The 72,089-nt window shown below is 47.4% G+C and overlaps 1 protein-coding gene across 1 annotated transcript; it reads right to left on the minus strand.

The window, feature by feature from the left end:
- Nucleotides 1-24,015: 24,015 nt before the first annotated feature.
- LOC137421836 (vitrin) lies at nt 24,016-54,618 on the minus strand. The gene is made up of 13 exons (XM_068108284.2): nt 54,456-54,618; nt 53,893-53,940; nt 44,391-44,544; nt 44,120-44,256; nt 43,912-43,965; nt 43,738-43,794; nt 41,760-41,852; nt 41,531-41,587; nt 41,134-41,281; nt 31,473-31,576; nt 30,462-30,688; nt 26,426-26,939; nt 24,016-26,160 (listed from the first exon to the last, which is right to left on the minus strand). Exons 1-13 carry the CDS (start codon nt 54,514-54,516, stop codon nt 25,982-25,984), a joined length of 1,833 nt encoding a protein of 610 aa, XP_067964385.2. The 5' UTR covers nt 54,517-54,618; the 3' UTR covers nt 24,016-25,981.
- Nucleotides 54,619-72,089: the final 17,471 nt, after the last annotated feature.

The following is a 72,089-nucleotide window of genomic DNA, read 5'->3' on the forward strand; positions in this document are numbered from 1 at the left end:
ACGCTGTTTCATGCCAGAATTTCGTAAAGCCACCACTCCATGACAAACAGCATTGTCAAGTTGACGGACCATCTCCAGAGGAAGCGGCAATAACTTTTGTAGATGTGCAGCATTTGTTTTCCACTAATACAGAACGCAACAACCCTTATTACTCTGGAGGCATATCCCCAAAAGTGGCCTAGAAAAGGTGGTAGGGGTACACTCATGTTACAAGCTGGCAACAATGTTTTTCTGAAAGCCCAGACCTCTAGGAACCCAAAAAGTCTTGTTGCCAGCTTGGGAAATGGTTTGGACCAGATTTGTGGCCATTTTTCAAAATGGCCGCCTACATTTTTGGTGTTTTCTAATATTTGAGCTCTAGAACTTATATCTGGCTGTCTTAAAGGTCTCTAGGGTTATGACCTTATAACATATAGTCATACAACAATCCTCACCCAAATTGGGGTGCATGGCATATCTATAAGTGGTTTTATTGAAGCAAAAAGGCAAAAATATGCCTGAAAAACGCCTTCATTTTGATTTTTCCAAATCACTAAATTGCATACTGTGAAGTTGTTCTTTGGTCAATTTCTTTCAAAATAGTTTTAAAATTTGCCCAGATCCCTCCTCTTCATTAGCAAATCTTCAGGAATATACCCAAGTTCTCAGAAAATATGTTTTATGCATGATCAGCTACCCCTACCCCCTAAATCACAAAACGTGCCAATTTTCAATATTTCCAGATTCCAACCAATATCATTGTTGTATGACTTTTTCTCATCATGATAGGTCCAAATTAACTTACTCTATGTGATTAGGTGTTAATAAAAATTGAATTTCACACTTTAGTGAAAATCCAAGATGGCTGCCAAATGGCCATAGAATATTTGGTGGCGCGAGACCATAAGACTGCAATTTCATTCAGAGGCACTTCTAAAATGTTCCATTTATACTAAATATATGAGGCACTACTATTCTATAGGTCACATGTATGTGAAAGAGTCTTGATGAGTTGAAGATGTATTATTTTAGAGGGGGACTTTATGTAAAATTTATGTTTTATAACATTTGAATTTCAGGAAAGTAGTGTGGATTTGGAAGTGCCTTGTTTGCGGAGTATATTAGTTCCAACATAGCTGACAAACAAGGCACTTACATTAATGAAGACATAGAAGATTGTAAAATATAAGCTATATTATTTAATGTAAAACAAAAATAAACATACATAACTTGTATACATAATGCAAACATTATTATGTTACACTGATCCAAACAATACAAACGTCAATGCAATGCTTGCACCTTTAAACTAAACAAATATTTGGCACTGAATTAACAAAGTCATACCCAACAAGCTAATCTGGCTATTCATACATAAGTGACAGAATGTGGGATACAGTCATATCATAGACTAGTAATACATTGGTGGAACAGAGCTGAAGCAAGACTAGTTACATTACGTCAAATACAGCCAGCATAGTAACAATATGACATTATGGAATATACTCAAGTTTCCATGCATGTCGTCTAATCACTATCAGAGTCATTGAGGGGGTTCCTGCATAAGTCTGCACATTTGCATGCCAATGTGCACCGCAATCCATTTTTCCTACAGTTGCACCTGCCAGTTAGACATGGACGGGCCTTTGAGGTACATGCACACGTCGCAATTTTGACACATTCTGCTGTGAGCCCTTCCTTGGTCATGAGACGGGGCATCAGCTGGTTGTCCTCAAGGTACCAGCCGGATGTTGTTGGATTGGGGATTCCTGGATTTGGCACATTGGCATTTCGCCACACAAGGGCTTGATGATGTGCCCTTAAAATGTGCTGGTGCAATGCATCCTCTGTTGGTGGCATGTTCTCTGGCTTTTTACCAACTTTTCTGAATTGGGAACATCTCAGCGCCTGGATTTCCTTTGCGTCTCCTTTCGGGTTGTAAAGACGGCAGACAAACTCCTCAGCCTTTGCACAAATCTCTTCACTTGGAACATGTGCAACCCCTAGCTGGGAGAGTAGGTGAGGAACTTCACAAAATATTTTCCATGCTGCCTTCTTTGATATGCCTGCGAGTTGACTGGTGCTGTCACATCCTGTAATGGCATGGAAAGCTAGAAGACTGTCCCTGACATCATCAGTGCAATCAATTTTGTGGCCAGCAATGTAGCGCCTGTATTTAGAGGTCCCTGATTTCATCCATACCTCTTCTGGCATTTGGGGCTGGAAGGCCATCAAAAGCAATAATACATCGGTATCACTACTGGTGATGACGATCCTCTCATATCCTCTAGCCTTTGCTTCCAGAGCATGAAGAATCATACGCGTGTCTGCCTCCTCTTGTGATGAACAGAGATGCTCCATGTTCCTGCCTGTGGAAGAGGCAGCCATGCCATTGTTTCCACCACTAACCACCAATTCCTGTGTGGCTTCATGTTCATGTTCAAGTAGTTCTTCCTTGAGAAGCTTTGTAAGAGCCACTTTGTTGTCATTGACATCCATGAAAGATTTCCATTGCTGTGGTAGCTTGAGATCTCTGTTGCTTATTTCACATCTAATGCCACGACCCTTTCCAACCCGCCTCTTTCTTGTTGCATCTTTGATTGAGTGCTTTTCATAGCAGTCAAAGACCACATCCACACGGTTACAGGGCTCCTTGAAGTTGTTTGACACTGCAGCTACGACCCTCTTGGCATAGTCTCCAAATGTCTTTGTGTCCTTTGGCTTTCCCAATGCCTGAACTAAGGCCATTCCATCAACAATTGTGCATGTTGGTGTGTTAGATGCTGGGGCATTTGCCTGAGACACACCATCTTTCTCTAGAAGAGGTAGCAACTGTGACTTGTTTGTTTGTCTGAGGGTCCCATCAGTATTGGCTAGAGCTAAAGGTACATGGCAAAGTTCTTGTGTGAGAAGTGAATCTATGTCAATATCTCTGCCTGCCTCCATGACAACAATCAGTCGTTGAAACAGATCGCGATCTGCTTTGACAATAGCAGTACCCTTTTTCTTCTTGTCCTTGGACACCTCAACAGCAAACATGGATGCAAATGTCTTCAACTTTTGTTTTGGGATGCTTGTGTGTAGGCTGGTCTTTTTCTCAATGAAACGCTCAGTCACAAAGGTACGGGCCACTTGATGTCCAACCTTCTCCGCACATAGCAGGTCCTTTTTAATTGCGGCATTTGCAATATCCCCAGTAGTGAGACATACAAGTTCCTCAGACTCTTTGTTGAAGACCTCAAATCTCTGAAACATCGACATCAGGCTTTGGACATCAGATTCATCCCTCAGCATCCTTGCTTTTCCAGATTCCTTGTGCACAGACTGGTCATCATTATTGCTTTGGTGTCTGCTTTCTGCCACCAGATGCCAAACATACTATGTCCTGTGCTATGCTCAAAATCCTTTTGCTTTCTCCATCATCATCACCTTCGGAGGTCCCTTCAGAATCTTCAAATATGCTGTCACAATCACACAGCAGGCATAGGAAAATGTAAAGGCTTTCAGGAACCACCTTCTGTGCACTTTCAGTATTGATGTCTCCAATATCTGAGTGTCCTGGCATTGTCTTGATGTCATTTCTCATTTTGACTGCCACTCTGTAAAGCCAACTCAAGAGTTCCTTGTCCTTTGTTTCGGCTGAGAAAGATGGAATGTGCTGGGAGGTTTCATCAGAATCTTGTATCTCACTTTGTTCTAGCTCATCTGCCATCTCTGCTAAGTTCTGAACAACAATACCTGTTTGAATTAGTGGGAAGACTAGAAGTGAATCCTGTTGATTCATGGACTGTACAAAATCTGCCCTATCTCCTAATACCCTTTTGACTTTGTTCTTGAATGCTTTGTAACTCTGTCGGTCACATTGCTCCACACAGACACTGAAGTCTCTTCTCATCATGTAACAGTATTGGTGCCAGATGGTTTTCATGGTATAGATGTCTCCTCCAGACAGCCCAGCATCCACCTCCTCGATCATTTTGTTGAAACAAACATCTGGTGGATATTCTGGGCCTTCTTCTACCACAGTTGACTCAGACTTCCTCCTGAAGGTTACATAACAAGGAAGGTGGTACTTCCCTTCAGCAGCTATTAGGTCACTTATTCCTGCCAACCGGCATCTCATAATCTTGTTCTTTTGAGCATCATTTAGTATTCTGTCTGAGGTCTCTAAAGTGGCTACATTCCTCAATTGCTTTCCTGCCTTATCCTCCTGACAGAAAATACATTTGTCCCAGGACACTGAAGCAACTGATGCTCTAGAAGAGGGGCGAATGCATGTAGATGGTTGGTCACACGAGTCCTTTGCTTCCTTTTCATGCCGATTTTTCAGTCTCTCAATATGGTTGGCATGTGTAAACTTTGAATAACAGCCCCTGTGCCATACTATGTGTTCTTTTTCATCATCAAGGTCAATACTCTGTATTCTGTCAAGTGTTGAGATGTACTCATGGTCATGGTATTTCTGTCTCGTAATCACACAGTCTTTAAAGCGTTCGAGACCAACATCTGTGGGCTTGGTTGTCTTTTCATTTTTTCTGTTGCCTTGGCAAATGAGGCATGTGCTCCATTCGATGTCCAGTGCAACTGATTCTCTCTTCCGTCTCCCGCCTATCACAGCTACAGGTTCCATCTTCATTCATATCTGGAAAGAGACAAAGACTATGTCTACCACAACACTGAAAGCTATTTACAGCACATGCAACAAGCAATATGTTATAGTACATTGTTAACACAACAATTATGTTAAAATGATGATTCGGGCAGGACCTGAGGAAGGATACAAAGGAAAGCATCATTATTGCAATATATTATGTCTCAAAAATGTGTTGGTATCAAATGGTAGACTGCATTACCTTAACTTAACGTCATAATGTGAAATATTATATTTTATTGGCCATTTGGCAGCCATCTTGGATTTTCACTAAAGTGTGAAATTCCATTTTTATTAACACCTAATCACATAGAGTAAGTTAATTTGGACCTATCATGATGAGAAAAAGTCATACAACAATGATATTGGTTGGAATCTGGAAATATTGAAAATTGGCACGTTTTGTGATTTAGGGGGTAGGGGTAGCTGATCATGCATAAAACATATTTTCTGAGAACTTGGGTATATTCCTGAAGATTTGCTAATGAAGAGGAGGGATCTGGGCAAATTTTAAAACTATTTTGAAAGAAATTGACCAAAGAACAACTTCACAGTATGCAATTTAGTGATTTGGAAAAATCAAAATGAAGGCGTTTTTCAGGCATATTTTTGCCTTTTTGCTTCAATAAAACCACTTATAGATATGCCATGCACCCCAATTTGGGTGAGGATTGTTGTATGACTATATGTTATAAGGTCATAACCCTAGAGACCTTTAAGACAGCCAGATATAAGTTCTAGAGCTCAAATATTAGAAAACACCAAAAATGTAGGCGGCCATTTTGAAAAATGGCCACAAATCTGGTCCAAACCATTTCCCAAGCTGGCAACAAGACTTTTTGGGTTCCTAGAGGTCTGGGCTTTCAGAAAAACATTGTTGCCAGCTTGTAACATGAGTGTACCCCTACTGTCACATTTCCTGGAAGTGCCTCCAGACTATATATACCCGATTGTGAAGCCAATCGTCAAATGTACCTGTCCTTACATTTTGTCACGCCACCTGTGATATAATCCTGTTATTGACTTCTTGCTGTGAAAGACAATCAGTGACATGGTTCTTTCAACAAAGACATCACCGAAGGGTAAAATAAACTCACCAGATTGATATACTGAGTTCAGAAAGTAAACCCAAGTCAAGAAAAAAAATATATTCCATATTAAATGCCAAGTCTTTTAGCTCTTTCACGAGCCTCGATTCAGTATACAAAAAAAAAAAAAAATCTGTATATATCTGTTCATTACTGTGTCATATGCTAACACTATCTTGAACCTCCATCATCATCATCCAAATTGGCCGACTCATCATCATCTCTTACTAATTGTTCATCTCTGGCTTTGTTGCTGCAACTATAACCGAAGCAGCCACATAACTCTGTGCATGGAATGTTATCATTCCGACAACTGCATTTCCCCCTGCAGCCAGATTTGCACCCACACTTCACCAAGTTCATTATTGCATCAGGTGCTGGTGGATTCAAACATCGAACTGGAGTAAAACGGCATGTAGCTTCATCGAAGTTCCAACCGCACTCAGTTGGAGACGGGAGACATGGGTGACTTTCGTCAGCTTTTCTCCAAATCATTGCGATGTAATGAGCTCGCGCAATATGTGATGTTAACGAGCCAGTAGTTGGAGGAAGACTTTCTCCCTCAGCCGCACGGTTTTTGAGTATAAAAACCAACGAAGCTCATTTACTTTGGTGTACACGTTGTTCCTGTATAGCTTGCAGACAAGTCGTTCCAAGTGGGAGCATATTTCTGGAGATGGATCGTCTTTCCCTCGTGACGCCAATGCTTCCAGGATCTCATCATCACAAGACATGAACACCTTGAAGCTCCAGTCCTTGGTTCTGCCAGCAAATCTGCCAGATGTATCAGACCCTGTAAAAGCATGGAAACCTAATATTGCTGATGCACGTTTTTGTCCTAACTTTTGGTAAATAGGTTGCACTGCGATATATCTCTTCAGCTTGCCCTTCACTGTGAGAAAGCTGGAAGCAACTGGTAGGATTGGATACATTTGAACCATCAGTAAGAAGACATCCGTGTCAGGAGAATCAATCACAACCTCTGCATCTTTGTCAAATGTAAGGGCGTGCAGCAAGAGTAAAGTATCTGCCTCTTCTTGACTGTGGGTGATTAGGGTGTTTGGGACATGTGTATTGCCATTGCTTCCTGTTCCAGAAGTCACAATGAACTTCTTTAATCCGTTGCTAGGACTCTTGCTGTGATCTAGACACTTGGCAGCTAAATACTCTGTAAGTTCTGCTTTGGTGTTGATATTTGAGAGGAAATCCTTCAACGAAATATTTTGGATTAACGAGCTATCCTTGACGTGGTAATATGTTGATTTCCCATTTGTCCTCTTTTTCCTCATTTGTTCTTTGAGGGATGTGTTGATATATCTATACCAATCTAACTTCATCATAATTCTCTACCATGTTGCTGAGATTGTCAATAAATGATTGTGCAAAGTCATGGCATGTTTTCATGTCAGCAGTTTGGGATATAGAATTCACAAGAGCCATGCCATCAATAATGATTACTTTACATCTTGAACTTGTGGTTTCGTTTCCAGCCTTTACTGCCGTATCTTCTGATCCTGCACCTGTGACTTGTGTTGTCTGAGATGGTAAATCCATCATTTGGTTCTCAGAAACATCGGTCGTGGCTAGTTGACTTGGTGGATCTTGTACCACATGTTGTTCATTTTCAGCTGGTTGCTCAAGATGATGAAGGATTGTAGCCTTGTCGTACGCTGACAAGTGATCCGTCCGATGCAAATAGTGATCGTGGAACTATGCCAAATTCATCAATTCCGATACATTCCTCGAGATCAAGATCTGGCCGGCTTCTTGAGATGACGATGAACCTCTGCAAAAGTCCTCGTTCTTCTTTGATTTTAACCAGCTTGTCTCCCTCTCTTGTATTGTTGCATTTGCAATTTGAATGTTCCACGCTTCCTTCTCTTCATTTTGTCCCAAACAGAAAGGTTGCCCTCTGTTAAACGTTCTGTGACAAAACTCTCAAACATCTGCTGCCCAATCTCATCACGATCTATTATATCTTTGACCACTTTCTCATTCATAACTTTCCTGCTGAGAAGGTTGTAAATATCATCTTCATTCTCGTCTGCTATAAATGGATCTCCATGTGCGCGAAATACGTTAGTGAGCTTGGCAGCATTCATCATTATTCTGGAGAGTTTTCCTCCTGTGACCTCATGGTGTTGCATTCTTTTGTCATTAGCATCAATGCCGAATTCGTTCTCAAACTCATGTGGTATCTTTGACAGCTCAGGTGCAATGAGGAAGAACTTATCTAGAGCCTTTTCATTTTGGGTTATTCCTACAATTCCTCCAATAACCTTGAGTTCGGTTTTCATGTTCAATTCCGTGATCTGGAGCTATTGATGTGAATCCAGCAACACCTTTCGTCACACACAAGTTCCCTTTCATGAATTCTGCCCAGATTATCGGATGCTGCTTTTCCGTTTCCTGCATTGTTGAAATGTACAAGGGGAGCAAACGAGCATAGTTCAAATGATCATGAGCAAAGAAGTATTTGATAAGAGACTCTATGCTCTCCATATGCAACAGAAGATCTCTTTGTCTGGTGCTTCTAACAAATAGGAAGATTGTCTCAAACTGTTTCATGTAGTTGAGGATGAAGTGCTGGATCTTGTTTGTATTGCCTTCAAATTGTTCAAGTATTTTGAATGTATCTCTAGATTCAAACATTGCCATCGCTTTTGTGACAGCACTGTTCAAATCTTTCCCTCTTCCTGTGCTCATGCTGACGTCACTCTGATATGACTCTCCCAGATGTATAGACGATTCGTTCAGGAATGCCTTTTCTTCGGGTTCTGTTGTCAGGAAGTTTTGAAAGTACAGACTGTATCGGGCAATCAAAGTGACTATGTGTGCTTCCAGTGATCGATACAAATGTTTCCCATTGAGAATTTGGGTCACAGTTGTAGGTGAGTGGAGCCCAGCTTCGACCCAAGCCTGATCAATTCCACTCCCCTCCACATATTTTCCCAATGCAGCCAGTGCCCAGAACACAACATGTAGTTCACCGGGACGAAATAGAAACTGCTTCCTGATGTCATCTCTCTCTACCCACAGCTTTATTGCCATATCGTACAACTGAAGATCAAGGGTCATCTCAGGGTGATCGATTCACTTCCTCCATTCACACGAGTCGTGATACCATGTGCTCTCATGAGACAGTGTACAGAGTGCCGTAGTCTGTAGGAGGTGATCTTATCAAAAGTGGTACGAGTGCAACATTGGTCTGGCAGTTGGTGGAAGACAAGGAATTAAAGGCTCCCCATGTTCCCAGAGCAATGGATTTAACTTCTATTTCTTTGTCTTTTTCGAAGTCCAAGCAGCCGATTATCCATGCCATATCTGTCTTCTTATTCAGGTCTGTGACAGGTTTCGATGTGCTCAGCTTGCATACACTTTCTTTTATTGGGCTCTGGCTTTTTACATGTTAAGATCTCACAGCCAACGACGCCATCTAATGTTTGAGCTTTTGATGAACGGTCAATTTCAATTGGTAACATCATTGGCGATTTGTCAGGAGATACAGACTGATATATAGCTATGGCCGTACCATGGAGTGTGTTTATGCCGGATGGGGTGGATTCCAGAAAATCTATGTTGTCCAATGCAAACCAAACGAACAGGTCTTGAACCAACCATGGAGGTTGACATACTCCTCCCAAGAAGTCCATTTGCTTCAGAACAGCATTTGCAATGCCAGTTTCTATTGCCATGACCTTTTGGTAGATGATGGCGAGGTCTAGTTCTCCTACTTTTTCTACAAGTGATTTGGATCTTGTATTCTTGTGTACGTCTAAAGCTAAGCCAATATGAAGAGGGGTTTCACCGTGATTTCTGAAAGCACCATCCTCATTCTTCGTTTTGTATGACGTTTACTTCCTGACGTTGACACCTCCCTGAACCCTTCGTTCAAATAAGAAACTTAATTAATTTGAGATAATTTAAATGTTGTGTCAGATCTGCAATCAAGGCCCGGAGAGAATTAATCCTCTATTTTTGCCCTCCACTGCCACTCTGAAAAGTAAATAAATAATAAAAATGGGTATTGTGAATTGCATGGGCTCCAGACACCATTCTAAACATTCAAGACATTATTCAAAATAACATTATTATAGAAAACAATTCTAAAATTGTGCCACTTTTTATAGTGGTTGCCATCTTGGTTTTGGTGGCCATCTTGGATTTGGAAAAAATGCCACCCTACTTTTTTTAGACCTCTATAATACTGTTATGGTTCTCCGCCGCCCTTCTTACCCTTACCAAGGGGGGATTAATCCCCTTGTTCTTTCTGGGCTTGGCTGAACCGAGAGACTTGAAACGCCTCTTCCGGGCAAAACGCAAGGTAGGGTTTCGGGACCAAATCTCGCTCGTACCTAAATCCCTGCACCGCCACGGAAGCGAGGAAGCAAGCCTCACATGAGCCACGTGTGATCTGGGTACACCGAGCGGATTGAGTACCACGTGGTCCGTGCAGTTTTAGGTAGTGGAACCCGATTCGAGCGGTTCTATTCGTACCACGCTTAGCCAATGAGGAAATCACGAGAACGATCGAATGGAAAAGGAAGAACACAGGTTTAATTTATTATTCCCACACGTATATACAATGATCGGTGGACGCAGAGACACAGAGTAGCACTTAGTCAGTCTTATCTTCCCGCCCAGACTTGGGCCCGTCACACTCACACAGGGGATTGCAGGTAGGTTGATGTTCAGGCCAACCGCGCCGACGTCCAGGAACGGCCCCGTCCGGCTCTCCACCGTCCCAGCACGTCCCGCGAAGATGGCAAGCAGGTGGTGGAAGGATCCTTGTAGCGTGTCTCCCGAACAAAAGGCAGCCGATGAGGTAGGAGGAAAATACGCGTCTCAGCGCGGCTGGCGGTTACACAGCCGTTATCACTCGCGTAACTTAATTCACTGTACGCAGCTCGGCTTTAAGCTCAACTGAGCGTCGCTTTATATATCAGCGCGTATCCTGGTTCAATGCGCATCTTCCTCCCCTCGCGTATCTCTCAAAGTCCTCTTCGGCTCACCGCGCTGCTGGAACTCAACTCTCAACCGCTGGTGCTCAGTCCTTACTCAACGAGTCCTTTGACGCTCTCCACTCACAAGTCCTCTGACGCTCTCAACTCCTGCTCGTCAACGAGTCCTCTCGGGGGCTTTGCGCAACGCTTATATAGATACGCCCCAAACCTTCTAGAACCCTCTCGAACCTTCCAACCACGCCCTGTGATGCAGTGCTGCCGCCACAACCTCTGAGCCCTGATTGGCGGCTCGCGGTTACCGTCAGCTCCTCTGCCGCCCTCATTCGGCCCCGCCCCGACCCTCCGAGGCCTGCCTCGTGTTAATTCACCCAAAATGAACCAAAGGCAGCGCAAAGGGGCATGAGGCTAGGGAGATGAGATAGTCAGTAGAAGTAGGACCTATTCTCCTTACTTTACTCAATGCAGAACTAACATAGGAAAAGGACTAAGCTCACAAATACGAAGAGATAATGATACTATCGTGAGGCTACATGTTGCTTGTGTGACTAACTATGAGGGGGAAATTTTAACCTTTATTATACTGACTGTACAAACTCAAAACCGCAACACTACCCCTCTCCCTCGTCAGACTCGTCCCCGAGTCGAACCTACAAAAATTGGAACGACTGGTTTTGAGAAAGATCTGGGAACTAACTTTTATTGTTACATGTGACATATAGATGTGGTTCCCCCTAACATTTACTCTAACCCGTGGGTGCGACAGTTTTAAAACACTAAATATGTCCCACCTACTGCGTTGAGTAGCTACTCTAACAGAATCACGCCCACAATTAACCGAATCCAGAATTTGTTAAACTAAACAAAGACCGGTGGGCAGCATTTTATATACAAGCACAAAACCTACTCCTTATTTACAGTTCTATGACCCAGGACCTGTCCTTTTTGGAAAGAAGATTGGAGGGGAGAGAAAGCACAGCAAAGTACACAAACACACTCAAAAATCACATTTTTGCTGCTTGCTTCTTGCATCTTCTGTGTGCCCATATCGAACCGGCAAGCCCCCGGACCGGCATACAGGCCATTCCTGCTCTTCGGGGCGAAATAAACTTCCAAATCTTCTCGTCCCCACCACATCATAATAAAAATACACAACAAACGTGTTCCTTTTATTCTGCCAGCAGGGCCAACCCTATGTGGTCCGACTGCATGACATTGATGCCACTCAAAACAAGTGGTCCGAAGATGCAAGGGGAATTTGCAGCAAGGTGCTGCACAGGTGAGGTGTAAGGCCACAAAACTTGTGGTCCATAAGTGTAATGTGCAACAAAGTGTTTGTGACAGCAAAGTGCTGCACAGGTGCAGTAAAGTTACAACACAAGGATATGGCAGCAAAGTGCCGCACAGTTTGGCTGCACATGTAGCGGGATGCTGCACAGCTCCACCTCCAAAATGGTCCTGGGGTGGGGGGAGAGACAAAGCATGACCAGCAAAGCGGAAAGGGCACAAAGGGACACAGCAAAACAAGGTAATGGAGCATGAGGGGCGTGGAAGAGCGAGCAGAGCAAGCTCGTCCCTAACCGTCCGTGCCCCCCAACGTCGGCTTACACTACCCTGGCCCTTCTGTGTATTTACAAATTCGTCTCTACGTCCTGTCTCCCATATCCCCCTCTAAACCAAATTCGTCTCCCAATCCCTCCCAGGAAGGAAGGAATGGAACAAACACAATGTCTCATTACGTCATGATGCGTCTTACACTCAAATCGTTCACTTGGTGCTGGTGTGGAGCTTCGTCCTCCTCGGTGCATGGCTGTGGATGGTAAGAAGGGGATTTCTCTCATCCTAACTACTCTACTAACATTAACACTTTAAACTACCCGGAGTCATGCCCTGCCAATCGGCCATCTTTAAACTATGTGGTTCTAAAAACCGAATCCCCATTGCCCACTCTGTGATGCCTTCCGAATTTGGGTCTCACTCCCCAATTTTTCATAGGAGGCACAATTGCACAATTTCGGGGCTGGGTCATGTGGCTCCACTAGCAGGTCTACCTACCTGTGCACCTCCGCCACTGAAGTCGCCACCCGAGCTTACCTGCTCCTGCGACTACCTAAACTGGGGAAGGCCCCTCCTGGCACTTTACCCCCTGATGCCCTCCTTGGCATTGGGCAACCCAGGTCCTTCCTTTGGATCCTCGGGCCCCACTGAACAACTCACAACTACTCTGACTGGCTCCCGGAGCCTACCTGCGGCCTCACCTGGCTGACAAACTACCAGTGGCGGAGTGCCCCAATAACCATACGCACCAATGAAACCACACGCCCAGCCATTTCACTGACTCATGCACCCTCCAAAGCACTACTTCGTCACAACTCGCACCACAGGTGTCAATATCCAAACAATTTACCTAAGCCCACTACCTGGCTTTAAACTACCCACCCCGGGTGTCCGTGAATGGGTTCCATCTCCCCCCATTCACTCCTTCGCACCATGCATTCCACACCTTTTATTCCACACCTTTTACTTTCTCACACCATTTATGTCGCACACCACTTTTCTCGCACACCGATTGTGCTCACCTTTTTCCATACACCTTTAACACAATTCCACTTTTTCTCAATACACAATTCCTCACTCAAACAGCATCATCGATCTAACTGCTTTTCCCCTAATACTCGTGCTTCCCCGTCTTCCCTTTAAACTATGCACTCCCTTCGTCATTAACAACCATCTAAACTACCTACGTCCCCACTATGGTTCAGATGTCCCTACTAAAATCTTTTGTCTTCTAAAGTCATCTAATTCCCTATCAATTATCCTAGCCCTCCCTCGGCTAGCTTCGGTGTCCCCTGGAGGTAACCATTGTTGCACCCCCCCCCCCCCCCCCATGTGCCTGTCACTGCCATCCCCCTAATCTAATGCTCATGGGCCCTGGGTCCGTGTGAGGAATGGTTAAACTACCATTCCTCCACGCAGGGTACCATTCCCCATCACTACTCCCCCCCCCCCCCCCCCCAGTCCTCTGAACTATGAGCCCCCGTCATTGGAGGTACTGGTTCCTGCCTCGGCCTCTAAGGCCAGGGCGATCCATGAGGGCGCCTGTTCACCCGTATAGGGTCTTACTTGGTCGGCATGGACGATCCGAGTGAGGGCTCGTGGCCCCATTTTGATCTTAATGACCACGTCACAAATTTGTGCCAGGACGACCCCTGGGCCTTGCCAGGGCGAGGTGAGTTTGGGGCACCTGCCCTTCCGCCTCCGGGGATTGAAGAACCAAATCTTCATCCCCGGAGAATACTGACTCCCCTGGCTCCAGTGGTCGTACCTGTGCTTCATCTTGGCACCCGCCAGCTGAAGCTGGCGGCGTGCGAAGGCATGGACTCTCTCCATGCCTTCCTTCAGGTGACGTGCATAGCCCTTCCCCCGGCGGTCTTTTAGGGGTCTATGGCACAGGACCGCATAGCAAGTCGGCAGGAGCCCGCAACTCCCGCCCGTACATAAGCAACGCTGGACTACATGCGGTGGCCCCATGCTGGCTGGTTTGGTAGGCCATTAACAAATACGGGAGATGTTCGTCCCAGTCGTCCTGACGGGTGGTGGTAAACAATGCCAATTGTTGTACCAGGGTTCGATTGAACCTTTCCACCATCCCGTCAGATTGTGGTCTCAAGGGCGTTGTTCTTGTCTTCCTAATTGACAGGAGCTTGCACACATCTTTTAATAATTGACTTTCAAAATTTCGACCCTGGTCGGTGTGCAGCTCCTCCGGAATCCCATGTCGACATACAAATCCTTCCACGAAGGCCTGTGCTACCACCCCGGCTTCTTGGTTGGGGAGGGAATAGACCTCCGGCCACTTGGTGAAATTGTCCATAACTACTAGGATGTATTTATTACCTTGGCGGGTGCGGGGTAGTGGTCCTAGAATATCCATTGCCACCCGCTGAAGGTCCCCCCCCCCCATGTGTAATTGAAGGGGGGCCCTCATCCTCCGTGCTGGTCCCTTTTTAGCAGCACAGGTGTCACATCTCCGACACCAGTCCTGTATATCGCGCCCCATATTCACCCAATAGAACCTCCGGCGGACCCGAGATGTAGTCTTTGTCCTGCCCAAATGGCCGCCGGAGCGGGTACCATGCACCTGCTGCAATATGGTGTTCTTAAATTGCTCTGGAACCAGCCAGGAAGTTTTCTCAGAGGGAATCTCTACCCATTTGCGGTACAAGATGTTATTTTTCAATTCCAGGGTTTGCCACTGAGCCCAATATGCCTTTGTTGGCGCCCCGAGGGGGGTGACCTCTTCCCCACTAGGTCTTCTTCCCAATCGAACCCATTCGTACACTGGTCCCAGTACGGGATTCTCCCGCTGGGCCGTGCTCCAAGCCAAAGTTCCAAATTTCTCATCGGTGGTTAGTGGCAAGATTGGCCCTCTCACCTGGGTTGCACGGACTACGAGGGTAGGGGTGGAGTCTGCCAATTGTTCCCTGTCCTCGTGTCTTGCACAAAATTTACTATTTTCCCCCAAACAAGGACGTCGAGAGAGTGCTTCGGCATTCCCATGGGCCTTCCCGGCCCTATGGGTCACACTGGAATCGTACTGCTGCAACTTTTCCAACCACCTTGCAATTTGGCCCTCCGGCTCCTTGAACCGGAGGAGCCATTGCAGGGAGGAATGGTCAGTTCGAACCAAAAATTTCCGCCCGTACAAGTACGAGTGGAAATGGCTCATGGCAGCCAGCATAGCCAATAACTCTTTACGAGTGACGCAATAATTTTGCTCGGGCCTACTTATGGCCCGACTATAATACGCGATCACTCTCTCCACGCCCCCCTGTGTCTGGGACAAAACCGCACCCAATCCCTCCTGGCTTGCATCCGTGTCCAGGGTAAATGTCCCATCACTGGTGGGGTACGCCAGAATGGGTGTGGATGTCAAACACCCCTTCAATGCCAGGAAGGCCTCCTGGCACTCCCTTGTCAAATTAAACCTCGTCCCCTTCTCCTTAAGCCGGTGAAGGGGCCGGGCCATCTCTGCAAATTTCGCCACAAAGCGCCGGTAGTAGGAGCAGAGTCCCAAAAATCCCCGCACCTCCTTGATGGTACATGGTGCAGGCCACTCCTCTACCGCTGTAATTTTGCCTGGGTCTGTTTTTACCCCCTCGCGGCCGATAATGTGACCTCGATAGGCCACTTCCTTGGCAAACAAAGTGCACTTACTCGAGCTCAACTTTAACCCTGCCTGTCTGAGGCACCCAAACACCTGGTCCAAATTAGCTATGGCTTGGGGAAATGTTTTAGCATGCACCAGGACGTCATCCAGGTACACCAGGCATGACTGCCATGCATGCCGCCCAGCACATGCTCCATCAATCTTTCAAAGGTGGCGGGGGCGTTACACAAACCAAACGGCATCACAGTGAACTGATACAGCCCCTTACCTGTAGAAAATGCCGTTTTCTCCTTCCCTGCCCTGTCCATCTCCACCTGCCAATACCCACTCTTGAGGTCCAAGGTTGAGAACCAATTTGAGCCCGCAACGGCATCGGGGGTATCGTCAATTCTTGGCAGGGGATATGAGTCTTTGAGTGTCACGTTGTTCAGTTGGCGATAGTCCACGCAAAACCATGTGGTTCCATCTTTCTTTTTGACCAACACAACTGGTGACATCCAAGGACTTCCCGAGGACTCAATGATACCTGCATTGAGCATCTTTTCTACCTGCTCATCAACTTCCTCCCTCTTGCTCCAAGGGAGCCGTCGGGCGGGCTGACGAATAAGCTGGGCCTCACCGGTGTGGATCTGATGTTTCACCAGGCACGTACGTCCAATATCCTCGGAGGACAAGGAGAAGATGTCCAAATGGGTCTCAATTAATTTGTGTAAGGCCTCCCGCTGGGTCTCCTCCAACTCTACGCTACTCCGGTTTACCATCTCACAAATGGGATCGGGCCAATTCCTACTATTTCCTAGAGACTCCCTCCGGGACCGGGCTCGGCTGGACGTTCTCGTCCCTCACTGCCGCGACTTCATTAACTGGAGTGCAGCCGGCTATCTCCGTGCCCCGTCCTATAGTGCGTGGTTCTGTACTTACATTGATTACCCGGATGGCCGCCACCGGCCCGTCCGTTTTTACGAGGGTGCCCGTTCGAGGCGGAGTTGATGGTCCCGGCTGTCGGGGTCCGTCCCGGCGCAGGGCTCTACACCCCCGCGCACGGTGAGCCTCCCGGTTACAATTATAGCACCTCACCTGGTAAGGTGCTTGCCTCCGGAATTCCAAATTGCCCCCCCTGTAATCCCGAATTGGGGCATTTGATCATGGCCTACCGTGTGCCACCGCTGGAGCCGCCTGCCATGGTCCAGATCCTGCCAGGCGCTGGTCCACCAGCCTTCGGATCATGTCCTCCAGGTCTGGGCCCCTTTCGGGGGCGGACCCTCTCAGGGGCCCGCCACCAGCCACGGGCCCTACCTGTCTCACCACCACTACGTGGCGCTCGCTCCCCCGGGCCAGGGGCCTCGCTGCCTCCCAACGGGCCGCAGCGTCGGCCGCCTGGCTCAGGGTCTGCGGGTGCCACATGGCGAGCTGTTGCTGAAGCTCAGGATCTGGAAAGGCCTGGATGAAATGGTCCAGCGCCAAGCTTTCTTGGGAGGTCGCGGCCATGTCCGCATGTGCTGTCCCCACTGCGTGGCGAATGTCATACACTAGCTCCCCGATGGTCTCCTGGGGCTTTCTTTTTCGCACTGCGAGCTGAGCTTTAACAAGTTCGCTCTGCTGTTCCACGCCAAAACGATTAATTAGGGCTGCACAGAGGTCCGGCAAGGTGATAGCACCTGGTGGTAAAGCCGTCAGGACCTCTGCCGCCGCGCCGTGCAGGGCTGCCACAAGGTGTACCCCACCTTCGTCCGGGTTCCAACCGTTACCCCTACATACGTGGTTGAATTGCTCCAGGTACGCCCTCAAATCGCTCTTGCCGTCATACGGCACGAGTGGAACCTTATGGCCGCCCGACGGCAGACCCCGTATGCCGCTCCCTGCGGGGTTAATGCAGGGCCGGACCGTTCGGGCCCCCATTGTACACTACCTCCTGGGGGCTCGCGTGCGTCCCCCGTCCCTCTAAAGACTACTCTGGTCAGTGTCGATGCCTGGGCCGCCTCTTCGCAACCCGCTACCCATTCCATACTCGCACACCCCGGCGCACATACCTCTTTCGCACACCCCATCATCGGACACCCATGCGCACTCTCTCTCTCCACGCACTCTGGAACGGTCGCACACCTTACCATCGGCCTTTCACGAACGCCCGGGTCTATTCCAACCCCCAAGCTCGTCGAACCTCCCCTCACACCAAACACATTTCCGCCATTATTGCCACTCACCCCGGCGTTTCTTCCTCCTCGCTTCTCCTCCGCCACCTGCAAACTCTTTATTTGGTTAGCAAGCACGTCATCACGATGTGAACACAGACCTTGCACATATTCCATCACCTCCTTTATTTCGTTTTTAGTCTCCTTCTGTCTCTTCTTAATTTCACTCATCCCTTCTTCTACTTCCTCTAACTTTTGTTTCACTCCTTCTATCTCCCGGTGCGCCCCCGCAATTTCTCCTTCTAAGACCACCCTGGTCGTCTCTATATGTGTCCTAACCTCTCGTTCCCTCGTCCCCAACGTTTCTACCACGTCATCTATCCTCTTTGTCAGCCCCTCGTGTGCCATTTGACATTCCTTCTTTGTCGCTATAAGTTCCTTTTTTATTTCCCTTTGTGCTGCTTTCAGCCCCCCTATCACGTCCGTATTCTTCCCCACTTGCTCCCTTAATTCCTGCTGTCCCACTGTCAGCTTCTCTACCTCCCGATTCAATTCCTCTATACCCCCATGTAATCTGGCCGTATTCTTCCTCAGACTCCCTCTCCACGCGCTCCTCGCACTGCTTCACCTCATCGCGTACCAATGCGACCTCCCCGCTCAACCCTCGCCTAATGTCCTCCCCCATTTCTTTTATCTCTTTTTCCGACGCCACCCTCATCTTTTCCAATTCCCGAGTGGTTTTGTCCCCCATTTCTTTCAATTGGCCACCCATTTTGCTTTCCAATTTTTCCATGTTACTCCTTGCTTCGTCTCCCATTTCCTTCAATTTATTCTCTTGGACGTCCATTTTCCCGTTTATTTTATTTATGCTACTATTTATTCCATGAATTTCGTCCTTTTGGGCATCCATTTTCGCATTCAGTTCGCCCTTGTTACACCTTGCTTCGTCCCTCATTTATTTCATGTCCCTCATAATTTGGGCTAGGTATGACCCAATGTCGAGCCCGGTCTGCACAGCGGGCGCGGCTGCCACCGCCATGTGCGAGGCGCCGCCATTTTCTACCCCTGCTGCCGGCCCTTCTTCAATTTCCTCTTCTTCTACCAACCCTTCGTGTGGGTCCTGGGTCATCAATTCTTCCTTATCATCTACCCCCACTAGCATTCGACCGCCTTGACTAGCCATGGCAGAGATTAATCTATTCTCGCAGAGATCAATTCATAAAATGGGTCGTGATGTCGAGATGTCTGTCCGCCCGTTAACTTTTTGCTGCTCTTCCCTTGTCACCCGACTTATTGTGCTGACACTTGACACATGAATACAAGACAGTAGCCCACACAATCGCTTGGGCTTCAATTTTTAGATTTTGGATCATTGGAGCTGCCATGGGGGGTTACCCCCAAAACTTTGGATCCATGCTCGTCCCTTATATACTAATCTATTGCTCTGAAACCCAATACAGCCCTTCTACTCGCTGGCCCGCACAATTGCTCAGGCTTCGATTTTGAATCAGGGGAGCTCCCAGGGGGGGCCCCATCCTCGTCTTCATCCTGGTAGAGTCGCAAGGGGGTCCTCATCCTCCGTACCGGTCTCTTTTTGGTGGTGCAAGCATCACACGCTTGGCGACGGTCCGAATCATAGCGCTCTAAGTTCACCCAATATAACCTCTGGTGGAGCCGAGATATCTTTGTTTTGCTCAAATGTCTGTTGGGGCGTTATACAAGCCAAACAGCATCACAGTGAACCGATACATGCACCTGTTGTAAAATTCTGGTCTTCAATTTAGTGGGGACTATCACCAGACAAGAAGTCCTATCAGAGGGATTGTCCACCCTTTTACAATTCAAGATGTTGTCTTTCAATTCCAAAGCCTTCCACTGAACACAGTAAGCGTTTGTCTCTGCCTCGAGAGGACCAGCTTCCTCCCCGCTGGGTCTCTTACATTCCCTTACTCAATTGTGCATCGATCCCATTACGGGGTCCTCCCACTGTGTCGTGCTTCAATCCAAAGTACCCAATTTGTCCTCCACAGTTGGTAGCAAGGTTGGCTTCACCACTCGGCCTGCGTGGACGAGGATCTTTAATGGGCATTGTCTGCCAATTGGTCCATGTCCAAATGCTGTACACATAATTTACAGTTTTGTCCCAGGCAATGGTGTCGAGACAGAGCATCAGTGTTCCCATGAGCCTTCACAACTTTATGGCCACATTAAAATCGTACTGCGGCAACTTTTCCAACCACAACGCAATTATGTCCTTGCGTTATTTGAACGGTAAGAGCCATTGCAGGGAGGAATGGTCTGTTCTTACTTAAAATCACGTCCCGTATAAGTGGGAGTGGAAATGGGTCCTTGTAGACAGCATAGAGCCAATCGCTCCCCTTCTGAACCCATCTGCAAGATGCACCAGCAGCTCTTCGCAAGTCACGCAATAATTTCGCTCAGACCGACGAATGGCTCTGCCTTAATATACACGATCACTCTTTCCACGTCCGTCCATTCCCCTCCCCCAACCCCCTCCTGCACCTGAGACAAAACTGCTTCCAAACCTTCCTGGCTCATATACATGTCCAGGTTTAATGTCCCATCATCAGTGGGGTATGCTAATATGGACGCCGATGTAAAACACCCCTTCAATTTAAAGACTGCCTCATTGCACTCTTTTGTCCAAATACGCCAGGTCCCATTCTCCATAAGCCGATGAAGAGGCCTTGCAATCTCTGTGAGCTTTTGCCACAAAGCATCATTAGTAAGAGCAAAACCCCAACACATCTTAGATGTTATGAGGTACAGGCCACTGTTCAACCGCTCTCACATTAGCTAGTCCTCACATCCGATCAAATGGCCTCGATGGATCACCTCTTTCGTGAGCAAAGTTCACTTACTGGCACTCGAATTCAAGCCTGCCGCCTGAGGCACCCAAACACCTGATCCTGATCAGTTACTTACTGAATTTTTTTTAGTGTGCATTCGGATGTCATCCAGGAAGGTCTACCACGCATGATTACCATGGCATGCCACCCAGTAAACACTCCATCAGTCTCTTGAAGGTGGCGGGGGCGTTATACAAGCCAAACAGCATCACAGTCAACCGATACAGTCCCTTACCTGTGTACAATGCTTTTTCTTCTGACCTGCCCAGTCCAGCTCCACTTGCCAATACCCTCTCTGAAGGTTCAAAGCGAAAAATCAATTTGAGCTAAAACAGCGTTGAGCGTATCATCAATTCTAGGCAAGGGATAGGAGGTTTTGAATGTCACATTATTCAGCTGGTGATGCCCATCAAGTCCAATTAAGGCCCTGGTACCCCATACTTAAATCTTCTTTTCAAATGTATCGCCTTACAAACTAGATGGTATTCATAGACTACTTACCCTGCGCAGTCAACTTGGTGTGAGCCAACTCTTTTGTTTTTGAAGGTTTTTTTTCCTTTGATCCAATATGGCTGCCAGACCACGTGAGTGATGACGTCATTAATTTATATTATCGAATATAATTGTGTGGATCATGCTCAATAAATTTCAAACTGATCAAACTAAGCGTTGTTCCTGTCAAATTATGACGTCATAATTACGGCACCAATGACGTCATCGATAACACCCATTCTCCATGCAGAGTTCTTTACAATGAGCCGTGTTTCAATTTTTTCCCATTGAGGTGTTTCGGAGATATAGAAGTAACGTTTTTTCCAAGATGGCGTACGTACCAGGTGACCTATGACGTCATAATTATGAATAAAAAAATTATGCAGGTGGAGGCACTTCTATGGTAAAATTTCGTGTCAATCGGACCAACGGTTGCCGAGAAAATGAATTTTTAAAATGCAGACACGGTGCATGTACGTAACCGAATGCTTAACCTCACTTTTCGCTTCACGAGCGCAGGTTAATGACGAACGTTCCATGGTATATGATCTTGTGCATACACTGTTTCGGGCACGGGTGAGAGGCATAGCAGGATAGTTCATTTAGAGGAGAACCAAAGACAAAAAATGTAAAATAAAAAAACATTTAAGTGTCACTCAGACACGAGCGTAAAGCAGATTGGGTTTAAATTAAGTAAAACTGTTTCGTATAAAACAATTACTTCAGTAATGGTGATATGTGGTAATAAGTGTGTAATTGATACTCCGGGGGGTCCAGCCGACGCTGGTGGCTCTGGTGACAAACGTGCTGTTTCTGATGAAATATTTTGCCGAACACAGAAGAACATACAGAAAACCTTCAGGGAAATAGCCATTGCTGGTACCAAAGTGCCAGCCACCTCCATCTGCAACTGTTGTTGTTGTTTTGTATGCAGCCTGTGGCTGCTGCTTGCATTATTTTTCTGGAAGTGCGTTGGTGCCGCTGATGCAGTGCCCCAATTACCAGTGAGCTGGTACACCGAATTGCCGACCTCCGAAGGATGAGAGACTGATTGTGAGTCAACCTCCTTGGCGTTAATTCAACGATCAACCGGGATTCAAACTCGAGATCCTCGGGTCCCAAGCCAGCACCCTAACCTCGGGTCCCAAGGCAGCACCCTAACCTCGGGTCCCAAGCCAGCACCCTAACCTCGGGTCCCAAGGCAGCACCCTAACCTCGGGTCCCAAGCCAGCACCCTAACCTCGGGTCCCAAGGCAGCACCCTAACCTCGGGTCCCAAGGCAGCACCCTAACCTCGGGTCCCAAGCCAGCACCCTAACCTCGGGTCCCAAGCCAGCACCCTAACCTCGGGTCCCAAGCCAGCACCCTAACCTCGGGTCCCAAGCCAGCACCCTAACCTCGGGTCCCAAGGCAGCACCCTAACCTCGGGTCCCAAGGCAGCACCCTAACCTCGGGTCCCAAGCCAGCACCCTAACCTCGGGTCCCAAGCCAGCACCCTAACCTCGGGTCCCAAGCCAGCACCCTAACCTCGGGTCCCAAGCCAGCACCCTAACCTCGGGTCCCAAGCCAGCACCCTAACCTCGGGTCCCAAGGCAGCACCCTAACCTCGGGTCCCAAGCCAGCACCCTAACCTCGGGTCCCAAGGCAGCACCCTAACCTCGGGTCCCAAGCCAGCACCCTAACCTCGGGTCCCAAGGCAGCACCCTAACCTCGGGTCCCAAGCCAGCACCCTAACCTCGGGTCCCAAGGCAGCACCCTAACCTCGGGTCCCAAGCCAGCACCCTAACCTCGGGTCCCAAGCCAGCACCCTAACCTCGGGTCCCAAGGCAGCACCCTAACCTCGGGTCCCAAGCCAGCACCCTAACCTCGGGTCCCAAGGCAGCACCCTAACCTCGGGTCCCAAGCCAGTACCCTAACCTCGGGTCCCAAGCCAGCACCATAACCTCTGGTCCCAAGCCAGCACCCTAACCTCGGGTCCCAAGCCAGCACCCTAGCCTCGGGTCCCAAGCCAGCACCCTAACCTCGGGTCCCAAGCCAGCACCCTAACCTCGGGTCCCAAGCCAGCACCCTAACCTCGGGTCCCAAGCCAGCACCCTAACCTCGGTTCCCAAGCCAGCACCCTAACCTCGGGTCCCAAGCCAGCACCCTAACCTCGGGTCCCAAGCCAGAACCCTAACCTCGGGTCCCAAGCCAGCACCCTAACCTCGGGTCCCAAGCCTGCACCCTAACCTCGGGTCCCAAGCCTGCACCCTAACCTCGGGTCCCAAGCCAGCACCCTAACCGCTGAGTCAACACCAGGCTCACCTGCAACTGAAAGTTATAAATATTGTGAAATAAAACCTGTACAGCTGCGCTGTGCTAAAGACAACTTCTGTGTCGATCTCCTGTCTTTTACAATGGTTTCCCAACTTGGGGCCCACAACTCTGTCTGGCGTCAGGCCTACAAATGGTAAATTCAGCACTGCTACTGCCTGGGTATCACGATGTGCATTACAGTGTGGCGGGAAAGAGAAAGCACAATATTGGTCGCGTGAACCATTCACTACACGTAACGCAATGAAAATCCCAAATTGAGGTCAAGTAGATCAACGATAATGAGGATGATGTTTTATAGGAAAAGTAAAAACAATTAACCTGTGAAGTGATTTTATAAATAAGATATGGAAATGCAAATAAGGTCATTAGTTTCTTTATTTTGTGAAAATAGTCAGAAATTGACTGACAGCCATAAAATCAAACAACAGCAACTTCATTTTGTGGATAATTCAACAAAGATGCAACAACAGCAACTTCACATCACAAATGCAACGTTATAGATTCTTCAGCAGGGAAAAAAACATCCTCCCTCAATGCATTTTTCGACCCCAAAAAGCAATGTACATGTGAGTATAACAATACCATACATGTATAAAGCCAAATTAAAACCTTCCTAAAAGTTATTATTTACCTTCCACATTGCTCAAAATGCAGGAGCTTCAGGTTATCGTGCCCCCCAGCACTTTTTTTTTTTTTTTTTTTTTTTTTTTTTTTTTTTTTTTTTTTTTTTTTTTTTTTTTTTTTTTTTTTTTTTTTTTTTTTTTTTTTTTTTTTTTTTTGTTTTGTTTTGTTTTGTATACAAGATCGAGGCTCGTGAAAGAGCGAACATTAATCACACAGAAAGACAAACAGACACATAAAACAAATAACATCGGGAGCAGTAGACAAGATGGAGAGAGAGGGGGAAGGACACAAACACAACATTTGAGAGCAGGGACCGAGAGACATGGAGACATCGAGAGATCTGTGGGAGGGAGAGGGCTTTGGGGGGGAGGCATGTGAAGGGGGGGGAGGCATGTGAAGGGGGGGAGGCATGTGAAGGGGGGGGTGGGAGAGGTATAAACATATGGACACTGCCAGGATTTCCAGGAAATAAGTTGGAATTTCAAACAAGGTGGATCTGGGGTTACAGTCACGAAGGTCCCGAGGAGAGAGAGAGAGAGAGAGAGAGAGAGAGAGAGAGAGAGAGAGAGAGAGAGAGAGAGAGAGAGAGAGAGAGAGAGAGAGAGAGAGAGAGAGAGAGACTTGTGCAAAATCAGTTGGAGATTGGCCCGGCCGGGCTTTTTTCTTGTATGATTTTCAGAACACTGTATCCATGTGTTTTATACCTCTCCCACCCCCCCCCCCCCCCCCCCTTCCCGTGCCTCTTCTCCCCCAAGCCCTCTCCCTCCCACAGATCTCCCGATGTCCCTGTTCTCTATTGTTGTCATTGTGTGCTTCCCTCTCTCTCCCCATCTTGTCTCCCGCTCCCTTTATCTTATGTTTTATGTGTCCGTTTTTTTTTTTTTGTAAGTTCTTACACCCAAAATTTGGGCCTCCAGGTACTATGGTTTGGCTGTGTAAGGATAACGCACAAACACTTGAATATATATTACGGGTTTTTTTATGCGTCCGCCGATGAAGTCGCCCGGAGACATGATGTTTTCGGGTTGTGCGTCCGTCCGTGATAGGTTTTTGTTACCGTGATAACTTCAGAACGGCTGAAGGGATCTAAGTTAAACTTGGTACAGGTATGTATGCTGATGTATAGATGAACTGATAAGATTTTGGGGCACAAGATCAAAGGTCATGTTCGGTAAATATCCTGTGAACCAGTGATGGGGTTTTGACTAAACTTACTACAAATATGTATTCTGATGCAAATATGAACCGATTTGATTTTGGGGTCAAGAGGTAAAAGGTCAGAATTTGTAATAGGTTTTCGTTCCCGCAATAACTTAATAATTATATATAATATATTAATAATTATATATTAAAATATTATATATATATATATATATAACAAATAAGAATGGCTCAAGGGAACTAAGTTAAACTTGGTACAACAGGTGTGTATAATGACGCAAAGATGAACTGATTCGATTATGGTGTTAAAGGTCTTTTGCGCTGTGCATTGGCACATTGTTTTTTAAATTAGCATTTGTGTGCATATGTTGGAATTGCAGCATCTTTGGAGCCCTGTCACTTAAGTTATTGCAACCTGTTGATTAATTAGGTATTGGAAGACTTCATGTGTGGGGGGCGGGGGGCGGACACGGACACCAACTGTGAATTTTTGAATGATAATAATTGGTACAACGGGTGTAATGAAGTGTGTTCCTGCCTAGTTTCTGGGTAGAGCATTGTACTCCTTGCAGATGTTTTCGACCAGCTTGGGCCCGACTGTTTTTAGGTCATTGAAGTCCGAGACGAAGAAGACGTGCTCACTCTTGGGATCGTTTGCAACCGCATCAAGTTCATCCTTAATGGCCCAAGCAATGCCCACGGCATACAGGATTATTCCTGGAAAAAAGAAAGCCAGGCACACGGGAACATTTGAACTTGTTGCCCAACCATCGTTTTATTTGGTCAAATCCGATTTCCACTTTAACTTGAGCACATGTATCGCAATCTCAAAAAAAAAATTTAACAACAGTTAGATGTTTGTGTTACTCAAAATTGGCATACCTTTTCGATTTTGGAAATTGGAAGAGGTTTTGTGTTTTTGCTTTCATCGATACCCTGATGGAACAATTCTTGCATCTTAACAACAAAGAGAAGAGCTCACCTTCTTTTCTCGCTGCGGCAGCAGGCTCACGGACATCATCATAAGAGCGTCCATCAGTGATCAGCACAAGGAGCCGACGCTTTCCCGAACGAGAGTGAGCAAACATTTCCCGGCGTGTGTACGTGATCGCAGCACCCGTGCTCGTTCCACCACTCCAGTAGTGCACGCGGCGCACGGCCTCTCGCACGCCTTCGGGTGTCGTGTGTCGCCCCAGCTCGACCTCTGTGCGCTGCTCGTAGGTATACTGCACGATGCCGATGTGTGTGCCTGCGCGGGCGATTTCGAAGTGCCCCGTCACATTGGCAACGAACTCGAGCAGGGCGGGGAAGTTTTCAAGGCCGACGCTACTCGAGCCGTCGACGACAAAGACGATGTCCGCGGAGTTGAGGCACGTCTTGCTGCAGATAAGCCGTTCGGTATTGCAGATCCGCGATACCAGCGGGGACACCAGTGCGCTACTTGCCGTCCAGCGATCCGTATGCAGTGAGAAGTGACCATTAGGCCTGCACACAGACTGCACAACACATGGGCGACACATGCCTCTTACTTTTGATGTTGATTACACATGTTATGACACACTACATGTATGGGATGCTGCTATTCCTCAGTATTAAGGCTAGATGTGCATCTGGAAAGTTTTGCCGCTTAATCTGGAACGGGGGGAAAATCTTGGGCTCAAGACTTTGTAAACTTCTCACATTTTGATCCAACATGACTTGCATCGATAAAAGACCAAGTGTGCTTAAAGGATCAAGAGTTGGTTATGTACGAGGGCTTTATAGGTCTCCCATGCAACATGGCATCAACTTGTATACCTTGCATGATTAAAACCCACCATCATTTTTAACTCAACTGGACTACCGTCCAGTTGAGTTCATCACATACTGAACCCTCCGGCGTCCGTCGTCTGTCGTCTGTTAACTTTTCGACGTTAACGCTCCAGCGTCCACAAATATCAACCGATTCTGATCGTCAGGAAGGGCATCCGGCCATAAAAACATTGCCTCAAACAGGGAACCATGATCGTCATGGGGCCCGCAAGGCTAACCCCCGCTCTAGCGGGGAAAAATGGCCTTAAAACGATCATTCATTCAATCATTCATTCATTCTGATCAAACTTGACATGCAGCATCCTTACCCCAAGGACCGGGTTGGTATTACATTTCAGCCCGATCCGTTCAAAAATGGCGGACTTAGGCGACCATTTTGTTTTTGGTCATGAAAACGACGTTAACACTCTAGCGTCCACAAATATTAACAGATTTTGATCAAACCAAGAATGTTTAACCCTTACCACACAAGGTAGATTGCTATTGCATTCCAACCCGATCCGTCACAAAATGGCCGCCATATTGTTTTCAGCTCGTATTACACAAGGTTGTTGGCTTTTCATTTAAGTCAAATCTAGTACAGACAACTGACCTACTTTAAAGTTGTCCAGCCAGTTCAGTTGAATTCTGCTTCCCTGGAAGCTCTAGTTAAAATTACATTTCCTGCCTTTTTCCTTCTTTGCCGTTATGCCCATAGTACCGAACGAGTATTTCCACTTGCATGTATCAACCTGTTAGTAATCTTGCATGTTGGAATTTTCTGGTTGTTTCTGGTTCCATTTCCCATCTCTCTCTAAACGATTCGTACATAGGAACTAAACTTTGTCGGCATAACTAAAACGTCTTGTATTTCTGTGTTTGGTATCTGCATTTACTTTTAGTAAATGTAAGCAACCAGCAAGTTTGAGGGGTTATGTTCGGCACCGCTCCTTTCCTATTCCATCTCCAGGCGCTGCATGACGCCATCGCCAGGCGCCGAAGGGGACCCGGCGATGACTCGCACCAAAAGGGAGTACTCGGTTTTCACTCCGTTTTTTTCTTGATTGTTACTTGGCAAAAAAAAAACTCTGACAAGTATGTTGATCACTCTGGTTTGTGTGTGTGTGTTTCTTTGTGTGTGTTTGGTTGTTTGTGTGTTTGTCTGTCCACTCACTTATACTTGCCCACAGGTCACAATTTAAAATCTATCTTCAAGAAACTTCACCAAATGGTTGAGTTGGTGGTCCGACAGAATCCGATTTTTTTTAGGTCAAAAGATCAACATAGGCCAAAGGTCAACCACTTTCTTCAAATTTCTAAAATTCTTAATTTTCATCCGATTGACTTGAAATTTAAATAGGATTTACATGTCAGCTAACTGAATTCAACCACCAACTATTTTTGAGATCAACATAGGCCGAAAGGTCAAGATAGGCCAAAGGTCAACCACTTTTTTCAAATTCTAAAATCCTCAATTTTCTTCCGAACAACTTAAAATTTGAAAACGTTAGCATATCAGTTAGCATATCAGCTAACTGAATTAATCCACCAATTATTTTTTGAGGTCAAAAGGATGCTCTACTGAGTGCCATTCTACTTTGTTCTCTTTTGCCAAGTGTCGCTCCACGAGTGATTTTTCATTCATTTGTTTGTTTATCCAGGCAATATCTCAACCATCCTTTGAGCTAGGAATCTAAAGTTTGGACACAACAGTGATCAAGTGCTTTGGTAAAACGGTATTATTTTTATTTATTTATTAATTACTCAATTATTATCAATTTATTTTGAAATAATTCTCATCTAGATAATATCTCGTGGACCTTTTGAGCTTGGAAGCTGATATTTGGACATGAGTGACCAAGTGATTTGGCTGTAAAGGGTGTTTTTTGATTTATTGATTAATCAATGGATCAATTAATTGTTTATTTTTTTTGATTGATTACTTAATTCATTTTAAAAAGTTACAGATAAGGATGAAACAGTGGTGGTTTCGGTATGCTATTAGCCAATTGATTAAGAAATTAATTATTTTATTACTACTATTTATTTATTTTAATTGTGCAATTAATCAATCAATTATTTCTTTTCTTTCTTGTCTGAGCAATATTTCAGGCACCTTTTGGGCTCGGACGCTGATATTTGGACACGACAGTGACCAAGTGATTTGGCTATGAAGGGTATTTTTGTTTTATTAATTAATCAATTGTTAAATTTCTTGATGAATTTAGTTTCAAAAAGTTACTCGGATGAAACAGGGGTGGTTTACCGTTTAGGTATGCTATTAGCCAATTGATTAAGAAAATTATTTTACGATTATTATTTACTTTTAATTTCACATTTTATTAATTATTGTACACAGTTCCCTCCCAATTCCCTCTCCACATGCTGCAAGGTGGCCGAAGGCGCCCCGGCAATATCGCGCACTGGAGGATATGTTATTTAATTGTTAATTTAATTGATAATAATTGCATGGGGGCGGTGTGCTTTGAATGTAGCTGTACATGTCTTGTTCTTTTTCATTTTTTTCCCGTCGAGAGCCATGCCTTCAGCTTCCACTTTCATCACCCATGCACAAATATAGGTAATGTGGTGTCCCAATAATTTATGAGCATGGATAGCTGCACCAAATGAGCAGTAAAAAGGGATCGTTCAGTTCATATCAAGTACACCTCGAACTTTTATTCCGTTTGTCCTAAGTCAAACTTGGGCGTTTTTCAAAGCTTTAGCCATGCTGGATGACGTTGCAACATTTTGGTGGGTGGCGGGCGCTTCCGGCCCAACCCTTACACTTACAGGATTGGTGAAGTTGCTTGCATTTATAGCCCTTGTTGTGACTTTTTTTGTGACCCAACCCTTACACTTACAGGAACACAATTGTTTTTTTTATTCGCCCTCTCGTCTCATCAAATCCTATCCTGTCTCATCACCTGACTTTGATAGATATATCGGCTTAGAAAGTGGTGCTTCTCGCACCATTACGGTACACAGTTTATTGTTTTTGGCATCCCCATCCCATCACCCATCCATAATGAGTATATCTGTTAGTTTTGAATGATGTTGGTCACCACCCAGCCCCCTTCACTCCCTTCCATCACTTCCTTCTTTCCTATTTCATTTATTATTTTTCAATTGTTTTTTCTTTTACTGTTTTAATTCTGCATGTAAAAGTCCTTTTCTAGAATTCTGGAAAGGAAGGGTGTGTGGGATGGAAGGGACGACATTCTTGCCTTATTCACGAAGTCTCCGTGTACACCACTTGCCAACTCTTCTGATGTTGCCCCCTCGACCATTACAATGAAAATGTTTATGCCAGTTTCACGAGCCACCCTGGCAGGAACCTCCAAGTCGTCATTTGGCCAGCCATCGAGTAGGAGAACCGCAGCATTGGGAGCCTCACGCCGATTTCCCGCACTCTTTTGGAAAAAACTCTCCGCCACTTCATCGATGGCACGTCCTGGGGAACAAGAGTTGTGGTATTTTGCTCTCAACCAGGTGGGCTTTGGGATAATCTACATATGCATGCAAACCAAATGAATCATCCTCCACCCCCCCCCCCCCCCAATGGATTTATTCCACCTCCTCCCCTTCCCCTGTCATTATGTGACAAACTAAGCAGCAGGTGGGAGTATTTGATTGAAGGCAACTGTCATCACCCTGAATGCAACTAGTTGATAATAATTTATCTGAATACAAATGTGGTTTCCCCCCCACCCCCAAATTCTATAAATGAGATTTCGAGAGATTTGTCAATACCCCCCCCCCCCCCCCCCCCACGTTTCCATTTAGTGGACGGCAACACCTTCTATTAGGCAAGTTATTCTACCTGCACTGCATCATTACTCGAATATTTCACATTGCTCGTAAGGCAGGAGTCGCATGTACGCATGCCAACAAAGCCATATAGGCAGATTTCAATCCTTGCAACATATTGTGCTTCATGAGGGACCAAGTTGCCCGAAACGACTGCGTCGAATGACAAAGGGGGAAGTTGTGATTTTCTTTTTAAAATTTTAAGACCGAGTCATTCACCTGTACAGTGTGTCATGTTGTGTGGGTGTCCATCGATTGTGCTGTTATGGTAGGAATGGGGATTTGTAAAGCAACTACGAGGGTATATTGGCCACGCAAGTCAAATTTCACAGCATTATGCACCACGAAAGGCTTTGGGCTGACATTTTAAATCCCACCCTCGTAGACGTGGGGTTTTGTTCAACAGGTGAATGGAGGGAAAACCCCACCTGCATTGGATGTGCCACCAATGGGGGAAACCTTCCTCATGGCCAAGGTGACTCCCTGCAGGGTTGGGAATTTGTTCAAACTGATTTCAGTCTTCGTTTCATGCCTGTTAGGTAAAGAAAGAATAATTATGTGTGTGTCAGTCTTGGAGAGCGGTGCTAATTAGCCACAATTCATTTTGTGAATTAAAAAGTTAAATAATTAAAAATATATATTCTCTGTGATAACTTTCATTTCTCTTTCATCAGCAACACTCCTCCCTCTCAAGGAGTTGTCACTGCAAGGACAGTATAATTTGATGAGGTAATTGTTGAATCACGTGCTCCTTCCATGTTCATTGCAACAGAAGATTTAAATTCAAAAAAACAAATTGCTGAAAACGAGCAGAAGTTGTGTTGAGGGTTTTAGAAACTCACTTGGTCTAGAATTTTCCTTTTATCGGCAAAATTTGGTTCCGAATAATTTATTGGTACAATTTATGCAAAGAACAATGGAAGGATTCTCCTGCATACAATATTCAGTTCTTTTTGCACTTTCACTTTTTAAACCATTTCAGAATCATTGGAATCTCCTGCGATGAAGCTATCTCCGAGGGCCTTTCACTCAATCACCACAGGCAGGTCGGTGGTCTTTCCGTCTTCTACCGACTCCTCTCCGGACTTGCTCCCCCAGCTCTCTCCTGGCTCTGTCCCCCAAATATTCCTACAGGTCGCACAAGATCTGCCTGCAACCCTCTGATGGTTAAACTGCGAAATCAAGACTCTCTGCTCACCTTCACTCCTTCATTCCTCTTTTCTCCCGCCTCTGGAACAAACTCCCTCACTCTCTTCAATCCCACTCCTCCCTCCAGGTCTTTAAAACGGCTGTTCACCACCATCTCTTATCTTCCCCCATCCAAAACCTTGATCTCTTCTACCCCCATTAATTTCACCCCAAATCCACTTTTTGAGGTGCCGACTTCTTTCCTGGAAGTCCTTGGTGTCCTTGTGTTTTATACCTATCCTGCCCCCCCCCCCCACCACCCCCAGGCCCTCTCTCTCCCACACATCTCCCGATGTCCCTGCTCTCAAATGTTGTGTTTGTGTGCTTCCTCCCCTTCTCTCCCCATCTTGTCGACCGCTCCCCTTTTTATATACTTTGTTTGCTTGTTTGTTTGATTTGTTTGTTTGATAAATGTTAGCTCTTTCACGAGCCTCGACTCTGTATATAAAAATAATAATAATAATAATTATGGAGGCCACTGTGCTCTGGGAACCTTCAATGCAGCAGAAATGTTGTTGTAAGCTTCCCCAGATCTGTGCCTCGACCCAATCCTGTCTCTGAGCTCTGCAGGCAGTTCCTTCGACCTCATGGCTTGGTTTTTGCTCTGATATGCATTGTCAGCTGTGAGACCTTACGTAGATAGGTGTGTGCCTTTCCAAATCATGTCCAATCAATTGAATTTACCACAGGTGGACTCCAATCAAGGTATAGAAACGTGTCAAAGATGATCAAGAGAAATGCGAGGCACCTGAGCTAAATTTCAAGTGTCATAGCAAAAGGTATGAATACTTATGTCAATGTGATATTTCAGTTTTTTCTTTTTAATAAATTTGCAAAACTTTCCAAAATCCTGTTTTCTCTTTGTTATTATGGGGTATTGAGTGGAGATTGAGGAGGGGGAAAAAGAATTTAAACGATTTCAGCATAAGACTGAAACCTAACAAAATGTGAAAAAAGTGAAGGGGGTCTGAATACTTTCTGAATGCACTGTATATTATATGAAGAAAGTCTGCTCAGTTGAGTCTATTAGCCTGAGGACGTCTGCTCTGCCCCACGTCGCTTGAGACCGGGTCTGCTCTTGCTTATTTGCTAAAATTTGCGGAGTAGATCTCCTTTTACTTTCTGGTTGGAAGTGCCTTTCTTTCTTTAAATAAATAAATAAATATATATATATATATATATATATTGTTGTGGATTTGAGAATGGTGTTGTAGTTTTTATTATCGTTGTAAGTGCAATGAAATTGTTGTAAATATCACCCTCCTTCCTCCATTTGTTGTGTATAAAGGTCAAAGGTCGTTCCCGTAGTTATTCCATATACAATCACGTAGCAAATCATAGATCTCCCTGTTCAGTAGTTATCTCCTTATTATGTGTATTAGTTTAAGGCTTTGTCTTCCATTAATTGACACTCCATTGCACTGAATTCAAATAAGGTAGATTCCCTTCGCATCCCCTTTTGTCATCAATTGCCAACTGCATTGGGCGGTTTTCTGCATGCGGTTTTCTGCATTCGCCGCTGCTGCTTTGTGGTTTTCGCCGCAAAACTCCATCGAACATGCGGTCAGTTCGGGTAAGAAAGGCGTGGCCCCCACCTTATCATCAAGGGTGGAGCCCCGAACGACCAACCACAGGCTCGGTGGGTATGGCTTGGTGAGGCGTGGCATAAAACCCGCGGCGGGACGCCCGCACCTCAGATGAGAGAGGGAGAGAGAGATGCGGCAGATGAGTCCAGAGGAAGGATGTGACAGAGCCCCACGAGCAGTACCACGCAGCTTTGACTCCACCAGGCAGCTTTGACTCCACCAGGCAGCGTTGACTCCACCACACAGCTTTGACTCCACCACGCAGCTTCGACTCGCTGCTACGCGGGAACCAGTTTGTGGTGGCATCGGTGGCCGTTGAGGTCCAGGCCGACGTCCCGTGCGGGATCAAGCCCCAGCCAGTGTCCAGCTGAACCTTCCTCTCCCTCCAGCCATCCACCTCCTGCCATTCCTGTCATCATCCCCCATATAAGTGTGCTTGTAGTCTGTCTCTTGTCTTGTCCCTGGGTATAAGTTAAGCCTGTTTAGATAAGTTAATATTTGCACTGTGTCTCCTTCCATTCTTTCTGTCTTTATTTTCTTATTCTTCCTTCTTCCTTGGTTTCTTTGATTGTGTAAATAGTAGTAAATAAATCATATTCGTATTTCCTACCTTTGTTCTGCTTCTTCTTCACATCCGTGTCGTCTTAGTGATTTCCTTCATTGAATACCTGTGGCACGATTTGGCCAACGTTTCGGAATCGGGTTAGTTTCTGTTAATAGTTCGTGCCGCGGTTGCTAAAACCGCTCAGCAATTAACATCTGTCTGCGGTACGAATGGGGCTGTGCACCTGCCTTTCCGGAGGTAGCTGGGCAGCGTCAGGGACCCCGTCGGTCAGTCAGAGACGAGGGGATTAATCCCCCCTCGGTAAGGGGAACAGAGGCCGACGTTGGGTTCCGTAACAATTGGTGTCGGGAGCGAGATTCGGACCTGAAGCGCTTAGCGCGCTCAAATTACGAGTGGCCCAAAATTTTATTTTATAAAATCCTAAATTTAAAATCGTGCCATGGATGGTCAAGGCGATCGGGTGCCAGTGGGGGAATTAGAGGGTGTGGAGTCGACCCAGGACCTCGGGGATATGTATATGGGGGAAATGGAGGAGAGCAATGGTAATGTGGTTGCGGGGGGATCAGGTGCACAAGATGGCGCCCTCGCGCACGTGGTTGAGGAGACACAAAATGGCGGTGCCTCACACGTGGTCGCGGCAGCCGAGCCCGAGATGCCAGGGTACATGCGAGCCTTCATGGCGCAATTCATGAAGGAAGTAAGGGAAGTAAAAAACGAAACCCGGGAAATGAAAGAAATAACTGAGGGAATGGCGAGGGACAGAGCCGCATACGAGGTAAGGGAGGCTGAGAAGGAGGTTAACCGCAGGTTGAGCAAAAAGGTCCCAAGGGTGCACGACGAGGTAAAGCGGGTCGAGGAGCACTGGTTGGGCGAAGTGGAGAAAAGCACGGGTAACTGGACCGGGGTAGACAGCGTGACCCGGGGTATGGGGCAGCCGGCGACCGCTGAGGTAGAAGAGGGAATTTTAATAAAGCCAGCGGTCGTCGTGGTGAATAAAGAAAAAGCAATAGTTATAGTGGAAATTGAAAAGACGACGGAGGTAGCCCGGGAATTGGAGGGAGAAATGGATTCCGTGCAAAGTCCGTGCTCACATCCTGATGCCGTACTTGCTAATCCTTATAAAGATTTGCAGGTGTTGGTGCAGGGAGGAAGAAGAACCCCGAAGGTGAGACGGGCTGTATGTGGTGCCAGGAGATTTTGTAAGAGGATGTCTGGCGCGAAGAGAATTGTCGCGCGATTGGGGTCAATATGGCACCCGGGCGTTGGTGAAGGGTCCCCTGTGAGTGGAAATGGCACGCGTGTGAGGAAAAAGTGTGCATCGGGGAATGAGCGTGTTACGAAGCGCGAGTGTGAAACCGAGTGCGAGCGAGAATGCACGTCGGGGTGTACGGAGTGTGACACAGAGTGAGAGCGATACAGAGTGTATGTGCGAGGGTGAGAGTGACCCGGAGAGTGAGTTGGTGGAGGAGCGGGTGCGAGTAAGCACGTTTGGGATGAACAGAGAGGGTGTGCGAGAAAGCACACCTGAGTTGGTTGTGGCGCGGGTGTGGGAGAGCCCATTGGAGCGCGTGAGTGGGTGGATGCAAGAGTGCACGCCCATGGTGAGTGGTACGGAGTACGTACCGAGGGAGAGTGCGCAAGACGGTGCGCGAGGTGTGTTAAGGGAGTGTGCGAATGGCAAGTGTGCGTGAGAGGTGTGGTGTGTAACAGGGAGTGCGGTGGTGGAATGGACGGAGTGTGTGGGATGCACTGGAGGCGCCGAGACGCCGGGTTTGGTGAGTGTGAAAAGGGTCGCGTGGTGTGAGCATGCAAGTGAAGCATCGACGTTGACTGGGTTAGCAGTTAGGGCGACGGATAGCCGATGCGAGCACTCGGGGCGTGGTGCGCTTTGCTGCATGCGAGGCCCGGCGCGGGTCGGTGTTGCGTCGCTTCTCTTCGAAGCGTCGTTGCCGATTCGGGCTTGGCCCCGCCCTGCACGGTCGAGTCCGGGCCTTGTCGGGCAAGGCGACCGGTCCGGTTCAAGGGCAAATAGGAGGAAGCGGAACGGTGCCCCCTGGTGGCGGGGACGGGGTTCCGACCGGGCGAGATCGAGCCATCGGGCCGGAGGCCACAAGGATCCACGCCAAGATGGTGCGTGGAATCTCGGCCCGACCAAGCCCCCCCCCCCCCCCCCTTGCACCGAATGCCGGACGGATTCAACCTGCAGGCGACCAAACCACCCGAATTCATTGCTCGGCTTTGCGAAGCCAAGTTTTAATGAGGTAACGATGCACCGAGGCTCGAGTTAAAGGACATGTGGTAGGAATAGGGAATTTGTGATTGAAAAAAATTTTGTGATTGCTTGAAATTTGATGACAAAATTGATAATGATAGTAGAAGATGCCCAATGTGGTGGGGTGGCAACTCTGCCATCCCTCACAAAGGGGGCAAAGGATCAATAGTTTTATGGGGTTTATGGCAGTGAAAACTAGCCCGGGAGGGTTAGGATATAGTGTGTAGGGACCTAGAGATTGACCATAGGTAACGGTAAGGTTAAGTAGCGACATTGGACAGGTAGTTGGGGACATAGAGAGGGTAGTTGGATGATAATGACGAGGGAGCACAATAATATAAGGGGCGACGGGGAAGCGCGAGTTTTAGCAGGGCACCAGGTAGGTCAGATGATGCCGTGTGTGTGTGTGTTGAAAGTGTACTCAGCAGCGTATTGTGAGAAGTGAGAGATGAGTGACATTGTGTTGAGTGGATGCGCTTGCATGGGGTGCAAGTGACGAACAGGTGTGTGGAACGCTTGGTGGGTATGTCCGAGGTGCAGCCGGGGGGTGTGTCCGTGGTGCAGCTGTTGGGTATGGCCGAGGTGCAGCCGGGGGGTGTGTCCGTGGTGCAGCCGGTGGGTGTGTCCGTGGTGCCGCCGGTGCGCGTGTCCGTGGTGCAGCCGATGGGTGTGTCCATGGTGCCGCCGGTGCGTGTGTCCGTGGTGCCGCCGGTGCGTGTGTCCGTGGTGCAGCCCGTGGGTGCGTCCGTGGTGCAGCCGATGGGTGCGTCCGTGGTGCAGCCGATGGGTGCCTCTCGGGCTTGGTGAAATGAGGAATTGCTAGGCAATGCTCGGGAGGTGATTGTGAGTTGTGTTGAGCATGGAGGTGTATAGAGCAGTGCATGAGGAACGATTGTGGTTGTGCATTGTATTGAGTGATTGAAGGAGCTTTGGAGGAAGGAGGGTGCAGGAAGCACCAGTAGGAGTGATTGCACAGGTGTGCAACTACAGGTGCATGGAGAATGGTTGTGTGGAATAAATGGTCTGGAATATATAGAGTATGGAATGGATGGTATGGAGTGAGTATGGTGGAAACTGTGGAGTGGAGTGGATGGTGCGAAGGTGTGAATGGGGGAAGAGTGGACCCCTATCGCGAATACCCGGTGAGGGTAGTTTAAGCGTTAGGTAGAGGGTACAGGTAAATTGTGGTTGGATATTGGCATCTGTGGTGCGTGGTGGAAGAATGGTGTTTGGATGGGTGCATTAGTGTCGTGGAAATGGCTGGGCGTGTGGCCTGTTAGTGTGTGTAGTTGGTTGAGCACTCCACCACTGTGAGGATGTCGGCCAGGTGAGGCCGCAGGTGGGCTCTGGGAGCCGTTAGAGTTGTGGATGGGGCCCGAGGATCCGGAGGACGGACCCGGGTAGCCCAGTGCCAGAGAGGGCACCGAGTGGGGAGAGCGCCAGAGGGCCTTCCCCAGTAGATAGGTTAGGATAAGGAGCAGGTAAGCTCGGAGGCAACTGCAGTGGTGGAGGTGTGCAGGTGGGTAGACCTGCTGGGAGAGCCACACGACCCAGTCCTGAAATTGTGCAAAGGCACAGGGAGTTGAATCGGGGGAGTGAGACCCCAAATTGATGAAGCACCACAGTTTGGTCAATGGGAATTTGGTTCTTAAAACCGCATAGAGTAAGTTGGCCAATGGTTTGGCAGGGCAAGACCCTGGGTAGTGTAAAGTGTGTTAATGTCATTTAGGAAGTAGTTAGGATTAAGAATCTCCTCGCACCATCTACATCCACTCACCTGAGGTGACAAAACTCCACAGTCCACACCATGCCATGTTTTTATTATTTTTTGTGCAAATGTTTGGATTGTGAGACGCATCATGACGTGGGTGTGACATTGTGCTTTGTGTTCCATCTCTCCCTCCTTAAGAGGGATTGATGATGAATTGGGTGATGGCAAATTTTGGTTAGAAGGATTGTGGTGACGAATTTGGTATAGGGGAGACATGGGGAAGACGTGACAGTAGTGACGAATTTGTAAATGTGTAGATTGTTGTAAATATGGGGTAAGGGCAAGGGTAGGGTAGGTAACAGGGGGGGTGACGTATGGTAGGGACGTGCTTTTCTCCGCTCAGTCTCCAAACGCTCCTCACCTTGCATTGCCTTGTTTGATGTGTACCCTTGTGACGTTACCCCTCACTCACCTGTCTTCTATCCCCCTGTCTCCCACCCGAGGACTGTGCTCTCTGGGCACCGAGGGGAGTGTGCGGGAGTCCGCCATTGTGTGCCCGAAACTCCCGCAACCAGCTGTCTGCATCGATGCACCACTTATGGACCACATGTCTGTGGCTGAGCACCACTTATGGACCCCACGGGTGGGGGCATGGCCCCTCTGCTGGAACCGGCCATGATGGCCCGAGATCTTGCTGGCGGACCTTGGTAACATGGCACCTATTCCATACAGGTGAACCACTCATAGTCGGCCCTGTGGGCCATAAATAAAAAGAACAATGGACACGTTTTGTGCATGTCATTTTATTATGTCCAAATAGGCCGCCAGCAAACAAGAAAGACAACATCTGGAAGAACGACAATGACCAGCAGAGGGAGCCGAAGAGGAAGACCGGCACCAGGGGTTTGTTGTGTTTTTTTTTTATGAACTGTGGTGACTGTGCACTGATTGGTGCTTTGGTGCATTTTTGGGTGCTTTATGGTGCGTCGATGCAGGGCAGGCTGTCTCCCCCCCCCCCCCCCCCCAAAGAACAATCACAGGTCCTGGGTTGTGTTTTGTAAATACAAGTAGCGTCATTGTAAATAATGCGCCCCCACCGTAAGTGTTGTAGTTTGAAGACAATTCCGCAATTCGATTAGCTGTGGGCGTAATATAAGTCTGTTAGGCAGGGTGCAATGCAGCAGCGGGACATACTTATTTGCGTTTTAAAACTGTCACACTCAGGGTCAGGTTAAATTTAGAGGGAACTACACCTACGTGCCACACTAAAGGTAAAAGTTTAATAGGCCCGGGACGTGCCTAAGAGGAGGAGGGTGCAGTGTTGTGGATTTGAGAATGGTGTTGTAGTTTTTATTATCGTTGTAAGTGCAATGAAATTGTTGTAAATATCACCCTCCTTCCTCCATTTGTTGTGTATAAAGGTCAAAGGTCATTCCCGTAGTTATTCCATATACAATCACGTAGCAAATCATAGATCTCCCTGTTCAGTAGTTATCTCCTTATTATATGTATTAGTTTAAGGCTTTGTCTTCCATTAATTGACACTCCATTGCACCGAATTCAAATAAGGTAGATTCCCTTCGCATTCCCCTTTTGTCATCAATTGCCAACTGCATTGGGCGGTTTTCTGCGTGCGGTTTTCTGCATTTGCCGCTGCTGCTTTGTGGCTTTCGCCGCAAAACTCCATCGAACACGCGGTCGGTTCGGGGAAGAAAGGCGTGGCCCCCACCTCATCATCAAGGGTGGAGCCCCGAACAACCAACCACAGGCTCGGTGGGTATGGCTTGGTGAGGCGTGGCATAAAACCCGCGGCGGGACGCCCGCACCTCAGATGAGAGAGGGAGAGAGAGATGCGGCAGATGAGTCCAGAGGAAGGAAGTGACAGAGCCCCATGAGCAGTACCACACAGCTTTGACTCCACCAGGCAGCGTTGACTCCACCAAGCAGCTTTGACTCCACCACGCAGCTTTGACTCCACCACGCAGCTTCGACTCCACCACGCAGCTTCGACTCGCTGCTACGCGGGAACCAGTTTGTGGTGGCATCGGTGGCATCGGTGGCCGTCGAGGTCCAGGCCGACGTCCCGTGCGGGATCAAGCCCCAGCCAGCGTCCAGCTGAACCTTCCTCTCCCTCCAGCCATCCACCTCCTGCCATTCCTGTCATCATCCCCCGTGTAAGTGTGCTTGTAGTCTGTCTCTTGTCTTGTCCCTGGGTATAAGTTAAGCCTGTTTAGATAAGTTAATATTTGCACTGTGTCTCCTTCCATTCTTTCTGTCTTTATTTTCTTATTCTTCCTTCTTCCTTGGTTTCTTTGATTGTGTAAATAGTAGTAAATAAATCATATTCGTATTTCCTACCTTTGTTCTGCTTCTTCTTCACATCCTTGTCGTCTTAGTGATTTCCTTCATTGAATACCTGTGGCACGATTTGGCCAACGTTTCGGAATCGGGTTAGTTTCTGTTAATAGTTCGTGCCGCGGTTGCTAAAACCGCTCGGCAATTAACATCTGTCCGCGGTACGAACGGGGCTGTGCACCTGCCTTTCTGGAGGTAGCTGGGCAGCATCAGGGACCCCGTCGGTCAGTCAGAGACGAGGGTATTAATCCCCCCTCGGTAAGGGGAACAGAGGCCGACGTTGGGTTCCGTAACAATACATATATATATATATGTATACTGTATATGTATGTGTATATCTGGCAATTGAACCTGGTCGTCAAGGCAATTGCTCACTTGTGAAAAAAAACAAAACATGCAGTTTGTCTCTTACCCAAACTGTATGAGGCCAACAGCTGCTCCATCTGTGGTTTTTTGAAGCTCTTCCACCACCTTGGTCACAAATCTCTTCTGAGACTCGAACCGCCTGACCCCCAGACTCCAGCTACCCTCGATAAGAAAGGCGATATCAACATTGCAGTCTGTGGGTTTGGAACGATCTGTGTCATTTTCTTGAAGATTTCCTGCTGCTTTTATGTTACTTAATGAAGAGAACAACTTCCAACCATTGCCTAAATACACACTTAAGTTGCTTATATGCACTTCTGGTTGTTGTTTATATTATATGCCCCCCCCCACCCCCCCCCCAGCAGCTAGCATGTTTTAAGCACTTCTAATAACTGCATGTATTGGTACCTAGAAAAACACTGATCAATATAAAGCATCCATACCTTTGTTCATTTTCTTGGGAGATACCGTGGTAGTCATAGGTTTCCTGGAAGCCGTACCTTCACAGGTAGTAGTGATGGGCGGTTGGGTCGTGGGTAGCGGGTTGTATTGGAAAAGAAATGATCCAATCAGATTATACATTATATATGTGTATCTTAAAATTATTGTCTCATATTGCATCTTAAATCTCCTATTGCATCATGAACCGATGTGATAACTTCAATCACAAACCCAGGTTTCTCCCAATGTACTGCTGGAAAGGATTCGGGCCTTTTGGAGATGAGACATCCTTTGCCGCGGGTTTTGCCTCAGAGGATAAAAATCCTGCAAAGATGGAGAGAGTAGATTGGGCATGATGATCATTCACGGATAAATACTGCATGTCTTGTTCAGTGAGGGTTGACAGTGTAACCAAGAGATATGCACAATTGCCTCAAAGCTGTCTAGCCTGCGTTTGAGTCTTGCCCCAGCTACAAACTGCCATCCCGGTGTTTCACAGGCAGGGCGATTCATAAATGTGTGTGCTGTCCCTCTAGTCTAAGGGGAGAATGGTGACGGAGGGGAGAGATATAGGTGTATATCCATACTATAATAGTGTATGTCACCATTTTTCTGAAAGATGGCTGGACCGATCTTTGTCCAACTTTCAGGGGTTTGTCAGTGAGTGCCGCGGAGTGTTTTAGACAAGAATTATTTTTTTTCAAATATTTGGAAAAAAAAAGGTCGATTTTTTTGGGGAGATCAAAAATATATATATATTTTTAAATCGCTCTATAATGCCCAAACTTTTAGATTAATGACAGTTATATACAAGTACACACACTCATAAATAAATACAAAACAATTACCAGACATATTAACACAAATAATCAAACTAATCAGATTCAATCGAACAATGACAGAAGCAGTCGAAGTTGGTGGTGTCTTCTTCTTCATCTTCTTATGAACGTCATCAAATATGTTAATGTTTCTTTTTCGCCTGAGAAACGCCGGTTACTCCAGCTATAAACTCTTATATACTTTACTCAGGGTACATATACAACTTTGTGTGGGGGGTAACATAGGCTATGCGGGGGGTAACATAGGCGATGCGGGGATTTGGGGGGCCGGGGGAGGGGTATAAGTTCTCTATGTAACCTGGTGTTGATAGGAGAGGGTATTTACAATTTCCTTTTTTACCTGTGAAACACTGCAGTTAAAGCACTCTTCGCACAGGTAAATTTTTCCTCCTTCCCTTTCCCTCCCTCCCCCCAAAACAGAGGGGCCTGCCAAAGCCTCCCCCATCCTCCCAAAAATATATATATGTAGTATATTTTCCCCTCCCCTCACCTCCCCCTTCCACTACCCCCACTCCCTTCCTCTCCCCCTCCTGCCTGGGGGGCCGCGGGAGGGGTGTAAATTCTCTGTGTAAATGTGTACCGTGTAGCACCACCTGGTGTTGGTGGTAGACGGTATTACAATTTCATTTTTTACCTGGGCAACACTGAGGTTAAAGCACTAATTCACAGGAATTGATAAACAAGTTGATAAATATAGATTGAAGATTGGAAAGAAAAATCAACCATACTCTACTTGTAGAAGCACTAGCATGGAACTTAAGGCGAACGAGAAGCCTCTACTGGGAGGATAACTTGGAGGTATTCACACTCACCTGAGCTGTCGAGCCTGGGTTCCAATCAAGAACCAGGTATAAACAGTTACACCAATGCGTGCACCTCCATTGGATGGACGTTAAAGCTCAGTGTTTCACGTGATAACATTAGTTCGACATTAACAGATCCCGTGGTGTCCAATGCAAGGAGACCCCCCCCCTTGGAAGGGGGGGGGGGTGGAGAATGGAAGGAAGACAAATTTACCCATGCGAAGAGTGCTTTAACCTCAGCGTTGCCCAGGTAAAAAAGGAAATTGTAATACCCTCTGCCACCACCACCAGATGGCACTACAAGTACACATTTACACAAAAAATTACGCCCCATCTTACCCTCCCACTCCCCTGCGTGAGGCTGTGGCTACATAACCTTTGTTACCCCCCACAAAAAGTTGTATTCGTACCCCAACTTTGGAGTTTGTAACTTAAAAGATGTGGCCGTGCATAGAACACGCACAAACAAAGAGAGAGAGAGATTTTTGCCTTTTATAGGTATGGAGATCGACACTGCTTGATATTACTGATTTTCATCGAAACTGCAAAAAGAAAAATTGGCTGTACCTTTTCTGTAAGCTTCAAAGCTCAATCTCCTTCCATCCACTTTATCTCCAGTTGACACTAAAGAGCAACACAAGTGGATTAAAAGGATTATGGGATGCCTCAGCCTCGAGTATGCCTTAAAAAGTTTGGAGCTTATGTGAGTGATATTTTTTATCAGTTTGACATCAATCTTACCAATACTTTCTTGTTCCCATTGTTGTGATGACTCGGCCATGGAACGTGAAGCCTCTTGAGTGCAAACATTCAGGAGGTGTTGAGTTAACCGGAAATATTTACATTAACAATGGATAATTAAAAAAAACAACAGAGAAATAAAAGAATGCGAGATTAACACGGCTGCCATGTACAGCGTCTCCAATTTATTACAAAAATATCTACTTACCTGGAAATACAAAAGATCTACTCCATTTAGGTAGAGAGATGGATCGAAGGCCATTGGCGAACTTGGATACATAGCCTCGCATTCCGGCTTTCTTGCTCACACGCACCATCCCACCGTTGGAGTCACTGAGGACACCACTGTAAAAGGCACAGGCCTCAAACAGGTCAATATCTATAACCATGTACTGATACAGTGTGACGTATTTTTACTCTCCAATTTCCTGGTCTGATATGTGCAGTGCCATATTGTGCCCTCAACATCTCCAGCGAACCTGTGGATGGCAGCTCCACATACGCTCGAAATGGACGCGTAAACTCCAGACCCCCATACGAGTGGCTGCTGTCCAACGCAGTGGCCGGGGCAAAGCACCAAGAAGTCATCCCCAACGATCTCGTACCCTGTCGTCTCGCACTCCACATTCAGCACTGTGACCACACGCGTAACAGAGAGCCTTAATGCTTTTATTTGAGGCAAGCAACCACCATCTGTTCACCACCATCTCTCTTTCATATTTACGTTGAATGTCAACGGTTGGCTCCTTTATTTATTTTTCTTAAGAATTGTTTTGGCAGGATTGGTTTGGTTTTCAACACGTGTTTTCATTTATGGCTTAGACATCTCACACAATAATTTGAATGCTGTGTTAGGTAATTTCCTACTTGCACAAGCAAAAATGGAAATTTGTAAATGTAAAATTTACATTTTACATTTACAAAAATTTACATTTTACAAAAATGTAAAACAAAGTAAATCTTCCCCCATCCAAAACCTTGATCTTTTCTTCCCCCGTCAATTCACCCCAGATCCACTTTTTTGAAATGCCGACTTCTTTCCTGGAAGTTCTAGCAGTGTCCATGTGTTTTATACCTCTCCCACCCCCCCCCCCCACCCCCTCCCCACCTTCCCATGCCTCCTCCCCCCCAAGCCCTCCCCCTCCCACAGATCTCCCGATGTCCCTGTTCCCAACTGTTGTACTTGTGTGCTTCCCTCTCTCTCCCCATCTTGTCTCCCACTCCCTTTATCTTATGTTTTATGTGTCAGTTTTTTTTTTTTGTGATTAATGTTAGCTCTTACACGAGCCTCGATCTTGTATACAAAAAAATACAAAAAAAACGCATTCTATTTGTAAGGAAGGCAGCTCATATACAGGATTCTCACCTCTGACCTGTCTCGCCTGGGTTTGAATCTCGACCCAACTATAAACGGTCACCCTGGTGTTATCATCAGCGATCACTCGCTAGCAAGTAAGATGGCCTTCTCGGAGAGAATTTTATTTGTGATTTCGCAAGTGCCTGATTAAATCAACTCTTGAACCACATAGCCTAATGCAATCAGGACAGATGTTTTCAGGTGCACCGGTGAGTGGGCGACTACGTTGGCGTTCTTTCCTCCATCACCTATTGTCTTCTTTTGCTTGACTGCGTGATGCTTCAAAGTGGAATGACCCCTCATGCAGAGTTTTTCTCCATGATCGAGTGATCTCGAGGAACACTCTCCCTGTCGTTGACATCAATGTCACACTTATTCAAATTTGCCTTCAAAGTGTCTTTGTACCACTTCCTTTGGCCTCCTTGAATTTGCTGTCATTCTCTCAGCTGCGAATAAAAGACCTGTTGAGGAAGGCAAGAGTCTTGACATTCAAACGATGTGGCCTGTCCATCAAAGCTGTTGACGGAAAATCATTGCCTTAAGATTTGCTGTCAGTTCCAAACTGATCAAAGTAAAACTCCTCACGTGGCCTTTCTCGTCCATTTGCATTTACCTCCATAACCTTGGAACAGGCAGTGCTCAGAAAAATCACAGTTTGATCAAAACTCAAATTTATTTTTACGGTTGAGTAGTTGTGAGCGAATGCATATTGGACTGGGATTCGATTCCAAATTCAGCCCGATAGTTGCATCATCACTGAGGTGGGGTTGTGCCCCTGCTAACTCCTCTCCTTGCATTGGACACCATGGGATCTGCTAATGTTATCAGGTGGTACACTGAGTTTTAACGTCCATCGGATGGAGGTGCACCCCTTGGTGTGACTGTTTATACCTGGTTCGGGATTGGAACCCAGGCTCGACAGCTCAGGTGAGTGTGAATACCTCCAAGCTATCCTCCCAGTAGTAGCTTCTCGTTCGCCTTAAGTTCCATGCTAGTGCTTCTACAAGTAGAGTATGGTTGATTATTTCTTTCAAATCTTCAATCCATATTTATCAACTTGTTTCTTGATTCCGGTACCCGGTGTGTACCCTGGTTTAGAAACGGTACACCGTATCCATGCGTGTCGTAAGAGGCGACTAAAAAGGGTTGGCGTCAGGAAGGGCATCCGGCCATAAAAACATTGCCTCAAAAAGAGAACCATGACAATTACAACTACATATGGGCAGGATACAGCCCGAAGTTCCCCGTGGGGGACCCCACTCCCTCTCGTCAAAACTCAAGGTGGGGAACCCAATCGAAGCAAGGGTGGAAATCATTCCATTTATGATGACGAAACGTCTGATGTCCGACGTGGACATCGGTTTCTGAGGTTTGGGACATGGAATGTAAGGGCAATGACAGGGAGATCAGGAGAAGTGGTGGAAGTATTGGTCAGAAGAAGAGTGGACATATGTTGTGTGCAAGAGTCGAGATGGAAGGGAAGTGGTGCGAGAATGGTGAAGGGTAGGCAGGGACAGAAATACAAGTTTGTGTGGCAAGGGTGCCCAGAAGGCACCCTTGCCACACAAACTGGTGTTGGTGTCCTGTATTCTGAGGAGTTTGTAGACAGTGTGGTGAGTGTGACTAGAGTGAGTGATAGGTTGACGATGGTGAAAATGATGATTGGAAAGCTCTTGGTGAACGTCATCTCGGGATATGCTCCGCAGGTTGGTCGGAGCGATGAAGACAAGGACAAGTTCTGGTGTGCGATAGGGAAGCTGATGGAAAACATGAAAGATGAGGAAGTTGTTGTGGTAGGACGAGACCTAAATGGACATGTGGGAATGAGTATGGACGGTTTTGAGGGAGTTCATGGGGGTTACGGATATGGTGTGAGGAATGGAGAAGGTGAAAGTATTTTGGAGTTTGCTGATGGAGCTGGTTTGTTGATTTGTAACAGTCAGTTCCAGAAAGAGGATAATAAGCTTGGTACATACACGTCAGGTGGGTCGATGACAACCGTTGACTACCTGATGGTGCATCGGCGAGATAGGGGGCACCTCCGGGACACAAAGGTGATCCAGGGGGAGGAGGCTGTTTCACAGCACCACTTGGTTGTCTGCAACATAAGGGTGAAAGGTGCGAGGAGAGCTCGGTGGGTGAAATACCAACCGAGAATGAAGGTGTGGAGGTTGAAAGAGGTGACAGTGAGGGAGGCATGAAAAGAGAGGCTGAGTATGGCAGAGGCTGATGTGGTTGAGCTTGAAAGTAGTTGGATGTCAATGAAAGATAGTCTGTTGGGAGCCGTTGGTGAGGTATGTGGATGGACTAAAGGACCACCGAGGCACTCGGAAACATGGTGGTGGGATAATGAAGTTGGAAAGAGGGTTGACGAGAAGAGGCAGAAGTTCAAGGAGTGGCAGAAGGCGAAGAGTATGGGGGCAGAAGAGGCAGAGCATGAAAGTTATAAGGTAGCCAAGAAGGCTGCAAAGAAAGAGGTAGCAAAGGCACAGTGCAGGAGGCATGTAGGAAAATGTTCGGAGAACGCTTGGATTCAGAAGAGGGTCAGATAGCGGTATTCAGGATTGCAAAGCAGATAGCGAAAGAGATGTGTGATGTGATGGGGGTGAGTTGCTTGAAGGATGAAGTGGAACAAATCGTTGTAGACCCAGATGGAATTAAAGGAAGATGGAAGAAATATATGGAAATGCTGTTGAATGCAGAGAATAAATGGGATGGCAACATTGAGAGTAACCCAGTTTTAGGACCGGCAGCGAAGATAACTGAGAAGGAAGTAGAGGAAGCGATAAAAGCAATGAAGTGTATAAAAGCAGGAGGGCCGACGGGAGTTGTGGGAGATATGTTGAAGGCAGCAGGAAGTTGGGATGTGAAGAGAATGACAGAGATCTGTAATCTGGTGGTGAAAGAAGGCCACATTCCAGTGGATTGGGAACTGAGTACGCTCGTCCCTCTATACGAGGGGAAAGGTGACCCTCTGGACTGTGGCTCGTATCAAGCAACAAAGTTATTGGAACATGGAATTAAGGTTTTGGAAAGGGTGTTGGAGAGGAGGATAAGGAAGAAAGTGAAGATTGACGAAATGGAGTTTTTTTTTGTTTTTTGTATACAAGATCGAGGCTCGTGAAAGAGCTAACATTGATCACACAAAAAGTCAAACCGACACACAAAACACAAAATAAGGGGAGCGGTAGACAAGATGGGGAGAGAGGGGGAAGGACACAAACACAACATTTGAGAGCAAAGACATCGAGAGAACTGTGGGAGGGAGAGGGCTTGGGAGGAGGTGGGAGAGGTATTTAAACATATGGACACTGCAAGGACGTCCAGGAAAGAAGTTGGAATTTCAAAAAAGTGTATCTGGGGTAAAAATTAGCGGGGGTAGGAGAGATCAAGGTTTTGGATGGGGGAAGATAAGAGATGGTGGTGAACAGCTGTTTTGAAGACCTGGAGGGAGGAGTGGGATTGAAGGGAGTGGGGGAGTTTGTTCCAGAGGCAGGAGAAAAGGGGAATGAAAGAGTGAAGGTGAGCAGAGAGCCTAGATTTTGGCAGTTTTACCATAAGAGGGTTGCTGGCAGATCTTGTGTGACCTGTAGGAATATTTGGGGGACAGAGCACAGAGAGAGCTGGGGGAGCAAGGCCGGAGAGGAGTCGGTAGAAGACAGAAAGACGACCAACCTGCCTACGGTGAGTGAGTGAAAGGCCCCCGGAGTTAGCTTCATCGCAGGAGATTCCAATGATTCTGAAAGCTTTGGTTTCAACAGCGTGAAGCCGAGCTAGGTGTGAGGGAGGAGCACCGGCCCAGACGGGGGGAACAGTAAATTTATGTTTGGATAAAACAGTTTGGATTTATGCCAGGAAGAGGAACGTAAGACACGCTTTTTATTGTAAGGCAGTTGCAGGAGAAGTACATGGAGAAGAGGAAGAAGTTGTTTCTTGGGTTTGTTGATCTGGAGAAAGCATTCGATAGGCTTCCACGCGAAGTATTGACATGGGCATTGAGGAAGTTAGGAGTGGAGGAATGGTTGATCAGAGTAGTGATGGCAATGTACAAGAGAGTGCGCACAGCTGTAAGAACGAAGGACGGGAACAGTGGTGAGTTCGAGGTTTAGGTGGGAGGGCATCAGGGGTCAGTACTAAGTCCACTACTATTTGTAGCTGTGATGGAGGTGCTGGCTCGGAATGTAAAGGAGGGTTTACCATGGGAGTTGTTGTATGCAGATGATCTGGTATTGATTGTGGAAAGTATGGATGGACTGAAGGAGAAGATGAACAAGTGGAAGGAATGTATGGACACAAAAGGTCTGAAGGTGAATATTGGAAAAACGAAGGTGATGGCAAGTGGTAAAGCATGTGCTGAGGTGGAAATAACTGGGAAGTGGCCATGTGCTGTGTGCAGGAAGGGTGTCGGAGTGAACTCCATTCAATGTACAATGTGCGATGAGTGGGTTCATCAAAAATGTAGTTGTCTGAGAGGGTCATTTACCAGTGTGGCAGCTACATTCAAGTGTTAGGTGTGCACAGAGGGAGCTGCAGATGGAGGAAATGTTAAGTTGGATCTTGGAGACAGCGTGAAGCTGGAAGGTGTGAAAACATTTTGCTACCTAGGAGACATGCAGAATGGAGAAGGTGGATCAGACTCGGCAACGGTTGCTGGAGTGAGATGTGCATGGAATAGGTTTTGGGAACTGAGTGGCGTGCTAACGAGGAGGGGAGTGTCTTTGAAGCTGAAGGGAAAGGTGTATGCTGCATGTGTGAGAAGTGTTATGATTTAGCGGAGCGAGACATGGGTAATGAATGCAGAGCAGCAACGAAGGCTGGAAAGGGTGGAAATGTGAATGGTTCGTTAGATGTGCGGATGATCGTTGAGAGAGAGGAAGACAAATGATGAATTGCGAAAGATGATGGGAATAGAGCCTGTGATTGATGCTGTGATGAGGAACAGGTTGAGATGGTTTGGTCATGTGTTGAGGAAGGATGAAAGTGACTGGTTGAGAAGAGTGATGGAAATGAATGTAGAAGGAAGTAGAGGACGGGGAAGACCGAGAAAGACTTGGCTAAAGATGGTGGAAGAAGAAATGCGGGCAAGGGGGTTAAACAAGGGGAGATGCAGAAAATAGGGCAAAATGGAGAAGATTGTTATGTGGCCCGCAAGGCTAACTCCCCTCTAGCAGGGAAAATGGCCTTAAAATGCCTGTTGTTGTGTTTTTTTGTTTCTCAATTCCTGTGAATTAAGTTTATATTCGAGTCCAGACCTGGTCCAACCAGCGACATGTCTGAAACCGGAGTCGAACATACGTGCCTGGAACAAAATCTCACTCGATACGCATACGAAAGCAAGGAATCCGTGTCTGTTCGCATGGATTTTAAAAGTCGTTTGTTACAGTTTTTTTTGCTGCAAGTCGCCTTTCCATGAGTTTTGAGCGTAACCAAGCAGTTCGGCAATGTCATGTTATCCCCATTCCCCTCTGCGGGTTTTGGGGTGGTGTCGAGATTCCACAACTGAGAATTTTCCATGAAGTGTAAGATCGCTACTCCAACGCATGGTGCTTCCAAAACAATCCTCGGTCAGGTTAGAAATTATAAAATTTGGCCAAGGGTACCTGCACGCAGTGACCTGTGTTTGCTGTGCCATCTCACAGGAAAGCAGAAAAGGCGACTGGCTTATCGGTCCGAAATGACTGTGTGAGCTCAGGAGGGGGTCATCATCATGGACCGGGAATTGAATCGGACGAGATAGCTCAAAGGGGATTGGCATTCCCGTGGGACAATGTGTGTGAGACTCGTGCAATTCACATGCTGTCCTGCATACGTGCAGTCTCCAGCTTGTTAAAACAAGTCTCCTAACAGGAGGAATGCACGTTTACATTTTACAAATAAAGGACTGCTCGTGAATGGGTGGCCCATTTGGTACCGAGTAGGGGGTTTTGAGATCTGCTGTGAATAGAGGGCAGTATGCGAATAACGTTCAAACAGTTTTTGGAAAGAGGTGTAGGTCCAAGACCTGCCTTCCCTCTTTTCATCATATAATTACCTGTATTGGGAAGTAAAAATCCGAAATTTATTTGCTTGTATATTTGAAAGTACGACAAGACGATTCGAAGGTAGCCTGCTTACCTTTGAGCTGTGTGTGTGTGGTATGGGTGTGATTCCTGGTTGGACAATAAACTGTCAGATTGGTGCTTTGCAGCAAGGTGTTCCATCACGTCCCTCAGTTGGACTTTAAGCAGGGTGTCCCATCTCCTAACATTAGTTTGTCGACTTTAAAGATCCCACGGTGTCTTAGAATAAGTTGTCTATGGCCGTTGAGTTATCTCTGGCACCCTGATCAAATTACGAACTCCTGTCCGGTCTAAAGCTGGGAAGGCAAACCCACCCAATGTCATCCTTATCTTTCCTCTCTTGTCTATCTCGAACCACCTCCCTCCTACCTCGTCTATCGTTAACCTCCTCCCTCCTAGCTCGTCTATCCTTAACCTCCTACCTCCTAGCTCGTCTATCCTTAACCTCCTCCCTCCTACCTCGTCTATCCCGAACCCCCTCACTCGCACATCGTCTATCCTTAACCCCCTCCCTTGCACATCATCTATCCTTAACCACTCCCTTGCACATCGTCTATCCTTAACCCCCTCCCTTGCACATAGTCTATCCTTAACCCCCTCCCTTGCACATCGTCTATCCCGAACCCCCTCACTCGCACATCGTCTATCCCTAACCCTCTCCCTCGCACATTGTCTATCCTTAACCCCCTCCCTTGCACATAGTCTATCCCAAACCCCCTCACTCGCACATCGTCTATCCTTAACCCCCTCCCTTGCACATAGTCTATCCTTAACCCCCTCCCTTGCACATAGTCTATCCTTAACCCCCTCCCTTGCACATCGTCTATCCCAAACCTCCTCACTCGCACATCGTCTATCCCTAACCCGCTCCCTCGCACATTGTCTATCCTTAACCCCCTCCCTTGCACATAGTCTATCCTTAACCCCCTCCCTTGCACATAGTCTATCCTTAACCCCCTCCCTTGCACATCATCTATCCCTAACCCACTCCCTCGCACATCGTCTATCCTTAACCCCCTCCCTTGCACATCGTCTATCCCTAACCCGCTCCTTCGCACATCGTCTATCCCTAACTCCTCCCTCGCACATCGTCTATCCCTAAACCCCCTCACTCGCACATCGTCTATTCCTAACCTGCCCCCTCACACATCGTTTATCCCTAACCCCTCCCTCGCACATCGTTTATCCCTAAACCCCCTCGCTCGCACATCGGCTATCCCTAACCTGCCCCCTCACACATCGTTTATCCCTAACCCCTCCCTCGCACATCGTTTATCCCTAAACCCCCTCGCTCGCACATCGGCTATCCCTAACCCCTCCCTCGCACATCGTTTATCCCTAAACCCCCTCACTCGCACATCGTCTATCCCTAACCCCATCCCTCGCACATCGTTTATCCCTAACCCCTCCCTCGCACATCGTTTATCCCTAAACCCCCTCACTCGCACATCGTCTATCCCTAACCCCATCCCTCACACATCGTCTATTCCTAACCCCCTCCCTCACACATCGTCTATCCCTAACCCCCTCCCTCGCACATCGTCTATCCCTAACCCACTCCCTTGCACATCGTCTATCCCTAACCCGCTCCTTCGCACATCGTCTATCCCTAACCCCTCCCTCGCACATCGTCTATCCCTAAACCCCCTCACTCGCACATCGTCTATTCCTAACCTGCCCCCTCACACATCGTTTATCCCTAACCCCTCCCTCGCACATCGTTTATCCCTAAACCCCTCGCTCGCACATCGGCTATCCCTAACCCCTCCCTCGCACATCGTTTATCCCTAAACCCCCTCACTCGCACATCGTCTATCCCTAACCCCATCCCTCGCACATCGTTTATCCCTAACCCCTCCCTCGCACATCGTTTATCCCTAAACCCCCTCACTCGCACATCGTCTATCCCTAACCCCATCCCTCGCACATCGTCTATCCCTAACCCCCTCCCTCGCACATCGTCTATCCCTAACCCGCTCCCTCGCACATCGTCTATCCCTAACCCCCTCCCTCACACATCGTCTATCCCTAACCCCCTCCCTCACACATCGTCTATCCCTAACCCCCTCCCTCGCACATCGTCTATCCCTAACCCCCTCCCTCGCACATCGTCTATCCCTAACCCCCTCCCTCACACATCGTCTATTCCTAACCCCCTCCCTCACACATCGTCTATCCCTAACCCCCTCCCTCGCACATCGTCTATCCCTAACCCACTCCCTCGCACATCGTTTATCCCTAACCCCTCCCTCGCACATTGTCTATCCCTAACCCACTCCCTCGCACATCGTCTATCCCTAACCCCCTCCCTCGCACATCGTCTATCCCTAACCCACTCCCTCGCACATCGTTTATCCCTAACCCCTCCCTCGCACATTGTCTATCGCTAAACCTTCTCACTCGCACATCGTCTATCCCTAACCCCCTCCCTCGCACATCGTCTATCCCTAACCCCCTCCCTCGCACATCGTCTATCCCTAACCCCCTCCCTCGCACATCGTTTATCCCTAACCCCCTCCCTCGCACATCGTCTATCCCTAACCCTGTAACACTCTCTGGAGTTACCTTTCTTATCCCTCCAGCCAAACAACTCGCTCCATCCAGGTGGAAACTCTGTTAAAGGAAACACGAACAACCAAACACAATTAATCATGGCGAAGTTGTTCGGGTTACAAAAGCATTCGCCAAAAAAACAAATTATCTGCAGTATTTTGTGTTATTATTGGAATAAACATTTTTCCATGAAGGAATTTTAAACGCAAAACCTTTAGTTTTGTGCTGCTTCATAATCTGCTCTGTTATACACAATATATATATATATATATATATATATATATATATGACAATGTATATGGTTTATGGAGGAGCTTGGACACACCTGTAGGTGGGATTTGAACCTGGTACCCAGAACCAGCATCATGAACTAACGCTCGGATATGACACCTGACCAGACAAGCCAATCCCACTCCAAACTTTCCTCTAATAAAGTGTGCGTTACTTTAAAGATCGCCACGTCCAGAAACATCGATGGAGGACATGAACATCAATTTATTCAACCGTCTCAGGTCGACCTAGAACCATCTTTACAAACTGGACCCCGTATGGGGCAACCGTCGTACAAAGCTCACCCGACGTGAGCAGCAGCAGCAGCAGCAGCAGCAGGCCTGAGTGTCCTCCACAGAGACGCATCTCCTTGACCCCTCGTGGCCCATGCAGGGTCCACGGCCTGTGGGGCGGTCACCGTCTAGCAGGTTGTCCGGTCGGACGCGCGCACGCGCCTGGAATGCGTCGTTACCTCGCCCCGCCCTCACGACGCCCCGCCCCTCGCTACGCCCCGCCTCTTAATCACTTCTTCCCCCACTCGCACTCGCACCTTTCTTCATGAATGATAACAAGGTTGACAATTGATACCCCCATTGTGCAATGACAAATTCATCTGATCAACTCCAAATGTTGTTCCTGGGTAAATCTTCCCATATTTTTACCATATTTGGTAAATATGGAATTTACCATAAGTATAAAATTTACCATAATTAACATATTTGGTTCCATTTGTTTCTATATATTTTTATCGTCTATTCTATATCCCCTCGCCTTCCCAGGCCTCCACCTCCCCCCCCCCCCCCAAGCCCTCTCCCTCCGACAGATCTCCTGATGTCCCTGCTCTCAAATGTTGTGCTTGTGTGCTTTCCTATCTCTCCCCATCTTGTCTCCCGCTCCCTTTATTATATGCTTTATGTGTTAGTTAGTTTTTTTTGTCATTAATGTTAGCTCTTCCACGAGCCTCGATCTTGTATACAAAAAAATATATATATATCTTCCTCTTGTTCAGTTCTGCTGGGAGGAACATTTTGTATTCCTCCCAAGGAGACGTTTGCCTTTTTACAAAATTGTAATTTTTTTTCCTTTTGACAACTGCAGGCCCTGGTGCTTTGTTGAAGTGACCAAACCACGACCCTCGACCCCGTTCTCACTTTGTGGAAGCTCATCCACGATCAGGGTCAGCAGGATGCAGGAGTTAATGGGTTACTAGCTTTTGGAGAGGACTGTCGGCTGTCTCCTTTGTTATCTGGATGTATATTGTTACGGAACCCAACGTCGGCCTATGGTTCCCCTTCGAGGGGGGATTAAGCCCCTCGTCTGTTACGGACCGACGTGGTCCCGGGGGTATGACGCCATGCCCGGTCGGCGCTGGATAGGGTTTTAGGCCCACAAGTCCTATGACCTAAATACCAGCGCTTCCCGGTACGCGAAGGAACACCCCCTGCTCACGGCCGCAGCATAATGGATGTTGCACCGAGCGAAGCGAACCGCGGCATGAGCCGTTTACCAAGACTAGACCCGATCCTGAAACGTTGGCCAAATCGTGCCACAGATATTCAATGAGGGAAAAGACAAAGACGACACGGATGTGAAGAAGAAGAAGACGAAAAGGGTTTGAAATACGAATATGATTTATTTGCTATTTACAATCAAAAGAAACCAAGGAGGAGGAAGGATAATAAAATAAAGCAGAAAGAGGGACGGACCAGAAGGACACAGTGAAAATTCTAGCTTACCTATTACAGTCTTAATTAATATCCAGGACAGAACAAACAAAAGGCAGACTCACACGAATGGGGAATTTGCAGGCAGGAATGATTGGAAGGAGGAATAGGAAGGTTCAGCTGGGGCATATGGTTCGGGCTCGATCCCGCACGGGACGTCGGGCTGGACCTCGACGGCCACCGATGCCACCGCAATCTGGTTCCCGTGGGGTAACGGGTCGAAGCTGCCTGGTGGAGTCAAAACTGCTGGTGGAGCCAAAACTGCTGGTGGAGCCAAACTGCTGGTGGAGCCAAACTGCTGGTGGAGCCAAACTACTGGTGGAGCCAAACTGCTGGTGGAGCCAACTTCTTAACGGGCACAACTCTCCATGGGGATCCCTTCCTCTGCCTTTACCAAGCTCGTCTGGACTCTTCTCTCAAACGCAACCACCTTGGACTCTGAACTCATGACTCTTCTCTGGCGCAACTCTTTCTTGGAACCTTGGTGCAACTCTTTCTTGGCACTTCTGTGCAACTCTTTCTTGGCACTTCTGTGCAACTCTTTCTTGGCACTTCTGTGCAACTCTTTCTTGGCACTTGTGTCAAAGGCTTCCGCGCGCGCTTTTTATAACGCCGCGGGCGATCAAGCAGCCGGCCTCCAGAACACGCCCATCGGTGAGCTCGCCTCGGCCCTGATTGGTCGGCACGGGCTCTCTGGCTCCACCCTTGATGACGATGGGCGGGCACGCCCTGGATTCGGCGGCTCCTCCCCCTTCTTCCCCAAGCCCACCTCGTGGCTAATGGAGTCGCGCTGAAAACCGCCCAGCAGCTGCGGCGAATGCAGTTGGCAGGAAAGGCTTTGGGAATGGGAATGAAAGGGGATCTATCTATTTGAATTCGGTGCAATGGAGTGTCAATTAATGGAAGACACAGCCTTAACCTACATAGAATAAGGAAATAAACTACCAACAAGCAGGGAATCTATGATTGGCTAACGTGATTGTTTATGACCTAATTACGGGACGCCCTTTTGACCTTTATACACAACTAGAGGAAGGAGGGCGATATTTTTACAACAATAAAAAAACACAATCCTCATATCCACAACACTGCACCCTCCTCCTCTTAGGCACGTCCCGGGCCTATTACCTTTACGTTTAGTGTGGCACGAAGGTGTAGTTCCCTCTACATTTAACCTGACCCTGAGTGTGACAGTTTTAAAACATAAATAAATATGTCCCGCTGCTCCATTGCACCTTGCCTCACAGATGCACGCCCACAACTAACCGAATTGCGGAATTGTCTTCAAACTATACATTTACGGTGGGGGCGCATTATTTACAATGACTACTGGTATTTACAAAACTAACACAGGACCTGTGATTGTTCTTTTTGGGGGGAGGCAGTCTGCTCTGCATCGACGCACCATGAAGCACCCAAAAATGCACCAAAAACACCATCAAGCACCAATCGGTGCACAGTCACCACAGTTCAATAATAAAATAAAAACAACAAACCCTGGTGCTGGTCTTCCTCTTCGGCTCCCTCTGCTGGCTATTGTTATCTTCCTGGTGTTGTCATCTTCTTTGCTGGCGGCCTATTTGTCATAATAAAAAGCACAAAATGTGTCCATTTTTATTTATTTATGGCCCACAGGGCCGACTAGTGTGGTTCACCTGTGGGGCATAGGTGCCCTGTGACCAAGGTCCGCCAGCAAGATCTCGGGCCTTCATGGCCGGTTCCAGCAGAGGGGCCATGCCCCAACCCATGGGGTCCATAAGTGGTGCTCAGCCACAGACATGTGGTCCATAAGGTGGTGCATCGATGCAGACAGCTGTGGTTGCGAGAGTTTCGGGCGCCCAAAGGCGGACTCACGCACGCTCCCCTCGGCGCCCAGTGGCGCACAGTCCTCGTGTGGGAGACAAGGGGGGGAGGGGGGGGAAAGACAGGTGAGCGAGGGGTAAGGTCACAAGGGTACACATCAATAAAGGCAATACAAGGCGAGGTGCGTATGGAGACCGAGCGGAGAAAAGCTCGTCCCTACCGTACGTCACCCCCCCTGTCACCTACTCTACCCTTGCCCTTACCCCATATTTACAACAATTTACACATTTACAAATTCGTCACTAATGTCTCGTCTTCCCCATATTTCCCCTACACCAAATTCATCTTCACTCCCACTAATCCAAAATTTGCCATCACCAATTCATCATCAATCCTCATAAGGAGGGAGAGATGGAACAACAGCACAATGTCACACCCACGTCATGATGCGTCTCACATTCCAAACATTTGCACAATAAAATAACAAAAAAAACATGGCATGGTGTGGAGTCCTGTCACCTCAGGTGAGTGGATGCAGATGGTGGAAGGAGATCTCCATCCTAACTACCTTCTAACTGACATTAACACACTTTACACTACCCGGGGTCTTTCCCTGCCAAACCATTGGCCATCTTACACTCTATGCGGTTTTAAGAACCAATTCCCATTGACCAAACTGTGGTGCTTCCTCAATTTGGGGTCTCACTCCCCCGATTCAACTCCCTGTGCCCTTGCACAATTTCAGGACTGGGGCGTATGGCTCTCCCAGCAGGTCTACCCACCTGCACACCTCCACCACTGTAGTTGCCTCCGAGCTTACCTGCTCCTTACCTAACCTATCTAATTGGGGAAGGCCCCTCCTGGCTCTGTCACCCCTCGGTGCCCTCTGGCACTGGGCTACCCGGGTCCGTCCTCCGGATCCTCGGGCCCCATCCACAACAACTCTACCGGCTCCCAGAGCCCACCTGCGGCCTCACCTGGCCGAAATCCTCACAGTGGTGGAGTGCTCAACCAACTACACATACTAACAGGCCACATGCCCAGCCATTTCCACGTCACTAATGCACCCATTCAATCACCATTCTTCCACCACACACCACAGATGCCAATATCCAACCACAATTTACCTATACCCTCTACCTAACTCTTAAACTACCCTCCCCGGGTATTCGTGATGGGGTCCATCCTCCTTTCCCCCATCCACACCTTCCCACCATCCACTCCACTCCACAGTTTCCACCATACTCACTCCACGACCATCCATTCCATACTCCATATATTCCACACTCTATGTATTCCACACAACCATTCTCCATACCTCCTGTAGTTGCACACCTGTGCAATCACACCTGGTGCCACCTGCACCCTTCTTCCTCCCTGGACCATTTGGGTCAACACAACACACATCACCATCACTCCCTCATACACTGCTCCATACACCTGTTCAGTTGCACACCTGTGCAATCTCAATACAACTCACAATCACAATCATTTACTCATACCCTGCTCAATACACTTTCGATCCTCACACACACGGCATCATCTCATCTAACTACTCCCCTCTGAAACTTGCGCTTCCCAGTCGCCCCTTTGAACTATTGCGCTCCCTCGTCATTATAATCCAAATACCCTCTCTATGTCCCCACTACCGGTTCAATGTTGCTACCTAAACCTTACCGTTACCTATGGTCAATCTCTAAGTCCCTACACACGATATCCTAACCCTCCCAGGCTAGTTTTCACTGCCATAAACCCCATAACTAGTGCTCCTTTGCCCCCGCCTGTGAGGGATGACAGAGTTGCCATCCCATTACATCGGGTATCTTCCACTACCAATTTCACACACCAAATTCCAGCCAATTAAAAATTTGCCAATCACTACCAATCATCAATCTGCCAATCCTTTGCCAATCATCAAATTTTGCTTTTTAATTTCGGGTCCAAAACACTATCCTCATCACAGTCTACTCACTAGAGCCTCTCGGTGCGCCAATTCATCTCTAAAGCCCGGCTTCGCACAGCCAAGCAATGAATGCGGGTTGCTTGGTGCCGGCGGTTGGATCCGTCTGGCATTCGGTGAAGGCAAGGTTTACTCGGGCCGAGATCCCACGCACCATCTCGGCACGGAGCCGTCCAATGGCCCGATCTCGACCTGCCGTAACGCCTCAACAAAAGGGGGTCGCCATGACGACCCTTCCTACCGGGCCGCCCGCTCCGCTTAGCGGAGCACGGACGCGGCCGTTCAGAGCGAGGCCCGGCGTGGATCCCGCACGGCGGTTCTTTCGAAACCGCCGCGGTCACGATCCCCTCTGATCCCCGCGGCACACGAAGCTGCCCGGCACGCACCGAAGGCCCGCTTCGGCTATAAGTCGCTCTAACCGCTAACCCGGTTAGCGTCGATGCTCCACTCGCATGCTTACACCCCGCAGCCCGTTCCTTGCTCATACATCCAGCCGTTCCCATGCTCCTCGTCATTGCACCTTCTCTTACACACCCAGGTACACTCATTCCGCTCACAGACTCGGTCACACACCTGACCACCGCACACCTTTGCACACACTCGTCGTTCGCACACCTCACCAACACACCTCTTCGCGCCCCCTCCTCGGTCACCTCCTCTGTGACAACCACAGGTGTGCTCTCACTTGCACACCCAACCACGTGCCTCACTACCAACTCCAGTGTGCATTCCCATACGCGCTCTACCATTCCAGATGTGCATCCTGCCATTCCAGGTGTACATTCTCTCGCACCTGCCACAACCAACTCACGCTCCGTGTCACTCTCACTACTCTCACCTCCACACTCGGTCGCGCATTCACCCTTACTCTTGACAGCCCACTCTGTACCCATACACTCCTCTGTTACACACCTTTCTCACGCATCCTCTTGCGCACACTCTCCCGTTACACCCTCCGTAACACTCACCACAGGTGTGCATTCTCCCGTCACATCCTTTGTAACACTCCCCACTACGCGCTTCCATGTGCCCCCTCGCACACGCGCTACAACCAACTCACTCTCGACAGCACACTCACTCCTCGGCGCGCTCTTTTTCCTCACACACCCCAGAGTCGGACATTCTCGCACACCTCCTCTTTCGCACTCCGTACCTGTCGCACACTTCACCAGCGGCCTCTCACGAACACCCGGGTCCAAACCAACCCCCAAGCCGACTGAAGCTTCCCTCACACCATATACATTTCCGCGTATATCGCCACTCACCTCGGCACCTCGTCTCCGCACCTCCTTCGCCACCTGCAAACTCTTTATTTGGTTAGCGAGCACACCATCACGATTTGAGCACCGACCTTGCACATATTCCATCACCTCCTCCTTTATCTCCCTCTTAGTTTCCCTCCGTCTCTTCTTAATTTCACTCACCCCCTCTTCCACTTCCTCTAACTTTTGCTTCACCTCTTTTATTTCCCGGTGCGTCTCCTCAATTTCGTCCTCTAACGCTACCTTGACCGTTTCTATATGCGTCCTCACCTCCCGGTCCTTTGTCTCCATTGCCTCCGTCACCTCATCCAACCTCGTTGTCAGTCCCTCACGTACCATCTGACATTCCCTCTTCGTCGCTATCAAGTCATTTTTTAGTTCTTTTTGTGTCACCTTTAACCCTCCTAGTACCGCAGTGTTCTTTTGTACCTGCTCCACTAACTCCGTCTGGCCCACCGTCAGCTGTTCCACCTCCTGCGTCAGGTCCTCTATGCCCCCTTGTAACTTTGCCGTCCCATTTCTCACCTCTTCCTCCATACGCTTCTCACCTCGCTTTACCTCCTCGCGTACCCCCTAGACATCCTCACCCACACCTCGTCTTATCTCCTCCCCCATTTCTCCCATCTCTTTATGCCCTCATCTGTTCCAATTCATCCCTCTGAGCATCCAGTTTACCGTCCAACCCGATTTTCACCTCCTCTATCTGGTTCCCCATCCGTTTGATTTCCCGGGCGGATTGCTCCCCTATTTCCCGCAATTTGCCTTCCATCCTATCTTCTAGCCCCATTAACCCATTCTTTACCTCTTTTATCCCATTGTCTAACCCCTCAATTTTATTGTCTAAACCCTCAAATTTATTGTCTAAACCCTCAAATTTATTTCCCAACATTTGTTCCATTTCCCTGCTGGATTTTTCAGCCATTTTTTTCATATACCCCATCATCTGCGCCACGAAGAGGTCCAATTTCCCCAGCGCTGCGGACTCGGCTGCCGCAGCGCCGCCATTTTGTGCCTCTGTAACCACGTGCGCGAGGGCGCAATTTTGTGTACCTGCTTCCTCAACCACATCATCATTTCTCTCCTCCAATTTCCTCCCTGTGGTCCTGGGTTACCCCTAACCCCTCTTCTATTTCCCCCACCGGCATCCGATCATCTTGACCATCCATGGCACGATGTTAAATTTGGAATTTTATAACAAAATTTTGGCCCACTCGTAATTTGAGCGCACCAAGCGCTTCAGGTCCATATCCCACTCCTGACACCAATTGTTACGGAACCCAACGTCGGCCTATGGTTCCCCTTCGAGGGGGGGGTTAAGCCCCTCGTCTGTTACGGACCAACGTCGTCCCGGGGGTATGACGCCATGCCCGGTCGGCGCTGGATAGGGTTTTAGGCCCACAAGTCATATGACCTAAATACCAGCGCTTCCCGGTACGCGAAGGAACACCCCCCGCTCACGGCCGCAGTGTAATGGATGTTGCGCCGAGCGAAGCGAACCGCGGCGTGAGCCGTTTACCAAGACTAGACCCGATCCTGAAACGTTGGCCAAATCGTGCCACATATATTCAATGAGGGAAAAGACAAAGACGACAAGGATGTGAAGAAGAAGAAGACGAAAAGGGTTTGAAATACGAATATGATTTATTTGCTATTTACAATCAAAAGAAACCAAGGAGGAAGGATAATAAAATAAAGCAGAAAGAGGGATGGACCAGAAGGACACAGTGAAAATTCTAGCTGACCTATTACAGTCTTAATTAATACCCAGGACAGAAGAAACAAAAGGCAGACTCACACGAATGGGGAATTTGCAGGCAGGAATGATTGGAAGGAGGAATGGGAAGGTTCAGCTGGGGCAGATGGTTCGGGCTCGATCCCACACGGGACGTCGGGCTGGACCTCGACGGCCACCGATGCCACCTCAATCTGGTTCCCGTGGGGTAACGGGTCGAAGCTGCCTGGTGGAGTCAAAACTGCTGGTGGAGCCAAAACTGCTGGTGGAGCCAAACTGCTGGTGGAGCCAAACTGCTGGTGGAGCCAAACTGCTGGTGGAGCCAAACTACTGGTGGAGCCAAACTGCTGGTGGAGCCAACTTCTTAACGGGCGCAACTCTCCGTGGGGATCCCTTCCTCTGCTTTTACCAAGCTCGTCTGGACTCTTCTCTCAAACGCAACCACCTTGGACTCTGAACTCATGACTCTTCTCTGGCGCAACTCTTTCTTGGAACCTTGGTGCAACTCTTTCTTGGCACTTCTGTGCAACTCTTTATTGGCACTTCTGTGCAACTCTTTCTTGGCACTTGTGTCAAAGGCTTCCGCGCGCGCTTTTTATAACGCCGCGGGCGATCAAGCCGCTGGCCTCCAGAACACGCCCATCGGTGAGCTCGCCTCGGCCCTGATTGGTCGGCACGGGCTCTCTGGCTCCACCCTTGATGACGATGGGCGGGCACGCCCTGGATTCGGCGGCTCCTCCCCCTTCTTCTCCAAGCCCACCTCGTGGCTAATGGAGTCGCGGTGAAAACCGCCCAGCAGCTGCGGCGAATGCAGTTGGCAGGAAAGGCTTTGGGAATGGGAATGAAAGGGGATCTATCTATTTGAATTCGGTGCAATGGAGTGTCAATTAATGGAAGACAAAGCCTTAACCTACATAGAATAAGGAAATAAACTACCAACAAGCAGGGAATCTATGATTGGCTAACGTGATTGTTTATGACCTATTTACGGGACGCCCTTTTGACCTTTATACACAACTGGAGGAAGGAGGGCGATATTTTTACAACAATATAAAAACACAATCCTCATATCCACAACAATATAATTGTGTTCTGGTGGTATCTTCTGCAATAACAGGCTTTTGGGCTGATATGCAATCAGGCTTGGTCCTTATGTCCCCTCGGCAACCACATTAAAATCTACTGTACACTTCAGGTGTCAAAATCTAATGGAAGCTACCAGAAATAATTTGGGGGACATTTTGATTTGTTTATATTTTATATGTACACAAATACGTATAACTATTTACCCATCTCTTCCTTCCTCCTCCCATCCCTTATATGCTTCCTACTACTTAGACTACCACTCCACTCTATCTGTATCCTTATGCTCCCTGCACTACTCCTCCTACTGCTGCCACACTGCCCTGTCATCTAAATACTTTATATTGTATTCCTCCTCATATGATCCTCCTCACTCTCCTTCTCCACCATTCGCTCCCATCCTCCTCCCCCACCCCCTCTACCTTCTCCACCTCCGTTCACCTTTTCCCACCATCGCCTCCTTCCCTCCTCATACGATCCTCCTCACTCTCCTTCTCCACCATTCGCTCCCATCCTCCTCCCCCACCCCCTCTCCCTTCTCCACCTCCCTTCACCTTTTCCCACCATCCCCTCCTTCCCTCCTCATACGATCCTCCTCACTCTCCTTCTCCACCATTCACTCCCGTCCTCCTCCTCCACCCCCTCTCCCTTCTCCGCCTCCCTTCACCTTTTCCCACCATCCCCTCCTTCCCTCCTCATACGATCCTCCTCACTCTCCTTCTCCACCATTCGCTCCCATCCTCCTCCCCCACCTCCTCGCCCTTTTGCACCTCCCTTCACCTTTTCCCACCATCCCCCCTTCCCTTCTCAAACGATCCTCCTCACTCTCCTTCTCCACCATTCGCTCCCATCCTCCTCACCCACTCCCTCTCCCTTCTCCGCCTCCCTTCACCTTTTCCCACCACCCCCTCCTTCCCTCCTCATACAATCATCCTCACTCTCCTTCTCCACCATTCGCTCCCATCCTCCTCCCCCACCCCCTCTCCCTTCACCTTTTCCCACCATTCGCTCCCATCCTCCTCCCCCACCCCCTCTCCCTTCTCCGCCTCCCTTCACCTTTTCCCACCATCCCCTCCTTCCCTCCTCATACGATCCTCCTCACTCTCCTTCTCCACCATTCGCTCCCATCCTCCTCCCCCACCCCCTCTCCCTTCTCCGCCTCCCTTCACCTTTTCCCACCATCCCCTCCTTCCCTCCTCATACGATCCTCCTCACTCTCCTTCTCCCCCATTCGCTCCCATCTTCCTCCCCACCCCCTCTCCCTTCTCCACCTCCCTTCACCTTTTCCCACCATCCCCTCCTTCCCTCCTCATACGATCCTCCTCACTCTCCTTCTCCACCATTCCCTCCCATCCTCCCCCCCCCCCCCACCCCTCTCCCTTCTCCGCCTCTCTTCACCTTTTCCCACCATCCCCTCCTTCCCTCATCATACGATCCTCCTCACTCTCCTTCTCCACCATTCGCTCCCATCCTCCTCCCCCACCCCCTCTCCCTTCTCCACCTCCCTTCACCTTTTCCCACCATCCCCTCCTTCCCTCCTCATACGATCCTCCCCACTCTCCTGCACCATTCGCTCCCATCCTCCTCCCTCACCTCCTCTCCCTTCTCCGCCTCCCTTCACCTTTTCCCACCATCCCCTTCTTCCCTCCTCATGGTCTGTTCTTTTGCATGTTATCTTCAGTCATATCCCTCTTTCTTTTCATCCCCAATTGAAGCCACCTAACCCTCATTAATAAGTTTTACGTCGACTGTTCAACAGTTTGATGGCAACAGGTTTTCAATGCTGGTTCGTGCACTATTTATTTAAATATCTCAGGACCCTATTATGAACCCCTTTGACCCCTATTTTGTCAGGACACATGGGCCGTTTTACAAAAGGGTGTAGCTATCCTTGTTCGGGGATTTGAGACTTTTGTCCTTGTCTTCACCCAAGCTCTCATCCAACCACACTATAGTAGCCAACAGAGTGCAAGCTTGGGCAAGTCTGAGGCCTTTAAGCAGAACTAGATGGGTGAGAATGACAGCACATGCACACTGTGTTAACCTCTAAAGTCTAAACGAGTGGAAAGTAAACGGGAAATAAAAGTGTCTCTGTGCATTGGATCCAAAAGGGCAGAGTAAACATCTGCGAGGAAAAGATTCAGGATCTGTGGAGCCTTGTATACAATATACAACACAGCGTTGTATACAATACAATGCAGAACAAACGTTTTCCTTACCAAGAGGGCCGAAGGAGGAATGCATAACAAACACAAGATGTCGAAACAATTAAATGGTACCTTACCCAAGTTTTGTCCAAACGAATGATCCTCTTTATTAAACCTAAATCTGAGCTGTTCGGGCTCGGTTGCTCGGATCCTCCTTCTTCATTCTCGGCTGTCTTCCATATATATTCTTCTATTAACCCTTTGTTATTTAAATGTCTTTCCACTGCATCCCTCCATCTTGTCCAAATGGGTTATAATGGAATATCTTGTTATCGCCAGTTTTCCTTCTCTATTGTCTCGGATGACGACATTCTTAGGCAAACACATTGTTCGGCCCTTTTCATAGCCTACTAGCAGGAGTAGCCGGCATTGCCCGGTGATGTTCTAATCCTGTCGACATTTTGAAGGAATCCTAAAAATATATTATGTTCCCCTACTTACAACCAATAAGGAAAATTTACATTTAATATAATATTTCTACCCCCCCTACCCTCACACACACACTAATCGGGAATAATGTAATGTTACCTTTCATATAGCTTGATTTTTTTTAATCCAAAAAAACCAACTTTTTTTTTTCAGTATTTTTTTTTTAATGCCTAAACACTCCCTGGTATTCACTGACGAACCTCTGAACGTTTGATGAATATCCGTTTAGCCATTACTGAGAAAAATGGCTACACACAGACACAGACAAACGGCTCTCTTATAGTGTAGATTCTGATGGATATATATATATATATATATACATCATAGACTCCTTTAGAGAAGGACTGGAACGTCACGACCTCGGGGTTTGTAACTTGAGTCTGAGTTCCCATTTTCTATCTCGTTTTCTATGAATGCCTCGTTTTCTATGCAAATACCACAGCACTTTACTATTGGATGCATTGGAATGAAATTGACATACGACATGTAATTTATATAATAAAATAATAAATAAATAAAATATAATAGTCTGTATTATAACAGATTAGTTTCCCTCGAAAAAATGATTTGAATATACATTATTTTTTCCCATTTGGCAACTTTATTTTTAAACAATTTTGTTTTTAATTTTTTTGATTTGTGTATTAATTATTATTTATTTTAAAATTAATTGTGATATTTCACATTTAATATCGGAAATCAGCAAAATAATATGTTTCTCTTCTCTTTCAGAAACTGTCCAGCTGGTGATCTCACAGGATCTTTGTTTTGTTTCCTGCTTTCATGACGAGATGCCACGTCGTTGCAGCTGCTTTGGCTGTAAAGGAAACTATGGTGGGACGCCTTATGTAAAGGTCCTATCCTTCCCAGAAGATCCTGAGGAGAGGGAGAGATGGATATTGGCAATGCCGAATGAGAAAGAAAGCTTGAGGCGCTTGAAGGAGATATATATTTATGAGACACATTTCAATTGTAAATGGGTGTCAGTTAAGGGTGGCAAGCGACCCAAAGAACCCCCATCAATATTTCCTGGATTACCGAAATCAGTTTTGAAGCAGGTTACTTCAGACCCACGCCCAACATCATCTTCTACATCAGAATCAAGAACTAAGAAGGTGCATGCAGCTGCTGAGGCTGCAGACAAGATCCAAGATTTCGACCACTTCTGCGCCAAAATCAGCTCCTATTTTCCTGGCTTTAACGTCATAAAAGACCAGAAAAACCTGTACCTATCAATAACTGACGCTACTGGACAAACTGTCAGGCAGTTCTTTCATTTCCAACAAGTCAGCTCACCTTTTGGATTCCTATTCTTCAATAGAGTTGAGAAAGATGGCATTGAGGTGCCCAAACGACTTTTTCCTTTGCAAAAGAACATCTTGCTCTCAAAACGGTCCCAGATTAGATCCATAACTGACCAGGTAAACACCTATGAGTACACAAGCCAGGAAATTCTTCAGCATGTAATAAGCCAGCTCTGCAAGATGACTGAGGCACACGAGCTTCCTCATTTAACCTTCCTTCTGTCGCAGCTGCGGCATGTGTTCATACCTCCTGATGGTCGCCGATTTGATACCGATACTATGATTTTCGCAATGCAGCTTCACAATATATCACCGTGCGTGCACATCGTGCACAACGTGCACATCTTCAAAAATGTTCGCAACAACTGGATTACTGTTGATGGCCAGACACTCTCATTTGTCGTACATGGCAATGAGTACAAAGCTTACTGGAGTGATATTCGGAAGCTTTATGAGATCGACCGAGCTACTCCTATTCGCTTAACCAAGCTGACGCACACCGCTGTTTGCCCCAAGCACCTTCAATGCCAGAGCGTACCCTTGGTATGTCAGGTGTTCAATGACAAGACTGTCGCTGCCTTAAAGACCTTCAAGGATTCACTGGGCATCAGCGAAGGCACCATCATTCTCACCCAGACAATGAGTGAGTGGTTCAAGATGATGAATGTGAAAGACCGTTTCTCAGCTATCCATCTGCGCGACGAATCCAGACAGCCTTGGACAGCAGACTGTACAAGTTTCACTAGGCTGGAGGAGGCCTGCCAAATTATATCTACCTGCGCATGGCAAGGAGGTGGTGGTCGTAAGCTGAAGCTAACTCGGCAAACTGCTAAAGCCTTCACTGTGTCCACACGTAATAATGTGGATGCTGCCAAATTGCTTCTGGCAGAGAAAGACATTGACTACGTTCTTCCTGCTGTATTCGCGGATGAAGCCTTGGAAAAGTTTTTCGGCCAAGCCAGGCAAAGATGCGGTGGAAACTTCTACATTGACGTAGTTGACATTATGGCTGCAGCTAAAATTGCAAATTTGCAGACACTCGTTAAGCATGACATTATGCCAGAATCTAGTTCTCGTGTGCTTGTTTGCGACAAGAATTGTGGTACTTCCATAAATCCCGATGAGCGAAGTGAACTCATTGACGAGATCACTCCTCATGACACTCAGGAACTCTTGAGGTCTGATGATGCCCTTAAGAATAAAGTTGTTTATTTGGCCGGATACCTTGTTCATAAATATGGTGATAGCACCAGTATGGAGGAGATCCTGGATGATGAAGATGGTAACGAGGTGTCATCTGAGTTCCTAGATAATTTGAATAGAGGTGGACTGAGTGTGCCGACTATGTCAACCGTCTTCTTTGTACATAATGCCTATAATTTGCATGGCATGACTAAAATGCGTTGCCGCTTTCATTTTGCTGAGCTGTTATCCTTTGTAGATGCACCTTTAGCTAGTAATAATGCAGCATGTACTACTTTAGCTAACATTCTATTGAAAGCTCATGTCCTCAATGTCAGTGACAAAGAAAAGGCTGTGGGATGCCTCAGGAGGCAAGAAAAGCTCTCCAACTAGCGATAGCTCTCCAACTAGTGATAGTCATAGACATAGTTGTAATAGACATTTTTTACAAAATATTATTGAAAAACGGTGCATTGTTATTATTCGAATGTGTATTTGCTGTATGTTTGTGTAATACGATATATGACAATATATATTAAATTTGGACAAGTCTACAAACTTGCCTCCTATTATAACCAGCCATCTCTCACCGTTTATGAGAGACACAAAAAACGGGCAAAAATTGCCAAAATACACTAATTTGACCTTGAAATATGACCTTTTGACCTTGAAGATGACCCCAGGTGGTGTTGAAAATGTCGTTATTGAACTCGCCGTCCTCAAAAACCCCTATTTTGACCCCGAGATCGTGTCTCTAGCCCTTCTAGAAGTCATTTTACCCAGGACTTAAGTTAATCCTTCAGACTCAAGTTACAAACCCCGAGCATGAGACGTTCCAGTCCTTCTCTAAACGAGTCTATGATATATATATTGTTGCGGATATGGGATTTGCATCCATCCATATCCGCTTGTAAATATTCCCCTATTTCCTCAATACTTCCCAACTATCCCCAATCCCCCATTCCCTAGTCCCATTTTCTGTAAACAACACTCTGTAGACCCGACCTCCCCCTATTTCCCCCATTAAATGTCGTGCCCAGGTTCACCGCATCTCATGTAAGACAACTATCGGACATCTTGCTAGTTATTCTTAGTCTATGTCAGTTAAGGACTCGTTTCCATTAATTCTGACCCTTCGTTGCACCAGAATGTGATTGTATGGCACCGTTAGGAAGTTTAGGACCTCCCAATACCTCCCCGCAGCTCTTCATCACAGTTCAACAACAACAACAACAACGAGCGCAGGAAGTGCGCGTCCTCACTCCGGCTTGGTTGGTAGGGGGTGTTGGGAGGGCACCAGGCCTTCCCAATGAGCCGCCATCAAACATGTGCTCGACGGGGTTACCAAATAGGGGCTCCCTGTCAGCTCCTCGTCAAGGGCGGAGCCCGGTAACCCCCGCACCCAATGGAAGCGGCGGACCGGCCCCAATGGGGCGGAACCAACCAGCCGAGGGCGTGTCACTCCCCGCTGAGCATGCGCAGTGAGAGGGAGGTGACGTCAGATGCGCGCTGAGCTTGAAGCAAGAAAGACGTCCCCTCCGAGCGCTGTGAGGCCTCCCCGCATCTTCTGGACCGTGCTTTATCCTGTCCCCGAGCCAAGGTGCACCTTGTGCTATCGACCTACCTGTCCCTTCCTGCCATCAATCCCTGTGTAAGTCTGCCTTGTTCCGTTTGTCTGTGGTCTGTCTGGGATAAGATAAGACGGTAATTAAGTGCCCATCTCTTCTGTGTCTTTACCTCACTGCCTTGTAATCTACCCCTTTTCTCCACCACTGTAATTATACCCCCCTCCGGAGGTCTTGAGAACTGTACCCCTTGCGTCGTTTCCTCTTTCCCAGTCGTCGTGTCCTTTCTCTCATTGATTTGGCATAGAGCGATTTGGCCAACGTCTGGGTGAATCGGGTGAGTTGGGGAAGAATCGGGGGAACTGTTCGGTCGCGGTAATACCAACCGCTCGGTAAATAACATCTTTAACCGCGTCCGCAACAATATATATATACAGTCACGTGAAAAAGTAAGTACACCCCATGTAAAGTTTTGACTTTTTCAACATATTTCAACATACAGCTATTTGATCATCATTTCAACAATATTGATAGATAAAGGTGATATAATATAACAAATATCATGAAACATTTACATTTTGTAGTCCATTGTATAATTTAAATAAACATAAATGTAAATTTCGCATGTGGAAAAAGTAAGTACACCCCATGAAATGTTTTTTTAATCTTTTTAACATATGTGGACATATCAGTATTTGATCTTCATTTACACAGTATCTAAGGATGAAGGTGATCTAATTGAACAAAAAACAATGAAAAACTGACTTTGCAATAATTCATTCAACAAAAAAATGTTGCACAGGATGCACAATTGCATGCACAGCTCGTTTCAAATCCCCCACAAAATCTCGATGGGATTCAGATCCGGGCTTTGACTTGGCCATTCCAGAACCCTCCATTTCTTTCTTTTCAGCCATTCCTTGGTGGATTTACTGGTATGTTTAGGGTCATTGTCATGTTGCAAGCTCCACCTTCGGTCGAGCTTCAACACTCCGACAGATGGCCTCACATTATCCTCAAGCACCCGCTGGTACAATGAAGAATTCAGAGTAGTTTCTATGATGGTGAGCTGCCCAGGCCCTGATGCAGCAAAGCTGCCCAAACCATAATATTTCCACCACCATGCTTTACAGTTGGTATCAGGTTCTTGTGCTCAAATGCTGTCTTTGGTTTTCGGCCAACATGTCTTCTGGTTCTGTGGCCAAATAGCTCTACCTTTGACTCAGCTGTCCAGAGCACATTGTACCAGAAGTGCTGGTCTTTGCCTAGGTGTTCATTTGCAAACTTTAGTCTTGCCCTGATGTTCCTTCTGGACAGCAAAGGTTTCCACCTGGCACACCTCCCATGTAGATCAAATTTGTGCAGCCTCTTTCTAATGGTAGACTCGTGCACTTTGACATCAACAGTGGCAAGAGCTACCTGTAGGTCCCGTGATGACATTCTGGGGTTCTTAGAGACTTCTTTCAGCATCTTGCGGTCTGCTCTCGGGCTGAACTTGCTGGGGCGGCCTGGCCTGAACAAGTTGGCAGTTGTTTAGAATCTTCTCCACTTGTAGATGATCTTCCGGACAGTCGAATGATTGATTTCAAATTGTTTGGAGATCTTTTTAAATCCCTTCCCAGATTCGTAGGCATCTTTAACCTTCTTTCTGAAGGCCTCAGAGAGCTCTTTTGATCTAGGCATTGTGA

The sequence above is a fragment of the Myxine glutinosa genome, chromosome 2, assembly GCF_964187855.1.
Source record: "Myxine glutinosa chromosome 2, kmMyxGlut1.1, whole genome shotgun sequence".
NCBI classification, from domain to species: Eukaryota; Metazoa; Chordata; class Myxini; order Myxiniformes; family Myxinidae; genus Myxine; species Myxine glutinosa.

What these genes read in the sequence shown, in the direction of transcription:
- LOC137421836 (XM_068108284.2), bottom strand. Translation starts at nt 54,516, where the DNA reads ATGCGTCTCTGTGGAGGACACTCAGGCCTGCTGCTGCTGCTGCTGCTG. An exon ending in GTACATTGGGAGAAACCTGG is followed by an intron (nt 41,588 to 41,759) that starts GTTTGTGATTGA and finishes CTACCTGTGAAG; the next exon opens with GTACGGCTTCCAGGAAACCT. An exon ending in TGCCGCAGCGAGAAAAGAAG is followed by an intron (nt 26,161 to 26,425) that starts GTGAGCTCTTCT and finishes TCTTTTTTCCAG; the next exon opens with GAATAATCCTGTATGCCGTG.